This window comes from Capricornis sumatraensis, chromosome 3 (genome assembly GCF_032405125.1).
Source record: "Capricornis sumatraensis isolate serow.1 chromosome 3, serow.2, whole genome shotgun sequence".
Classification (NCBI taxonomy): Eukaryota; Metazoa; Chordata; class Mammalia; order Artiodactyla; family Bovidae; genus Capricornis; species Capricornis sumatraensis.
Genome location: NC_091071.1, coordinates 140438839 through 140510927, shown reverse-complemented (window position 1 = coordinate 140510927; position 72089 = coordinate 140438839). Strand labels below are relative to the sequence as shown.

Here is a 72089-nt window from a genome sequence, read left to right as displayed (position 1 = left end):
AGTTGCCATTCACTCCTCCATTTACTTCACAAATATTTATGGAAGGCATCTATGGGCAGCATACTGTTCCACACTGGATTATCAAGATATTGAAGAGTAACAGAGGCTAATTGTCCAGTCATCCCTATAGTACTAAACTCTCAAGTGTCTTTCCAGAATACACAGTTATAATCAACAAAAGTCTTAACATTAGAAACACAGTAACTATTCCCTGAATACAAAATCCAACACTGATAATTCAAAACTTTTGGAGTGTTACTAGATGGAATGTTTAGCTTACTAGATGGAAGGTTTAGCATGACCCCCCCTCCTACCCCGTATTTTCATCAATTAATAAGTACACCTGGGACAATAATTTAAGTTGACTCTCATAAATTTCACTTTGGAGTAACATGTTTAATATAGCAGTAGTGTCTTCAACTCAGAAATGTTATGCTTTTGGATGGATGGATAGATGGATGGATGGTTAGATGGAAGACAGATAAGTGAATTAATAGGTGAAAAGGCATGCCAATGTTCTAGTTGCTTAAAAATTGCATCTTTAAAAATAATTTAGTGTTTTCCAGTTTGTTAAACAATAGCTATTACTCAGAAGAAAAAAAATTCCAAGATTTCTGCCCTTTCCATGGACTAAATATGTAATTTCAAGCAAGTCATTATGGTGCCAATTCCATCTGATTGTTGTGATTAAATGAGCTAACTGAAATGAATTATGTAGCACCTAACTCATGTTAAACAGCATATTTTAAACTGCCTTTAAAGTGAGGTAATATAGGTGAAAAAGCAAAAATTCAAATGACATGAAAAGCTATACAATGCAAAGTAACTTTCTTTTGGCAAAGTTTTCCCATTGTTATTACTATTACAATACTATTATTAGAGATCTCCAAGCAAAAATAACATTTCCCTGTTGACTGAGAAGGGAGAAGTTTACAGACTAGGAGATAACATCCTTTGAGTCAGAACCAAGTGAAATAACACATGTATTCTAGCTAAATTCCAGCATGAGTGATTAACATTCTCCAACTTCAAATAATTTTTATTATTAGCCAACACTTGTCCATCCCCAATAATACACACGTTGCATAAAGGCCACAGAATGAGGCAGCCTCTCTTGGCATGTTCACAATCTGTGCATACTTTCCACTGAGGGTTTCCCTTTCTTTTTGATTGCTATTCCATAGCTGAAAACTCCCACTGCTTTCAACCCTGGGATGTTTGCCGACACTGACTGCCAAGTAGTTCCCAAAAACAAACAAACAAACAAACAAAATATAAGCACAGGTACAATCACAGGGAATGAAATAAGTAATATACATTTAAAACATTTATTAATAGTTTTGATGTTTGTGAAGCGATTGATATTTAACTTTGAGGCTGGAATGTAATACACATATTCTTCATTACAAATCTTGTCGATAAGCAGGGAGGAGAGGACTGTTCTGCAATTTAGTTTCCCAGTCTATGTAAGTGGGATCCAGCACACAGGAACGACAATAGCCGCGGTGTGTCTCGGTCCTCTAGTCCAGTCCTGAGTACTTTGAGAACTCAGGCCCTCCTGCCTTTTTTTCCGCCTTCTTCCCAGTAGAAGGAAGGGGTTGGGGAAAGGGAAACAATTCAAACCCTCTTTGTAAGCGTGTGAATGAATTTCAAGAATGCTAAACACCTCAGTCTTCCAACCTAATTAGAACACGTAGAAAAGAGGCATTTTTAGGACATTTAAAACTTGCAGCATAATAACCCATCTGGAGAGCGCCACAGTGCGTCCCAGGGGTTGGGGGCGCCCAGCAGGTCTTCCCGTGGGCTCCCGCTGCTTCGTGTGCCCGGATCCCCGGCGGCGATCGGCTGCACGGCGAAGCAGTGGGTAGCCCGGGGGAGCGACGGGGGCGGGCCGGGGGGGAGGGGGTACAGCCCCTGCCCATTACACTGCCCGGAGCCAGTGCTGCTGTTCTCTGCAGGCAGCTTCGGAACTGCCTGGATTTTTAACCCGATAAACTGATAAAAGACTACATGTTTGGAGTCTTCCAAAGACGGAAAGAAAATCACTTTCTTGTTGCAACAGTAAGACTTTGTTACGAAATGCAAAAGTAAAGGTTAAAGCCTGGGAGATAACCGGTAGAATATGGGGTGGGGGGAAGGGGAAAGAGGTGGTAAAAATTGTGGATGTCGCGGCCCAGCTATCTCGATTCGAATCTCGGGTTTCCCATTTGAGCGCCTACTCTGCGCCAGGCGCTCGGAATACCGTGCTGAACAAGATTATGTTGTGGTTTTCTTGGGGGGCATTAACATTAGTTCGGTTGCCTTGGTCAAGTTTCTAAACTTTCTTCACCTGAAAGGAGTGTCCGATTCATAGAATTATTTTAAAGATCTGAGACATCCTGTATTAAGATGTGAATGACTAACGCGCTGTCCGACACAGTAGGGACTCGGTAAGCATTTGTTCCTCTCTAAATCTGAGCTCACCTGGTGTGAGGGAGGCGCAGAGCGGAGACAGGTGCCACGGTTAAGAGTGATTCTTTGAGCAGTCTTTTAAACAAGCGCTGGACTCTAAGGATACTTAGCTGCAGAGAAGAGATCTGGTAGGTGCCCTGGAAGCAAGGGTTCATAAGCTAGAACATTACGGGAAGTGAGCCCCGCATAAGTGGGGATCAGCAGAGAACTCGGGAGGGACTTCTAGCCAGGGTTTCCCGCTCAGGGTCTCAAGAAGGCGTGATTAGCATTCGCCCCGCCCTCCATAGCTTCCCGGCCAGCGATTGGCCCGCGCTCCTCGGCTACCCGCTCCGGGCTGGACCCGAGGGCGCCTGGGGAGAGGCCGAGCCGGCGGGGCAGTGGGCGGGGACGCACGGAGAGTGTGGCGGGGCGGCCCACCAACCGAGCCCCAGCGCGAAGGGGCGGGGCTGGGGCGGAGTCTCCCGGCGGGCCTTAGAAGCAGGTGACCCGGGCGGGGCGGGAGAGGCCAGTCCGCCCGCGACCGTGACTCTGCTGTGGCCACCGCCGCCGTCGCCGCGTGCAGTTCTATACCCGGCGGAGGTGGGCGAAAGGGTGTTAGAGTGCGGGGGAGGAGCCGAGCCCGGCGCGTCCCGGGAGCGCTGCCACCGCCCCCAGGAGTCCGCTTGGAGCGCGGAGCCCCCTGCAGGGGAGGAGGCGAGCGGCCGGCGGGCGGGACGCGGCGGCGGGCTCGCACCGTGCAGTCCCGGCAGGGCCAGCGCTGGCTGCTCGCGGTGCTGTGAGGCGGCGGGATCCGCCAGTCGCCTTCCTCTCGCCCAGGTGCAGCCAGGCGCACTCGCCCCTCCGTCCGGCTCCCGGACCCTGGTGGAACGCACGGCCTGTCTCCGCCCTACCCCTGCCCGGATCATGCGGGGGGCCCCGGAGGAGGAGAGGGCGAGTGACCAGTCTGCGGCGACCTCGTTCAGGGGGCGACCCCCTCTCTGAGACGCCCCCACCTGCTGCCATGTGCTGCTTCCTCGGATACTCAGCCTCTCGCCAAACTTTCCCGATGCCAGTCCGTCTCTGAGAAACGCGGAGTGTCCCAGAGACGGGGGACCCAGGCTGGCTGCGGACTATCTGCTTCTCTCGGGATTCTCGGAGGTGAGAGCCCGCGCCTTCCCCTTCTCCCCATTCTTTTCCCTGTCCTTCAGCCCTTTTCCTGGGGGGCTGAGCGCTGTGACTTCGGGGTGTAGCCTGGCAGGCCCAGGGAAAAGGGAGGCAGGGTGAGGGACGGGGAGTCTGTAGTTGTGTTCCAGGAGGTGGAGGGGAGGGAAAAGATAGAGGTTAATTTAGAGATTTGGAGACCGCTTGAGGGAATTGTACTGTTGACGCCCCTCTAATTGGGAGTGGTTGCCATTTTTCTTCTCCCCCACCTTTTTTTTTTCTTTTTTTTTTTTTTTAAGAGTTCTTTCCCCAGAATCGGAGCCTAATCGTCCTCTCCAGCCCTGTCCAGCGAAGAGCTGAGCGCTCCTGGGGAGGCAGCGCCCTCCCGAAACAGTTGGTCTTTGGACGGATTTCTTGAAAAAGAAACCAACAGGTTGCCAGCCCCGGCGCCACACAAGTCCGCGGACAGGGAAGCTCCGATCCCGGTTTCCTCCTGCCTGAGCTGGCCCCGCGCGGGCTGCGGGAGACGCGGGGAGGGAGGGGGCTATGGCTCGGCCTGACCCGTCCGCGCCGCCTTCGCTGCTGCTGCTGCTCCTGGCGCAGCTGGCGGGCCGGGCGGCCGCCGCCTCCAAGGCCCCGGCGTGCCAGGAGATCACAGTGCCCATGTGCCGCGGCATCGGCTACAACCTGACGCACATGCCCAACCAGTTCAACCACGACACGCAGGACGAGGCGGGCCTGGAGGTGCACCAGTTTTGGCCGCTGGTGGAGATCCACTGCTCTCCGGACCTGCGTTTTTTCCTGTGCTCCATGTACACGCCCATCTGCCTGCCGGACTACCACAAGCCGCTGCCGCCCTGCCGCTCGGTGTGCGAACGCGCCAAGGCCGGCTGCTCGCCGCTCATGCGCCAGTACGGCTTTGCCTGGCCGGAACGCATGAGCTGCGACCGCCTCCCGGTGCTTGGCCGCGACGCCGAGGTCCTGTGCATGGATTACAACCGCAGCGAGGCCACCACGGCTCCCCCCAGGCCCTTCCCTGTCAAGCCCACCCTCTCCAGCCTGCCTGGGTCGCCGGCCTCGGGGAGCGACTGCGCCGCCGGGGGCCCGTCGGTGTGCAAGTGCCGCGAGCCCTTCGTGCCCATTCTAAAGGAGTCACATCCGCTTTACAACAAGGTGCGGACGGGCCAGGTACCCAACTGCGCGGTGCCCTGCTACCAGCCGTCCTTCAGCCCCGACGAGCGCACGTTCGCCACCTTCTGGATCGGCCTGTGGTCTGTTCTGTGCTTCATCTCCACCTCCACCACGGTGGCCACCTTCCTCATAGACATGGAACGCTTCCGCTACCCGGAGCGCCCCATCATTTTCCTGTCAGCCTGCTACCTGTGCGTGTCGCTGGGCTTCCTGGTGCGCCTGGTCGTGGGTCATGCCAGCGTCGCCTGCAGCCGCGAGCACAGCCACATCCACTACGAGACTACGGGCCCTGCGCTGTGCACTGTCGTCTTCCTGCTAGTCTACTTCTTCGGCATGGCCAGCTCCATCTGGTGGGTCATCCTATCGCTCACCTGGTTCTTGGCGGCCGGCATGAAGTGGGGCAACGAGGCCATCGCGGGCTATGCGCAGTACTTCCACCTGGCCGCGTGGCTCATCCCCAGCGTCAAGTCCATCACCGCGCTGGCCCTGAGCTCCGTGGACGGGGACCCGGTGGCCGGCATCTGCTACGTGGGGAACCAGAACCTGAACTCGCTGCGTGGCTTCGTGCTGGGGCCGCTGGTGCTCTACCTGCTGGTGGGCACGCTCTTCCTCCTGGCGGGCTTCGTGTCACTCTTCCGCATCCGCAGCGTCATCAAGCAGGGCGGCACCAAGACGGACAAGCTGGAGAAGCTCATGATCCGCATCGGCATCTTCACGCTGCTCTACACAGTGCCCGCCAGCATCGTGGTGGCCTGCTACCTGTACGAACAGCACTATCGCGAGAGCTGGGAGGCCGCGCTCACGTGCGCGTGCCCGGGCCCGGACTCCGGCCAGCCGCGCGCCAAGCCCGAGTACTGGGTGCTCATGCTCAAGTATTTCATGTGCCTCGTGGTGGGCATCACGTCGGGCGTCTGGATTTGGTCCGGCAAGACTGTGGAGTCGTGGCGACGCTTCACCAGCCGCTGCTGCTGCCGTCCGCGGCGGGGCCACAAGAGCGGCGGCGCCACGGCCGCGGGGGACTACGCCGAGGCAAGCGCCGCGCTCACGGGCAGGACCGGGCCCCCCGGCCCCGCCGCCGCCTACCACAAGCAGGTGTCCCTGTCGCACGTGTAGGAGGAGGAGGCCAAGGGACCGGGAGCCGGGCGGGTGTTGAGGGAGCTAGGTGGTTTTTGTTTGGTAGCTTTGCCAAGGTCACTTCCGGTTACCTTCATGGTGCTGACGCCCCCTCCTGGGGCAACTTGGAAAGAGAGGGGCAGGGGCTGTTTCCAGGGGGGCACCTTGTCCCAGGACTTCTCAGAGGGGCTCAGCTGACGTCTGCTCTATCTTCCTGCCTTTTCGAGGGGAACCCTGTTTTTAATTTATATGTCGTTTTCTTAATTTTTAACTTTGTTGCATTTTGGCAACAAAATTTACCTTTTGCTTTGGGGGGCTTTACAATCCTAAGGTTGGCATTATAATGGAGTTCCGCTTGGTTCCGGTTTCTGTGAACTGTGTGGTCTCAATTGGGAAAATGTATTTCCTATACTTGTGTCTTTAAAAATAATGTGAACAGTGAAAGTTTAGGTTGCTGTGACCCGGAAGTTGTCGCGTGGGCTTCTCCAGCTTACTTCTCCTTCCACTGCTTAAAGTGTCCCAGATGCTTTAAGGTGAGCTGCTTGACCCTTTCCCTAACTTAGGGGGACACCCTAAGTCATACTGAGGAGGGGGAGCAGAATGGGTTTAGGGCCTCCGGAAAGTGACAAGGTTAGGAAGTGTTCAGTTTCTGTGTGCGTCCTAGCTTTGTTTAGCAAGCTTGGGTTTCTTTTCTGTAGTACTTGTAATCATTCTCATTCTTGACAGTGCCAGCTTTGCTTGAATGACTTAGAGGTAGCATTGAAAGTGTCCAGAATAAATGTTTGGAATAGTGCTAACCTAAGGGATGGCGATTGGTTGAACTTCAATACTAGACTGTTAAGATGGCAGCTTTGTGCTGGAGGAGTGGGTGGTTCTTAATAGACTCCAGTGATCTTACTTTAAAAAAAAAAAACTTGTGTTATATTTTGGTAAAAATGAACCCACTTCCTTCTTCTGAGAGTACTTAGTGATAGAGCTGAAGGGGGCTCCTTTTTACATTTAAGGACTAAACTGGATATACCTCCTGTAATTAAGTAAATTTCCAGCACTTCTCTTATCTGCTCCACCCCCTTCCCACCTCCTTTATCATGTTAAACAGTCCTTTTGCTTTTCTTATTCCTCCTCTCCTGGGGAGCTGTGATTAGAAACCACACCCATCCTTGAATGAGGTGCTTGAAAGGGGGGCGCGGTGGGAGGGTGGCTACCTGTGAACAAACATTGGCCCGCAATGAGGGAAAATGAATGTCCCTGGACTTTGGACTAGATTACAGCCAGATATTTCAAAAGCAGCGAGACACTGCTCTCTGCAGCCTCTGACAACAAATGAGACCATAACACACTTGCTTAAGCTTTTGAAACGTGGAACAGTGTAGCAAAAGGAAAGCTGTTTTCCCCACCCCACCTCAATAGATTTTTCTTTTCCTCCTCTTCTGAGAAAGCCTGTATATTGGTGAGCACACCCTCACACACTTTACTGTTAGAGAATTCTGTTTGCTTTTCTAATCTGTTGAACCATTCCCTCATTCATATATGAAAGCCTGTGTATTGTTGAATACACACGTACACATGCTACACACACACACACTTTACTGTTAAAAATGCTGTTTGCTTTCCTAATCTGTTTAACCATTCATTCATTCATTCAAGAAGAGTGTGAGGCTACAGCTGGGGAAGGGAGTGACAGTGCATTTTCCAGTAAAATACTTGGGACTAAATTTAAGAAGCTAAAATAGCAAATGCAATTAAAATTTGGGACAACCTCTCTAGAAAAATGACAAGTATAAAGATTTGCACTTCATTTATACCAAAGTTGGAAAAGTAAGATTTAAGCCCAGGTCAAGTTTTACTTTATGGATATTAAGTAAAGAAGTGTATATTTTCCACTGTGGGTTTAAGTGCTATGCTGGTGGAAAGAAACATGATGTTAATAGTTTTCATGAACTTTCGAAGGTTGTTCATGTTTATAAAAATGCACTGCTCTTACACACTCATCTAAATAAAAATTAAATTTCAGTATATTTGACAAAACCTGGTACACCAAGCTACAGAACTTTTTGCACATCTAATTCCTCTATTTATTCTGCAGCTTCTTAGAACCTTGAAATAGATGCCCTGCCTGAGGGCCAGTTCCTCTCCTGTTTTCCAAATGAGGACCTTTTCTGATCACCTTGACCTCTTCCCAGAAAGTACATAGATTATTCTGCTGCCTTCAGTCATTGTGTCTAATTTGGGTTGTTCCTCTTTCTCTTTTTTTTTTTTTTTTTGTGGAAGAGTGTAAAGATGATGCAGAATTTATCTAAAAGTTGTGAGAGGATGTGGTTGAAGTGATTTAATTCTTACTTTTAAAATAATTATTTTTTTAATTTTGGCAACATACCAAACCTAAAAAGAACAACCAATTTACTTAAAAAAAAAAATTCAAGACAGTTAAGAGAAAGGATACTAAGGCAAAGAGCAATAATAGAGGTGATGCATTGGAGGTTTTTTAGGTTCATCCCAGTTCTTAGCGTTGCCTGTTTTCAGTCTCTCTCTCACCCCTGCTCTCCCTTCCCTCAAAGATTAAGCCCACCTGCTTCCTGAAGTCTTGCATTAACCACCCCTCCCCCTACCCAGGCGGAGAAACCCGTCTATTTATGCTCACCCCGTTTCCATCCCATACTTGATTTTCTCCTGATTTTCATTTTCATTAGGCAGACAATCCATACTCATGAAAACAATTATAAAATGAAAGGTTGTGAGGTAGTTTAGCAACTTCTTTACAGCTAGCTCTGATTTTAATGAGGATTTAAGGCCCAGTTTAGTCTCATTCATATACAGCTTTTGGGCTTTCCCTTTGATGGTTAAATTTTAAGCAGTGTCTCTCATCATAGATAGGAGGGTAAAGATTTAGAAGGAACTAATATGTGACCTGTCCGTGGATCAGCTGACGGGAGACTTAGGAAGTCTTTTTAATATGTATGAGTAACCTCACATTCTGAAGCTGTCTAAATTGACTGGAAGAAAGTTCTCTTGGTGCCTTATTGGTTTATCCTTGCAAACCTTTGTCATATTTTCTTGGGGTCATTTCCAACGACGGGCCCATGTGTGTGTTGTGTGTCACGTGCGCATGTACAGGCTTAAATAATGTGCCAACAGCACTGTTTCCAAGTTGGTATTCATTAGGCCCTTTCCTCCTGGGTTAGGGCTGCACTAATCCTGACACCGGCTGCCAGGAGAAAACCTCATGGATCCCACACCAAACCTTAATAACAGCATCCGTGACCTGCAGTCTTAAGTACAGAATGGGAACCCCAGAGCTAGGAAATGTAGTTGTATATTTTAATGAACTGCCACCCCTGCTAAAGAGGCTTCTTTCACTTTTGTGCTCTACAGAAAGACCAAGGGGAGTAGGAGGGACAAAGCTTTGAATCACTGCTTTCTAACACCGAGTGGGGCCAACAGGACAGAGACCATCACAAATCTAGGCAGGTGTGAGGTGCAGTGGCTGAGAATTGCCTGCTCCCTCTGCATGCCCTTTCTTGCCTCCAAAGTCCAATCAAGTGATCCTGGGAAAGAAATCTGCCTGGGTTGAGGAGGGTGGTTCTGAGAGAAAAAGCTACCAACACATGAAAGCAGGGTGAAGGGTAGGCAGGATGAAAGTAACTAAGTAACCTGACTCAGAACTCTCAAAAGCTTCTAGCAGCGTGACGACAATTACAGGATTTATTTCAGCCAGGATAATGTCTGTGGTACATCATTTGAAGACAATATTACTTCATGTTGTTACAAACTGTATGTATAGTATGTATGTGTTGTGGGTGTATATAAATAATATATATTATATATATGGGAGATTTAGTGACTTTTGATACGGGTTTGGTGCAGGTGAATTTATTACTGAGCCAAATGAGGCACATACCGAGTCAGTAGTTCAAGCCCAGGGCATTCACTACTTTTTCTGATTTCCACATATGTGTATTGCCTGTCCCTTGAGGTATTGTCGATGTCATGTCAAATCCGGAGCTCATAAAGCAACGCCAGTGGTATTTTATTTGTAGACAATCAACTCAAATCTATAAATTATTACTGGCAGATGATTATAATTCTAAATCTCTTAACACTAACAAGAGGAAACCCAGAGCATCTTGATAAGAAGTTTTTTGTTTTTGTTTTGTTCCTGGAAGTCAGTAGAACAGCAGTTGTATGTGGTCATGTTAGTTTCAAGGTACTTAATTTGCTGACACTATTTCAGAAAAAAAATCTGTATGTATTATATTTGTGGGAAGCTAAAATAATGGTTTGAGATTTTTATCAAATATGGAGAGTAGTTATTTATGAAAAACAAAGAAATGTCTATTTTTGTTTCTTTGTTCCCAATTAATGTAGATAAATTTTAAAGTGCATTAAAGCAATGGTAAAGTAAATAAAAAGATGCTATACAAGTATTTTTCTCCTCATGCTTTTACAAAGAGACACACTGCTTTCTAAGTGATTCCCTGGAGTAGGAAATGGCAAAGCACTCCAGTATTCTTGCCTGAAAAATTCCAAGGACAGAGGAGCCTGGTGGGCTACAGTCCACGGCATCTCACAGAGTTGTACATGAATGAGCATGTGTTGGCTGAAGGTGCTATGTGGATTCTAATTATCAGATTTCTCAGATATGAGTGGCAACCTTTTTATTGATAATAAAATCAAGCAAATTCCAATCACAGAAGCAGAACTAATGAAAACATGTTTTACTTGAATATACTTCTTAGGTTTCTCCTGCCAATCCTGTGATTGTTTTATGATTCACTTGAAGAAATGAAGGGAAATACACAAGAACAGAGACACTGCCTGACATTGTGTTCTGTTTTGTCAGCTCTGTCTAGACTCTGCTGAAGCAATTTGGATGGAAGTGGTGCTGTTCCGTGTGCCTGCTTGGCAGTCATGAACTCCCCAAACTTTATCATTAGATTTACAACTTGGTATTCAGGCTTCCCATGTGGCTTAGGCGGTAAAGTATCTGCTTGCAATGCTGGAGACCTGGGTTCAATCCCTGGGTCTGGAAGGTCCCCTGGAGGAGGAAATGGCAACCTACTCCAGTATTCTTGCCTGGAGAATTCCATGGACAGAGGGGCCTTGCGGGCTATAGTCCATAGAGCTGGACTATAGAGTCACAAAGTCACACTCTTTGGACTCCATAGAGTCACAAAGAGTTGGACATGACTGAGCAACTAACACTTTCATTAAGGTCTAAACACCAGTCAGGGAGCCCAGATAAGCAGATATATAGTCTCCCTCTATATTTGTGGAGAATTGGTTCCAGGAACTTTCCCTTCTGCAAATACCAAAATCCATAGATGCTCAAGTCCTTTATATAAAATGGTGCAATATTTCCATATAACCTACACACAGCTCTTCCGTCTTCCCATATCCTTTGAATCATGTCTAGATTACTTCTAATACCTAATACAAATCCTCAGTAAGGAGCTGTTTTAAGTGTAATGCAAACGGTTGGTGGTATGCAGCAAATTAAAGTTTTGTTTTTTGGAACTTTCTGATATTTTTTCCCCCAAGTATTTCCAACCCATGGTTGATTGAATCCACTGATCAGAACCTGTGGATACAGAGGACCTATTATAAGTTAATTTTAAAGTTGTCACTTCCTGACAATATGGACAGATGCTCAGCAAACCTGAGAGAATGTAGTGTCAAAGTGAGTAAGATGAGCTTTGTTAGATTGGTACACATTAGGGCATTTGAGAGAATAGAAAATACAGCAGTTGAGCTGGATCCTGGTAGAAAAGCCACTGCCTTCCCTGTACAGGTCTCCGTAGCTGACACATCTTCCCGATGCTTTCTCATTGCTTCTTCCCCACCAGTAGAAAAGGGGCCTGTTAGGTGGCCAGAGAAATAGGTCATAATGCTTTTTTAGTGGTTTAGTTGCAGAGCTCTTTAATTGGTCACGTCCAACAGAATGAGAGGCAGAATTGTGCTATGCATAGATTTGGGAGCTAGACTGACAAGGGACTCAAATTCCAGCTCCATCGATCATGGGCTGCTTGATCCTAGACACATTATACTTAACCTTTTAGTACTCTCATCTTAGTACTTTCTCATCTGTGAAAGGGGGATAATGATAGTATTTATAGAGTTGAGAGGATCTGAAGGATTAAACCAGGTTAAGGTAAGTATCAATAAAAGGAGGAGGAAGCAGCCATTCAGGCATGGGATGGAAGAGAAAGACTAGTTTTCAAGTTTGGGTCTGTGTAAGAATCATTGGGAGTTCCTATTTGAAATGTAGATTTCCTGGCTTCGCTCCAGAAATGGAGATTCATTTAGTCTAGGGTCCAGGAAGTGGGTCTTTTTGTTTGCTTGTTTTTAGTAGAATTATTTTAGATTTACAGACAAGTTGTGAAAATATATACATCTTGCCCTAATATGAACTTATCATAGCACTTTTGTTAAACTTAAGTCAAGATTATCATATTAACTCCAGACTTCATTTGGATCTCACCAGATTTTCCAGTTTCTTTATCTGTTCCAGGATTCTATTCATTTCCTACAGGCTTTCAGCCCATGAGAGGCAGATGCTCTAGGGACCACATCTTGTGAAATACTAGGACACGTAAAGGACCAAGCAAGGTCAAATTGCCCTATCCTCATGTTGGGAAGATGAATGCAATTTTGAAGTGGAATAAATTGGTGAGGGGAGGGGATGGGAGTGGATATAAAAGTTTGATTTTGAGAGTTGGGATGGAATTGCCTCCGTTGGATGAGAGGGGTTACCTTAAGAGTGAGGCATCTGTTCCTAACAGATGTGAAACAAGTTGTGGGGTTTGGAATGTGGGGTTGCTGCTTAGCCTGAGGAGATACATCTAGAATTGTGGGCAGGTCAGGGGACTGAGTGCAGCAAATGGGGAACAAGTACCTTGAGGAGGGCCCAAGTAGTTGATTAAAGGGGATCTCAGGGAACAGTTAGTCTGTGAGCCATATAAATCCTGTATTTCCTGGAACCTGCTGATAAGGCTTTGGAAATGGATCATAGTAGTAACCAGCATCAAGCACTGCCACATTGGGCAACTAGCAGAAAGTCAGAGGGTGAAGCTGAGATGATCCTCTTGAGAGAGGCCAGTGGGAGGTGACCAAACACTGAATCTCTGCCTTTGGAAGAGTCAGTTCCCACAGTGAGGAAATATAGGGCCACCGTCTGGGGAGCCAGAAGTAAAGGTTGGAAATGAGAATGCTAGGATGAAGGAATAGATGTTTTAAGAGAAAGAACAATCCGAGTAGATATGGACACTTTCTTGAGGACCTTAGGCTGTCACTGAATTTTTCTAATATTCAAATTACTAGCTCCCTTCACATTTACAATAGTCACCTAACCTGGGCCTTTTTTAAAGAATGTTAACCACTTTTCATTTGACTCTGGATTCCTCTTAATTTCTATTTCACTTTCCTAGTTCTTCCTGCATCCTAGAGATCCTAAACCACAAACTGGTATTCTTAAAATGTTTCACATTAAGTAAATGTTCTCTCATCTGCCAAACCCATTTAAATGAGACTAGTGTAAATTGCCTCAGAAATCACAGACTGCACTTGTGTACAAGGGACCAGACTTTGCTGAAGCGCTGCTAGATTTTTATTTTTCCTGGCAGTGTCAGGCTGGCCAGGTTGATAAGTGGCTAACAGTTAAGATTTTACGTGATCTAATCCTTGATAGATGCTAGGTATAATCTACAGATTCTGCATAGAAACTAGTACTTGCCTGAGAGAGGCTATGCCAGCTGTCAAGTGCTTTACCAAGTAGCTCTGTACTCAAAGACTACAGCTTCTGGGTGAGGAACAGTCCTAGTCATTTACATGTGGTTAGAAGGCTTGTGTGATGAAAGAGTTCAGGTAACCTACATGCTGTAGGTAAACACTTCCAAAAACATTGCATAACCTAAAATATAGAGTGAATCATTTTCCAGTAAATACTGACTTCAGCACTTTAAAAAAATCAAGTAATGGTATATTTTATAGAATGGGAAAACTAACAAATGAAACGAGCTGTTATAAAACCAGGATTTAGTAATGTTGAATTTCAGTAATGGGCATACAGGGTACTTTAGTAGTAGATGTAATAGGATAGGGTCATGATAGATACAGGATGGAAAAAACTCAAACACTGGGCCCTAAGTTGTCTTAGGGTGAACCACGTGAACTTAATGTAGATAAATGACAATTTCATTTGGGTCAAACATAGATTTGAAACCTTTTGTCTTTTCCTTATAAAGTTCAGTTCACAGTATTCCAGTTAAAATTGCACTGTTAGTATATTCCAAAAACTAAAAATGAAAATAAATTTGAGTTGAGGTTTTCTTTTATAGTCTTAGTACTTTAGGGAATAAACCCTTCCTGGGTATGGAATCTCAAAACTACCCTATTGCCCCTACTAGGAACTAGTTTTCATGCCTTATAGTATTTATGAGAACCTACTTTCAGTGATGTTTAAATCTTTTATGTTTTCCCCATTTATCAAAATGACTGTTATTGTCTCTAGAATTAACACTGAAAGAGCAATTTTTAGTGATTCTACTAACTTGTCTTGAAGCTACAGTCGTGTCCAAGCAATGTTCCTACCCCAACTTTTTTTTAACCTTTTACCACTCAAGATATGTCAGCATTTCTGCTTAGTAACTGGCATATTATTACACAGTACAAACTATCTTAGTAACAGTGATTTGCAGTAGTTTTCCTCCTTCTGCACTAATTCAGATCATTTCTCCTAATCAACAGCTTATGAAGAATAAAGTTAAAAGATCTGACCTTAGGTAGTGAATTAAGGTGGATGAAAACACAGCAATACTATCAGGAGTGATGGAATATTGTTCGAGTGCGGTGACTAGGGTCTTAAAGAAACCTTATGGTGATTTGGTATATTACATGGCTTGTTTAAGTCACCTTCTTTATAACCGCAATTCTACTTCCTCTTCTTCCATTTTCTTTCCTGTTCAATGGCTTGAAAATCCTCAAATAACTCATGTTCTGATTCAACAGTATTTCTGTAATTCCTTTTTGTGTTTTACCTTTTATCTTCCAATGTGCTTTTTCCTTCTGGTACAATAACACACAATTCCAAAGTGCCATCTAATGCACTGTACCACTGAGCACTACAGCCAGTGGTTTTAAGTGTACTAAATTATCTTCTGGTTGAAAAGAACATAAGCCAAAGGAATAAATGCCTACCTCTTAACTAAAGGCAACGGTCAAAACAACTTTTGAATGATCAGTCGGAAAATACTTTTAAGGCCTATCAGAGCTGATTGAAAACATTTGAGCTAGGCAGAACCATAATATGTTAACAGTGAGAAATTACACAGCAGCCATGTATTTTAATTAAAATAGAGTTTATTAGCTTTTCTCTTAATATAAACATGAGGAAGAAAAACCACATAAGTTGTAGCATTCTTTTCAAAATAAAACTGCAATCAATACTTGAATCTCCAAGCTCCATAAACAGTATTTTTTGAGGTGGTAGATTGTAATATTTTATATCCATTATTTATCATTTATGTCTCTGTCCTTTAAAAATGATGGAACCTGTGGCACTCAATATAATGCAAAGCCTTGCAATAAAGAGAGAAAGTATTTCTGGCCCAGAAATGCTTTGTTTACAGGCAAAATTCCTAGGATTACATTTGAGAAGGTGGGAGGAGAAAGATTTTACATAGCTGAGAACACTTTTTTTTTTTTAATGTTTCAAGTTTAGGTGACATCATTACCAATTTCCTAAAAGACTGATTACTGGACCTCCCTGTCTTTTAATGGGCTTCCTGGTGGCTAAGTGGTACCCTGTGTTTTAAACAGCCTGAGGTAAGGGTTCCTAAGATTTATCTTTCCTCAAGTAACAGAACACACCTACAGCCAGGTCAACACACAGCATAGAAACGCTGTTTCACATCACTCACTTTCCTATCACTACTATTAGGGTCCAATTCCTTCCAATTTATTACAGGAGAATTAATGCTACTGTTCATAATTCCTTTACCAAACCTAGAAAAAAAGAAACTTCGGTGCTCAAGCAGAGAAACAGCCCAGCCAGGCAAAGGACTATTTTAAAAAGAGGCGGCCAGGTCTATAAAGATACAAGATATCCTCCTGAAGTCTGTGCAATTTGAAGCTCTGATACTTGTAGAAGTATAAATGCTACAAACTTATAAAACATCACCTGAGAGTTTACTTGAATTTCTCCTAAATTCATTGTTTTGTAAATTTTAAACATTAAGCTCTTAATTTTAATTTTTTGTTTCAGCCCATTGTTTGCCATCTTCAAGAGGGGCTGAAACAAAAAAATAAAATCAAAAGCTTAACACCTAAGATTTATAAAATTAAATGAGTTTAGAAGAAATTCAAGTACACTTTCAAGTGATGTTTTGTGTCTGTAGCATTTATACTTCTGCAGCAGTGTACTTCTGTATTAAAGCTTAAAATTGCACCAAGACTTTTGGGACACCTTCTATTTCACTATCTGCTTATTCCTGGGCTAACAGGTTGGCTGGAATTATGAAAATATCCTTTAATACAAGTATTTAACAAAGAGGAAAATCATCAGAAAATGAGAAGCACCATTAGAGTTAAGAAACGCAGCACGGACCCAATAGATGTAGGTAACAACATACTTTCTGCTTACGATCCCAAACATGCTAATATGCTAATAAGTAGTGCTTGCAAAAAATCTGAATGACAAGTGTTATTCAGCAGCTTTTTGGTTTAAACTGATTGCCAAAAATGACTAGCAGCTTCAATGAAATAGTAGGGAGGAAGAATCCTTCAAAACCTAACAATGCTACAACAGTCTGTTCCTAAGTGGCTTTATGAGTTGTTAGGAGTCCCATGTTTGAATAGTAATACTGCATTGATTCTAAAGGAATATGCAGCAATATGGGCAAGAAAAATAGGAAAAAGTAAAAGTTCTATAGTTAGTGTCTTTAAAGTCTAAAAATTTAAACTATTAAAAAAAAACCCTCACATAGTTCACAGTTATCAGCCTACATAGTAAGCAAATATCTGTGGGTGGGTTGGGAGCTTTTAGCTTTGGAGTGGTTTTTGTAACTCTGTTTACATTAAAAAGGACAGAAGAGTGTGTTGCATTGACAAGGTCCAGTTTTTTCCTATGACCATAATCTTTGCTGTCCGTGAGTCTCTTGAATTCAGTGTCTTTCTGTTAGGTGAAAATACTAACTTTGCTGGTTTCTGAGTAGGAGAGGTGGTATTTCTCCAGTCATTGTTACAAGGGGTTCATGATGTTACAACCCCTCACCTCTCTCTGTTTATGAGAGGATGGCGTTGGAGCGCTGAATACCAATGAAATTATCAGCGCTGAAAGACCTTCTCACAGCAACTCTGCATAAGTCTTTGTATTTGTCTTCACACAATCTGGAGATGGCCTAAAAAAGTCAATCAGATAGAACATAGGTGTAATTAGGGGGGAAAAAAGTTCCAACCTTAAAAAAAGAAAGCATCATTGATAAACCACACATCTGCATTCATTCAGGCTCACAGTTACTGCTACTCTGGATAGCTCGTATCTACACTGCTGATTCCCTAAGGTAATATCCTTGAAGGGCTATGATGAGATTGCTGGGGCAGGGAGGTACTTACTTAAAAACTGTGTTTCCAAAATAGGCCCCATCTAACAGCAATATGATGTTAACCTGTATACTAGATCCTTAAACATAATGAACACACCTGAGCAAAATCAGTGTTTACCCAGCTATTCAACTTCTATTCAGTCTTCATTACTTACTACACACTCTAAGAAAATTCTAAAGAGGTAGGTGTGTGTTGAAGGCAAGAAAGGTCTGGTGATGAAGCACTACAAGGTGCTATTTCACATGCAGGTAAATTACCATGGAAAAACGTCTTATTCTAAAGTACCAAGGTACCAGAAAAAGTGTCAGTTTTATATGTATTCATTTCAGTTTGCTGTATACCCACCAGAAATCACAAGCTACTTCAAACTACTCTTCAAATCACCACTACAAATTACTTCATCCCATGTATGTTACCATTTCCATTAAAAACCCATGTACTTTCTACATCCAGTTTCTGAACCCACATTGTAATTTCCAAGTACAGGCCTTGCAGGTTAGCCACTGATGCTTCTGGTCTAATAAACTCATGGGACTGAACTGTGATATATACACATACACATACACACACACACACACACACACATAGAGCAAGCTAAGACAGTTAAGAGTGGTAAGTAGATTATCAATGTACATATGATTTAGGGATACAATTATAAAGAAATTATGCCTGTATGGTTATATGTAAATGCCTGTTATGGTTATATGTAAATGAAAGTTAAGTCGCTCAGTCATGTCCGACTCTGCAACCCCGTGGACTGTAGCCCACCAGGCTTCTCCGTCCATGGGATTCTCCAGGCAAGACTACTGGAGTGGGTTGCCATTCCCTTCTCCAGTAAGTGTGGAGATTCAAATGGAAAACCATTAAGAACAGATTAAATCTGATTTAAAACATTCTGAATTATGGTTCCAGAAGAGAATATCTAATTTTTTTTTTTAAAATAATGTGAGATCCCTAACCCATAAAAGACACAGGGAATAAGATGCCAACGGGTTAATAAGCTCTTCAAACTGTTAACTTAACAGCTGTTCCTTTTAATAGTCACTGCTGAGTGTAAGTTAGCCACAGTTGCTGGCTTTGGTGGCTGACAGAAAACCCAGTTAGTGATTCCACAGTCTTACCTCTAGGTTCTGTGCTCTTTCTTTGCTAAGAGGAGCAAATAGAAAATTCAGGTTGTTGTCATCTGCTAAGGAGCGAAGGTCAAAGTAGTATTTGGCATAAACACTGGCGGGAACATTAATATTAAACTGAAGGAGCTCCAGAAAGTGCCTTTCCATCTCATTCCTGGGGGAGGAGGAGAAGACAAAACCAACATAGGACAATTTTAGTCAACTGGGCTATCTCCAGAAACCCCATTCTGAGCCACTACAACAGCTCTAAATACTGTTTTGAAACAAATAATGGCTCCCCAGCTGGATTAATACACTAATGTTCAAACAAGGTACAGCTATTTGTGGTTTTTTCTGCATCCTGGCACTTTGAGTTTGGGACAAGGGGGGAGAGGTTACGGCCCTCTTATGCACCCGTGCTGCTGACTCGGGGGCTCATTCTTCAGAGTTCCATTAGTGCAGCCGTGCATTCATGCTCCACGCTCACTCACAAGGCTCCGCTATAGTCATCAGATGAAAGGAATGATGTATGCTGTTTATTAGCTCTGGAGAACTTGCAGACATTTTCACCGGGCCGATAACAGGAAGGGGCTTATTGAAGTAGAGACACGCCAACAAAAGGAGTAAGCACATCACCACGGCAACAAATGGAGCCATGGAGAGCCACTGCTATTATCTCTGAAGGGAGAAGACTCTTGAGGCAACAAGGATTCATCTCAGATAAATAAATAAATAAGCTACACTCGATGGGAAAGGGAATCCCCTCCCCCTGCCCCAGTGCAGGGGACTGTGGCAAAGGGCAGAATGCAAGTTTCTGTTCCTCTTAACCCCAGTAGGATGAGAAGGTGTTCCTGGGATAGGATGGGATACACTTTTTAAGCTATGGGAGGCAGCAGGATTAAGGGTAGACGTCTTGGCTAGATTAAATGCACTTGAGCATATGTCCTCTGATGGAGCAGTTTCCCCTGTGCTCCACTGGTCGCCCCTGGCTAGGACAGAAGGTGCATATGCACGCAGGGGGCGAATTCAATGAAGTGGGCAAGTAGGGTGCTGGGAGCCAGGTCTTTGCTATGGGACCATACACAGTCATTTGCTTGTCTAATATTTAAGTAAAGAAAATCGGAGTAAGTCTTACCACTTTCACAGCAATCACTTTAAAGAGTTAATTACATAAAAATGATAAATACCCAGACAAATGAGAGTGACTTATTTTTCAATATATTTGTTTCCTGGTTTTAAAGTGTTAATATTTTATCCATTGGCTAAGTCATCAAATGCTCGATGTTCTCCTGTGTGGACAGCAGAGTGTGAGCAGAAAAGAGGTTTCTCATTTGTTGAACTTTAAACCTAACTGAACCTACCTCCAAAATTAAGCCTATAGAAATGTAAATCAGATAATGTTTTGATAATCAGCTAATCAGGACTTAATTTACTACAGGAATAAATGCACTTCACTATCCCTTTTATATTCTCTTCCACTAATACATTTTAATTGTGTGGAAATACAGTACTTCATAGGATTAACATGTCTATTAACAGAGCTTCACTTACTGAAAAGCATTAGGCCTACAGAATGCGCATCTTCTGCGTTTTTGGTGGTTGTTTAAATGACTAGATGACTGAAGAGCATGCCATTTATAGGCACAGCAAATTTTCTCAACAGCAGCTGCTCAGTTTAACTTATTCTTTTGAAGGGAAATATATTCAAACAAAATACATGGATGTTAGAAAACTTTTAAGGAAAAGCTGATAGATGCCAATTTTTCAATTTAGACTCAAAATGAGACCATTACAAAGAGCAGCCAACAGCAGGGGGATGAGACAAATGTGACTTGCACACTTGGTTGTAATGCTTTCCAGTTTCCAAAGATCATAAACAAAAGCAGCCTATTATGAACACAGCTCCTGGTGATTCTGTTTTACACAGAAAAGTGCTGTTTACAATTAGCTTCTTCCTGTAGCTAGACACTGCCATCAGTGCTATTGGGCTCACAGCTATGAACACCCACACGCTTCCCTGCATGTTCTCTGATGCTGTAATTGGACCCAGAGCCCCCATGCTTAGTTGTAGGTTCTGAGAAAATTTCAGCTGCCATCATGGCAGGCCTGGTGCTTATGATTACACATTCTCCTTCCTTCAAGGAACCAGTTTAAAGATGGATGATAGTGGTGCTCAATGTCACTTTAGTTTCTACAACTTCCAAAAGTACTTCTACTCATCTCGAATTATCTGCCATAATACTAAGGTGGCTACCAGCAACATCACCATGACACTTTTTATTACCAAAGTGGACATTTTCACTAAAAGTCACTTTGACAGCTACCAACAATCACTGGTCCCTTCTCTTAGTCACAAGCTTATTTGCTTCAGTTGTAGATATGCACTTTGGTAATTGTGAATTAAGAGTCAGGGGCAAAGGTAACAAAAACAAACTCTTGCCACTGCCTGCCATGACCTTGATCGTCCTCTGCTGTTCGCCATAATAAAGAGGTACACCTTTACATTTTCCTAAATGCCACCCACAGGACATTCTCGCTGTCAAGTGAGCACTTCTAGAGTCTGCTGCAAATACCTCTCTGGTTCCTGCTGCCTCCCACCCTCAGGGCCTTCCCCGCAGCCAGACTGGAAGCCTGATGTTCCATGCCCATGTGAGCATGCCATCTGTGAGGAACTCCCCAAGGCCCCATCAAGTGCTGCTGTGGTTGCTGAGTGCCCCCGGGTAAGGCCCCAGTGACACTTCCCGGGGTACCTGAACAAAGGAGTTTTCTAATTCAGCAGACCTCTATTTCTAAACATGGGGAACACTCCTAACAGCGGAGGACACAGAACACAGAGATCTGAAACCTCTCTGTGTGGTTATCTGCACATCATGGTTTCTATAACAATAGAACCTTAGATACAACCTCAGATTACAAAAGAAAAGACCTGCAAAAACAAACGTACAATGTGTGACTCAAGTTGAAGTTGTAACCTCTCAGTAGTCTGGAGGTGCTAAGACCTCAGCAGTGACCACTTAACTTCCAAGGCCAGACATGTGCCTCTTAAAACGGACTGGACCTGGTAGACAGCTTTAAAAAAGATGTGAAATTATTTACTGCATCATGTTGTTCTGGTAGTGAGCTTGTAAAATGTTTGGCAAAAACCACCAGAAAAGTAATTTCAATTTATCAAGCAGAGTATTACAATAACACCACACCAAGATTTAACTAATTAATGATGGGAAATACAAATGGTTATACTACAGCTAGACAGAAGTCTATTTTTATATTTATATCTAATTCAGCTCTCTGTGCAATGTAACCTTTCTTAAAATGTAACATTTCTTAAGATGTAAACTTTATGGGAGCAAATGAGGTATTGGAAAATGGTTAGACAGTTCACCGTAACCTTACAAACTCACATGTCCTCAACTGTAATGTCCTTGAGGATCTGGCAGTAGTCCACATTCCAAACAGCCTGATCGTCCCAAACCTTGGAGGCAAGAAGAATGGCTCCCAAAACAATTCTTTTCCAGTTAGTGGGGCAAATGTCGATCTCAGCATAAGTTAAAAGCCTTTCTAAGTAAACCTGCAAAAGTAGAGGACTGATCTTTGATTTTAGTTCAGTTTAAGGGCTGTGATAAGAATTATTAGGAATGATAGATTTCATCTGTTTTTAACATGTCTTTTATTCTTTGGTTCTACAGAGACTTTTGCTCGGCCGGCCAAGGCCAAAGGCCAGGTCACAGTTGTAAGGCAGATATTTCTGTTAGTCTGGTATTTCTACTCTGCCCATGTGAATTTCCAACCCAATTTTGGCCACAGGAATGAAAGGACGTCTCAGCATAGGGCATTCTAAAGACAGGCATTGTGTTATTACTTTCCCACTTGTAAAAGGCAGCACATATAGCCCAGCATCAGTTCAACCGTTCAGTAAATGCTTGAGTGCGTACCGTGTGCAATGTACCTACCATACTGGTGGTGGGTACGTGGCAATTTTACATAAAGCTTGAGTACGTAAAACCCTGGTAAGACCGAGCAGTTCTTTATCTTCTCTTCAGAGGATGAATCTGAAGATGGTAACTGGTGAAGAGAGCCTCCCAGTGGCTGCTGTGTGGCACAGCAGGACAGGCAGTACAAAGCAGCTTTACATTATTACCACATTTGGTGCCTTTCAAAGGAAGACTCATGCATACAAAGAGTTTTTTTTCATATCCGCTATTTCTCACATCTCCATTATTTCCTAATTCATTTGTCTTACGTATTCTGCAACTTAGTCAATTTGTTTGGTTCTAAGGTGGTTAAGAGCTGCCAGTGTCTAAATCGCTGGGGCTCCTCTAAATCTGCCAGGTAGTTTGTGGGATGACTTCATGGCTTCTTTTATGTGTCAAATGGCTATTCTATAAAGAACCAGACCAAGTTAACAGCTGAGTAAAGATTCAAGACATAAGTTGTGATGGTATTACCTCTGCAGAAGAGAATATATGCCATCTGACAAAAAGAAAAACGTCCAGTTTTTATCAGAATGTTATCAGATTGACAGCTCAAATCTGCCAAAGCTCTCCAGACTCAACTGTGTTTCAAACATGGTTACTGAGATTATATACCCTTAGTGAAATTCTGCCCCTGTTCCCCAGAGAACTCAGCATGCTCCAGTACTAAGAACGAATCTCCCTACAGGGTCCGCCTCTCTACTTTATGGCACTAATAGAGGCAGTTCAACCTTAGGGGCAATCCCTCAGTTTCCTCTCACCTTTACTAAAGGCAGACCCAGGGGAAGTGACATCTCTTTTTTCCTGAAGCTAACTCTTCTATGAATGAAGTCAGTCCCATCTCTCATTTCTGCAGAACACTGTTCCCACAATTCACCTCTTCTTGAACAACCCCCTCTCTGTCAAGAGATTTTCTCCAATGTCCTCTGACATATTCTCAGCCCATCCCCCCCCACCCCTTAGAACACTTCCCTCAGTAAATGTCCCAAGGCTGGCTCCTCATGACCCATCCTCTCCTCATCCCACTTTAGTCTGCCCCTGGCCACCACTGCTCCACCGAAACTACTCAGGCAGAGTCACTGCTGCCTTCGTAACAAACCACCAGAGCTCTTCATCACAGCGCCCCACTCCCCAGGCCTGCCCTCAGAGCTCAAGACACTGCCACACGCCTGGCTGCCGGGACCAAAAACCTCCACTTGAGCTATCTCGCTCCAATCTGTTCGGAATTCTTATCTCCGCTTTCATTGGTCCACTGACGGCGCTGCCCTTCTGTCCGTCACTTCTGACTTGTATCACTGCCACTGCCTCCTCACTTCTCTGCTTCCACTGACTGCCAACCAGTCTGTTCTCCCCAGAGCAGCCAGGAGAGCCTCTTAGATTAAGTGCACTTCACAGGCCTGCTCAACATCTGCCAGGGCGTTCCCATCAAACAGATAACTTCTGTGGCCTGCACGTTACGGGGCCCTGCGTGAGATGCCATCATCCTTCTGTGACCTCATCACCTGTGCTCTCCCTCATTCCCTACTCTGATCACAGTGGCCATCTTGCTGGTTCTGTCTCAGTGCCTTGTGCTCTGCCCCTCTGCCTGTGGGATCAGCACCCCTCATCTTCCTCAGCCCAGCCAGGTCCTGGTTCAGATCTCACCTCTGTGAAGAGGCTCTTCCAGGTCTTTCTAGCGTGCATGCGTTAAGTCGCTCAGTCGTGTCCGACTCTGTGTGACCCCATGGACCCGTCTGGCTCCTCTGTCCATGGGCAATTTTCCAGGCAAGAATATTGCAGTGGGTTGCCACTCCCTTCTCCAGGGGATCTTCCCAAACCAGGGATCGAACCCGGGTCTCTTGCACTGCAGGCAGATTGTTTACTATCTGAGCCACCAGGGAAGCCTCTCTAATCTCTTTATCCCTTTACCTTGCTTTCTCTTTCTAGCTTTCACTACTACTTGAAATAGTCATCTTTTTAAAAATACTCATTTAAAAAAAGTCTTATACTCTGCTGTACACCTGATACTAACACAACACTGTAAATCAACCATAATCCAATAAAAACTTATTAAGACAATACAAAAAAAAAAACAAACACCCTTTGTTTATGTCTGCTATACTTACTTCATAAAGGCAAGGACTCTCCTCTATCCCCAGCACTTAGAACCGTGATGCAGGCAGCTATTTGGTGCGTACTTATGCCCCGAGGAACTCCTTGGCAGCACTCACCATGTGCACCATGCTCTCCTTCAATCTCCCCTGGCATCTCTTCTGATTCTCTTCTGGGTTGCCTATCACTCCGGCTACTCCTCTGGGGATGTGTCCGTAAGTGCTGATGGTCCCCACAGATCTATCTCCTCAATTTTTATTTAGCGTACTTTCTCTGCATTTGAACAGCTATACGTAATTCCCTGCCTCTGGCTCAGCTTCAGGCTCCAATCCCATACAGGCAAATGACTGCTAGACACTGTCACTCTGCTGTTTCACAGGTTCATCAGGCTTAACTTGTCTACAAAGAAATGCCCCTCTTCCAACCCACATACTCTCCTCCTGCATTTCCCAGCTCTCCACATGCCAGCGCCACTCCTGCCTCTCTCAAGCACATGCTAACTAAGTACTGCAAATGGCCTGCCAGCTCCAAGAAAAGGCCTGTGTCTGACCTGGTGCCCACTGAGGGGTCTCTCTGCAAAAGGAGAAGCTGCCTCTCTTACACTGCCTGGAGGGGAGCAGGCAGTGGTGAACGTATTCCTTCCCTCCAGACTATGCAGCTGACTTTCCCCTATAGGTTTGCTATAGGGAGGAGTTAGGCAATCCCAACTACCTCTCAGCTGAATATGATTATTTACCATTATTCAAATGATAAAATCTTACCATAGGAATTCAGTATGGATGACACAAAGGTCCCTACCCAGCTGGAGCTTGGCAGGCTAACTTGAGTAAAGCCTTTCCAAGCACTACTGACACCCCAATCCCGGGTACCTTCACACACAGGCACCAGAGGGCAGTAGAGATGGTTAACATTATCATCCAAGAACAGGGAGTTGAAGGCAGTCGGTCTCAATCAAGACACACATTAGAACTGCCTAGGCAACACAGCCTGAGACAAGAAACACACTGAATCTGCACCTGCCGTGGCCCAGAAAGTTGAGTGACTGCCTCCATCCCGCCACCAGGCACACTCTGTCAGTGTGCACCTCTGTGCCATGTGTGTGCATGAGTCCTGAGGTGTGGAAGCAGAAACCAGAAGTCTCTCCTGCTGCCTTTAACACCAATTGTTTTGTGATGAGAAAAGCAGGGGCAACATTTTAAATCATTATGATTACTAAAGCTCAAATCTGTACATTTTACTTCCTTTTGATACATTTCTCTTTCATAAAGTTCTGATGATCATTTCAGGAACCTACTTTCATCTGAAAAACAAGCCCATACCTTCTGTACAAGAAAGAAACTTCTAGAGATGCTTATATTAAAGAGAAAAATATATTACCAAAGTCACTATTGCACATTCGGCAGTCAGTTGTGCAGCACTGAAAAGAGTACGAACAAATCTGTAAATGAACTTGTGTTCAGGGTCATGCTTAAAGTACTCCTCTGGAACCTTCTCTCGCTGAAAGAAGAAAAAACACAATGTAAGTGTCCAATGAAGAAAAATACTTAAAAGCAACCCTCAATACAGCAATCTTCACAAGTGGGCCCACGTGCTACTTAAAATAATTTTGACTAAGTGACATGTTTTGTAGTCTTTTAAATATAAACAATGGGATCCTAAAGTACCATAGTGATTCAGTACTCACTACCAATCATTAAAGAAAAATGCAGGCACAACCTCAGAAAATTTATTTTCACCTTCTTCCCAAAGAATTCTAACCAAATGCAAACTATTTTTAGGCTCAAAAGTCTTGCTGATCATTGCACGTCATCATACTTCTCTGTAGTCAACTATGAAAACACCTTTCCAGTGTGTCCTGTAACCAGAAGGCTCTAAGAGTTTGCTGTCTTACACAGCAGTCACCAGTCACACATGTCTACTGAGCGCCTGAAGAACTGAATTTTAAAACCCTGTCATTTTAATTAGTTTAAAATTTAAACACTTTTTAAATGTTCTCCTTAGAGGTCTTACATATTTGTTAGGAAATGTTTATATTGTGTGATGTTATGGAAAATCATCCTTTAAAAAGCTATATTTTCTGTTACTTGGGTATATTCACTTACCCGCTCACTCGTCATACAAAGCGCAACTTGGTTTTTATCAGTCACACCCGACACAACATGCCTTTGGTAAAATGACTAGACATAACATGGGGTGGGGGAAGAAGACTTAAAAGGAAGACAATCTTGGCTTCGAGCTGGAGGTAGTAATTTTCTTCTAGTAATTAATTTCAAAGCAAATAAGCATGAAATAAACACAACTGTAATAAGAGAAAAATAAACTTCAATAAAAGTGACACTTACTGTGAGTGGATGTGATCTCTCATCAAAAATATCCAAGGATCTATTGGCATCTCTATAAAATAAGAATGTGTATTTTAAAAATTAATTCAGGAGTTACTGGCTTAGTAAAGTATCTGCTAAGAGTAGAGAGAGGAGTAGAGGAAGCTTAACCTTCAATAAAGCAAACAGTTTTACATATTCTCCTGGATTCTGCCCTTAGAAAGGTTTTCTGACGTATTTTACACTCAGCACACCAAGTTGCATGAAATCTTTTCTACAATCAGCCAGAGTTGCCTTTACCTGCACAGACCCCTTCTAACAGGCAATGTTAGTAGACCAATACATTTTCACTGCACTAACCTCACACTGGAATATATAAGAACATTTTATAAAGTAGCCATAGTGGGCAATAAAGTCTTCTAACTTCAATGAATGTAAATATGAGATTCATGCTTTTTTGTTTTTTCCCCCTCTTTTGTTCTTTATATTTATTATAACATGTTATAATATAACATATAAATTATATATATAATATATAAAGTTATATATAAATATAATCTATATAATTATATATTTATATTATTTCTTCTTGTCTCTTTTAAATAATCTGAGTTAAAAATGTTAATTGTCTTTTAAGAGAAACCAGGCTTTTTATTTTAAATTCCACCACACTACTACCCTGTGCCCATTTAAACAGCAGTTCTGCAAATGTGGTCTGTAGGCCTCTGGGAATCTCCCCTGGCCCCTCTTCAGAAAGCCTGAAAGTCCAAGAAGTCAAAACTATTTTTTATAAGAATACCAAGACATCACCTGCCTTTACACTGTGTGACACTTAACTATGATTGTATAAAAGCAAAAGTGGGTAAAATTGCTCCTTTCTGAGTGTCAATCAAGGCAGTGGTATGAAACTAAATTAGAAGTCATTCAGTTATTCCTGGCCAAATGCATGTAAAAAATCTGCTTCACTTAAGAACATCCTTGATGAAAGAGTAAAAATTAAGTGTTCTTAAACCTTTACTCTTCTTTTTCATATTCTGAGTAAGTGGAAAGTATGCATTAAAGACTTGTATATACTGAAATATGGCTGTGTTAAGGAAGAGCACTTGTAACTTACTGGTAAGTCACTTTTTTCCCCCTGGAACACCATATTTAAACCACTTTTTTCATGAAACACCGACAGTCATTTTTTCAAAAATGAATAAAGTGAGCCTGTCACTTCAAAGAAAACTCTAAACTATTTGTTGCCAATGATAAAATTCAAACCGTCAAACTGAAAATACCAGGATTTTTGGAAAACGTGTACCTTCTAGTGTGAGCTTTATTTATGATGAGCTTGATTTCTCAATACTTGAAGACTTTTCTGATAAGACTGGTGGTGATACTAACAAGAGTGAGTTTTTGACACTGTCTAAAGGAATGTGAACCAATACTTTGCAATGACAATGTATAATATAAAATCATGTACAGATAAAAAGATCCACTCTATGCACGACAGATCAATGGGCACTGATTTACCATAGCATCTACTTCAAGTTCACTGATAATGACTTGGAACTCCATCTTAACTAATTTAATGAACTAGCACATGTGGATTTTGGGGACAGTATCAGAGAATATGCCAAATTATCTCAAGGCTTTAAAAATTCACCTTTTCCCACCTATATGTCTGCATGTGGCTGGATCTTCATATTGCTTCTTCAAAGCAAATGACTGAAGACCGTGTTGATATGAGAATCAACTCTCTCCTATTAATGAGATACTTTTCTCTCCACTATTTTGTTGTGGAAAATGGTTATTTTTCATTTTAAAAAAATGACTTATGTTAAACACTGGGGTCCCCAACCAGATGGCGATCTCATCCCTCAGCAGGCAGTTTTTGTATCCTACTGTGGAGAGCAGTGGAATGTGCTACTGGCACCTAGAGAACAGAGGCCAGGGGTGCCATGAAATACTCTACGACGCACAGGACAGCACCTCACAACAAAGCTTCATCCAGCTGAAAATTTCAATAGTGCTAAGGAAAGCCTGTTTAACATACAATGGATTTAATTTTTAAAATTTTAAATTTCAATTTCTAATACAGTAAATATCCATATAAACCACATAAAACTTAAAAGAATTAAGAGTCCCAAAATAAAAATAAATGATTCACTTCAATACTCTAATAAAAGCACTCTAACAGTAAAAGCTTACTCTAAATACTGTCTATAGTTATTACTTAACACTAAACTTGATACTGTGTAAATTAATTAGCTAGAATAACAAGATAGGTTTTAAAAGAGCTCACCTGTTCTTTATGTGGTAATATATTGCTAAGGTCACACTGTGGAGGAAAAAAATATATTGTAGTAATTGATTTTTATCACATTAGGCCTGAAGACATTTTAAAAGGGTTGGCAGAGAGGTAAGACCTTCCAGATGCCCAGTGGCCCCCACATCCTCTAATTCAGAGCAGTACCCATAGGTGCTATCCCCCATGTTTTAGGTTCTTTGGCTTTTAGCAAAATTAGGAGACCCAAAATGCTAGATGTGCTCTTAGAAGACATGTTTGGGTTGATTAAATTATTACATATTTCCCCGGTCATTTGTCCTTCTATGCACAGAATCTTTCATCCCATACAAGTTATATCATCTATCCACATGGTTAAATATAAGATGCACAGCAGATTTTGTTTGTGGCTTTTTGTTAGGCACTACATTTCAGTTGATTTAGTTCAGTATCCCCCAACACGTCTATTTTCCATTATTTCTCTAAAAGTAAGTAATACAAGTGCTCCATACCAAATAAAATGGATTTAAAATCACTTTCACACATAATTATTAGAAAATTTAATAACAAAATTTTATAGTCACAAAATTGATGATAGGCCTAGTTATCCTGAAATAAGCACTGCTAATAAAAGGCAGCACAATACAGCACAGTACACTATTAATGACAGGTATTTCCCAATTATTTTAAATAAAGTATTAACTAACCGATAGATACAAGTCCTCAGATACTTTTTACATTACTATAGCCCTAAGTTATTCACAGACGCTGTGTATTAGGCAATTAAGGGGTTCTCTGGTTAAGTTATTTGCTTCCCTTTGTTCTCAGTATCTAAAATGAAACTCAAAATAACTGAGAGAAGGCAAATCTGAATTTTGTAACTAGTCTATAGAATCTTAGCATTTGCAGAAAGGCCTGTAACACTGTTAGCATCAAAGATGGATACTTCTATAGTGCTTCAAAGTTTCTTCAAATTGATTTTACAGTCACAGAATTAAAAGTTACATGATAAAAAGGGCAACTGAACCTTATATGACACTTAACTCGTTTTACAAATAAGGGAATCAAGGCTAAAAATTGACTTACTCAAGGTCCCACCAATTATCAGAAGTAGTTCTTTCTCCTACCCTTGAAGCAGAGAGTGGCTCCCAAGCTCAGCTGCATACTGGGATCACCCAGGACGCTTTAAACACTGCCTGGCTTCTGCTTCAAAATGTTCTGATTTAACTCCATTAGGTACAACCTGGGCAACAGGATTGTATTTATAACTCCCCAGGTGACTGCAACGTGCAGCCAAGTTTAGGAATGAATGAGTTAGGGTTAAGATCAGAATCTCTCAGGATACTTTTGTCTATAAAATCATGCCTCACACATTCCCCAGCTTGTCAAAAGGGGTGTGTGTGTGTGTGTGTGTGAGAAAGAGACAGAGGGAAAGACAGAGAGCCAGACAGACCCACAGACTCTGTCTTGGAGGTAGGGAGTAAAGGTGGATTTCATGTGTCAGAGACATACATCTTGAAAAAGTTGCATAGGTGATTCTAATAAGGCTCACCTACCCCACCGAAAACTAATCCCATGGTATTTTTCAAAATCATTCCTAAAAGCCAATTTGCCCTAATTTTCTACGTAAACCTTTATTTTACCAATAACGAATGTGCTGAGTTGTCATTTTTAAAACTTAATCAGATAAAAATTTACTGTATTTCCAAACATTAAGACTAGCTTGAGAATAAAAAGCATGAAACCTACTCATCTGAGCAAGGTTAATCTTTAAAACTACTTCTGAATTATATACTGGAATATCAGGCTCTTTTGAATTCAAAAGAAGCTGTGAGTCTAGCCCCAGTGAGAGTAGTTTTTTAACCCACAGATTTAGTGTCTTGGCTGAATAAAAACACTCAGTTATTTCGAGAGAAATGCCAAAACTCAGGACTTTAAAGAGCAATGGGGCTCAGTTTTTGTTGAAACACGATTTGACCAAAACTAATATTATAAGAAAGTTACATTATTATGATTGTGAACTGGTTGTTTTTAATTAAAGATAGAAGTTACTGATCATTTAAAAAGCTAAAAAATAAAAAGCCTTGCACATTAAAAATGAAATTAAATTTATAAGCTAATTATATTTTTAAGACAGAAAAGTAAAATTAATGATAGGATACTAATATTTTCAAATAGCATTTCCCAAACTGTTCTGGAGGGTCAACATTCATATGCTGAGGAGACATTAGTTAATGTTCCATGGACAACTCCAACGGAGGCAGGAAGATCTGCATCCTGTTGGGTTTTTAATTCTCTCTCTTAAATAAACTTGAACGTTCCCATCATTAGGGCGTTCTGAATTGTGCATCTCCAATTGTGGACTATGAGGGCCTTCCAGAAATGGAGGAATAGTTTTTGTCATAGTAACACTGTTCGTGTCTTCTTAAGTATAAGCCTGACCACAGCCTTGCTTCTGAAACTTCATCTCTTTTATTGTTCTCTGCTTTGATTGATACAGTGTGTCGGAGATACACATATATAAACAAAAATTAAATGTGTCTATTAAGTTAAAATCTCAGTTGAACAAATTTCATCTATGGAGAAATTAAGCTTGAGAGTATGCCCCTTAAAGCAGTTTTGATATATTTTCCCCCTCTTTGGGGGAGAGGAAGAAGTAAAATTTCATATAGAAATACTGCAGGAAAAAAATGCAGGGTGGGATAAATCTGACTAAGTCCAGTTAAATTTAACTGCAGATTCACTTTGGTGCCAGTAGGGGACAAGCTGTTCCTTCTTCTCATGTTAGCTTCCAAACTAGTATTCATTGTTGTAGGACACTCCCAACTCATAAAGACATACTTTTTTCTAGAAACATACAATAAAAAGGTACCTCTCTTTCTCATTATGTTCAACACTATCTTAACAACAGAAATGCACCAAACAAGATTTACATTTTTCCTGGGATTTCTTACTTGCTAACTGACTTTCCCTTCTATCATGTACTCTATGATAAAAATGGAAACTGAAGACTCACATTTCGGTCCTTGAAACCACATAGTTGACACCAGTTTCTTAACCTAATCACTGAAAAGGACAAATCAAATGAATGAAATTACGTATGGCTAGGATGCTTTCAGCAAGAAGGGGGTCTGTCACTCAGCCCTTGGCAACCTAGTTGTACTCACCATTTTATTGTGGTTCTAAGATTAGGCTGGCTGACTGTGCTGTCATCTAGAAATATGGTTGAGCATGAGCTATACTTTTTAGTAAGCTGCCCTGGAGATACCTGAAGGGGAAGGAGATAGAAGAAAATGTCACAGTAAGTTAAACCTATAAAAGTGTGTTTTTTCCTTGGTTAAAATGTCAAACGATAAAGCATTAAGATTTTCCTTACACTCCATGAACTGCTGAGTGTTGCATCATGTGCAGCTCCATGGAAAACCTCTGTACTCTAACTTCCACAGGCAAGATCTGAGAAATGTGGTATAAACTGCTGCCCTTGATACAGGACCCACAAATGAACCTGGCAAGCACCTATTATAAATTGCCTTTATAATAATGCAGAAAGCGTATAGTAAGATTTCAGTGTTTCTTCTTCAAGCAATGAAATGCAGCGGAGATTTCTATTTCTATTCATTTACTAGAATAAAACGCACTGCTTTATATAATATCGATGTGAGAGCATTTCATTGCAGTAAATGAACGCCAATCATAAATGTACTAGTTTGGGAGACAGTGTGAGAAACAAGCGGCTGGGCATGCTGGGGCTGCTCTATCACCCGTGACCTGGAGGCCATATATCTCTTTGGGCCTCAGTTTCCTTATCTGGAGGACAAAAGGGAACAGCTTTAAGATTCTCTCACAGCCAAGACACAGAAAAAACAGCTCTGAGAACTGAACTTTTCATTTCATGTTTAAGTAAGACTGCCATATATTACACAAGTGAGAGCCTCAGAGAATACTTCCCACTCATTTCACAGTTTTATTAATTCTACTCTACATGTTATCTGACACTCATCGTGGCACTCTGCTGCCTTGCGCATGCTGCTCTCTGCCTGCAATGGCTTCTTCTTCCTCCTTGTCCCAGCAAACTTGACCCCATCCACCTCCAGCATACCTCGGCCAGCAGCCACACCACCAAACTTCTCCCTTTCTGCACACTTACACATCTAATTCAGCACTTGTTACATGGTCTCAACTGCTTGCCTGGTATCCCCCTCCTAAGTAAGCAAGCAAGCTCCTCCAGGTTACAGAAGATTCTTACTCCTCCTACTCCAGCTGCTGAGCACAGAATCTGGGACAAATCAGGCTTCAACAAGCGTTTAACAAATTATTTAAGATCAATTACAACTGGAAGGTAAGTCATACTAACGATACACATTAGAACTATCTGCAGTGGTGCTGGATAGGTGACAAAGAACTCTGTGAGACCCTCTAGAGAATAAACTATCTTTAAAACACTTTAGAAGTATCCATTTATTTGTGAAGAGCCCAAGAACACAGCCATAGTCAAATACTAAAATAGCCTAAACTATGTTAGGAGGATTCTCTTCCTTTAAGTAAAGGCCAATAATCAAATCCCAGTCACTGTCAGTAGCTCAAAGTAATAGCATTCTTCAATACCACAGAACACAAACAATTTTAACACTTGGTTTTGTTGGGTTTTGTTTACTAATTCAGATGAGCCTTCCTTCCTCCTATTAATATGAAGTAGTTTTCACCATGCTGTCAGACTCTTATCAGTGTCCTCCACAAGTACATCGAAGGCGAAACAAGGAGAAAATCTAGTCGATGTTTCTTTAAAATACAGAGCATTTAAATGAACACTGCCAGCAGCCAATAATAAGAACTATCCAAATGGTGTATAAACCACCATTCTGCTGCTTCTAGGTATTTTATGGCAAGGCCACTTACTCTTTTATTAACAAAACGTTCTAGACATAACATACCTGAAAAGTACCACTATTTGGAGGAATTTCTCCTTCAAGCTAGAAATGATTTAAACTGAAACTCATATATTCCTTAAGCTATCTGGTTAATGTGTAATTTTAGAATCTCAAAAGAGACACAGTGTGAAAACTGAACATTTATTCAAATGCTTATATTATATTCTAAATGAAGTTATCTTTTAAAAGGTCACTACTGTTAAGAGTATGATGCACTACACATAGTAACTATAAAATCTATCTATGAGGGGAATAAAAATAGTAAGAAAATGCACCAAAATATGGACTAGTTGGTAGAGCTTTGGCTTTGGGTGATATTTATCCCATTTTTCTCTATTAAAACTTTTTCTCTATTATGCATTATATCTGTTTATCTTTGGAAGTATTAGTGCTGAAACATTTAAGAAGTTTAATTAGACGTGGCCCTACAGACTATGGGGGCTCATTTAGTCTATCAGCAACCTACAGACTACTGGCTAGATCCTACCAAAGAAACGGTGAACACTTCTCCAGGCCTACTCCTGAAGTGATTCAAACTTTGGTGTCTACTATTCACTAAAGGATGGCAGAATTAAAGCCTCTGAGCAAAGCCTGGATATATTAGCTGCCAACAGCTTACGTTCCTCTCATCTCACTTTAAAATTTAAGGTAACTGTCCTTTATGATTAAAGCCTTATCATCGCTGGCTCAAAACCTCAATAAACTACACCGACAAAGATTAATGATATAAAATGCAAATACAAAAATCAAACAGCAAAACCCACCACTGATAGTTTAATGTTCACTGAAGAAAGAGTATTTACCATCATTCAGCGCTAAGGACAGAACAGATGGACTTTTACAATCTTTACAAGAAGGGAAAAGGCTTACTTAGTAGACTTCAGGTTTAATGGCAGAGACTAGAAAATAATCATACTGGAAGACTAATAAGTAACAATCCCCCCCAAAAACTTATCATCAAAAGTCAAGCACCTGTTGAAATTCTGCCCCCACCCAGTGAATCTTCCCATCCTGCCTATTGCCTCTGAGTTTAACCCATCAAAAAAATTACACTGAAATTCATTTTTCCTCCCCTTTCCTCAAGTTTTAGATGTGCTTATTAGTAATTATTAAGACTTTTACTTAAAATTTTGTAATACTCTATACATTAGTGTGGGGCTTCTCTGGTGGCTCAGTGGGTAAAGAATCCACCTGCCAATGCAGGAGATGTGGGTTTGATTCTTCAGTCGGGAAGATCCCCTGGAGAAGGAAATAGCAACCCACTCCAGTATTCTTGCCTGGAAAAGTCCATGGACAGGCGAGCCTGGTGGGCTACAGTCCATGGGGTTGCAAAAGAGTCATGTCTGACTTTAAAACAACAAGAAGTGCACTGGTGTAAACTACTCCGTCTACATTACTGCACATTAACAGAGGACAATGTGGCAGGATGAGTAGTTTGAATAAGATTCTTAATCAAGGCCTTAGTAGAAATGTACAGTATTCTAATTATAGGTATAATAGTATTGTCTGAATCAGTATCGTTAATTATACTGAATTAAAACTTTTAAACTTAGAATTTATATTCAAAGTATAAATCCACCTTTGAGTGGACTAACCACAAATCTACTTCCTTTCCCCCTTCTTTCAGAGATATCATCTCGTTAGAAATAAAAGTATTTTTTAAAAAAGCTATACCCAAGACAGGATAAACAGCAGATGATTTTTGATGTTTGAAAGATGGAAAAACTAGATAAAGGAGTGGTACCTGACATGGCAGAACAGAGGAAGCACAACCTTGGAACCTACAGAGTAACTGGGATGAGAACAACAAAACCAATGTTGTCTTACAGAACCCAAGGCAGGTTCAGAATCCAGAAGCATGGTCACCAAATCCTTGCAGTGAGGTCTATCAGTTAATGAGTTCGCAAAGTGATGCTTCCAATTAGATCTTAACAGACAGTGAGGGACCATCACATATTTGAGGGAAACCTCCAAGAAGTCAGAGATCAAAACAGGAAGAAGAAATCGATAGGAATGGTAAAAATGAAGGAGCAAATAAAAACTTAAAAAAAAATCTTCAACATCTACAGAAAGATGAGAAATTGCATCAGTGAAAAAAAGAATAAAAGGATGGAAGAGAACTCTATAAAAATAAGGTAGACAAAACAATGTATTCAATAGAAGGATTACAGCAGAGTCAAGGAAACCTCCAGGAAGTAGGACAAGACAAAACAGAAAACAGGAGGGGAAAAAAATCTGTGCAGAAATATTGCTCTAAAATTTTCAACATCTGACTAACAGGAATCAAAAAAAAAGAGAAAATACCAAAGACGCACATAAAAGAATTCACTAGAAGAGATGTTCTGTATGTTTAAAGGCCCCAATAGAAAGACAAGGTCTATACCAAGCCATATTATGAAATTTCAAAACCCCACAAAGACAGAAGGTACTACAAGGTTCCACAGGAGGAAGGAATGGAGAAATGACTAATTTGGTAATATACAATGTATCAAATTCAACAGATTTAAGAGAAACACTGTAAATGAGAAGACAAGAGGGAAACCTGTTACTGCAAAAATTAGTTTCAACCTAGAATTCTACACTTTATCAAATAGAAGGAGTTTCATAGAGGCTAGGTCTTGATAAAATTTTTGCCCATGTGCCTTTTTCCAGGAAAATGTGCTCCAGGAAAACAAGGCAGTATAAGACAGAGGGAAACAGAATCTAGGACATAGGGGATCCAACACGAGAGAGCAGTGGTGTGAGATCCCAGGTGACTTCACACAGACACCCCAGGAAAACAGGCACAGAGCCCGTCTAGGAAACACTAGCATGCAGGCGGTAGGAAGACAAAAGGTTGGCAAAAAGTGTCTCCAAGAAGAAATGGAACAGATGCGGTTTTGTGGATGGAAAATATTTCTGATAGGCATGTGACAAATGTTACAAAATTTGGGGGAAAAAATAGCTGTTAAAAAACAGGCAAGTGAATATAGTCAGGAAATTAATTCCACAGAAAAAAAATGAAGACTGTGAAAACAGGGAGATTGGTCAGGGAGCTACTCAACCGTGTTTGGCTGTGTGAGATCATGTTTGCTAGAAAAAGCAGAACTGGATTATCCTGAGAAGTGCAGAAGTGCTTAGATTTCATTAATATTGAAGAAAAAGAATGAAAGGTGCACAAGGAGGCAACACAGAGAACTATATGGCTCAACAATGAACAATACTTGCTTAGTCATAATACTGTAAACAGTGATTCTGATTTAATAAAAACTGATGCACGTAAAGGGAACAGGGGGAGGGAATAGAATCACAGTGGATGAGGAAGTTAAGATTTCACCTGCTGTGCCAAGAAGTCAATGAACAGTGCTAAAAATTAAATTACCTATTACACTTTTATTACTCTGGTTAAAAACTAAGATGAAAAATTTAAGGCAAAAGAATTTGACGTCGATCTTTATGCTATAACCATATTATTGAAATTTAACTTAAATGTCAGGACCCTTAAAAAAAAGGGGAACTACTAAGTCAAAAACCTTTCTGAATATACTTGATAATTAGGAACCAGAGAGTCAGAAAATTTATAAATAAGAGGTCAATGCTAACAGTATTGGATCCATCATACTTTTTAGGAAATCATGGCAGACATGCTTTTAATTAACTATTGATTTCTCAACTTTTCAACTATTTACTTACATGGTTTAAATGGTTGCTCTTCCTCTTTTCTCGCACTAAGAATAAAAAAAATTAACTGATGAATTCCAATACAAATACCATAGAAAAATAAGTCACTAGTTATCTGATGGATTACCAATATACACAATGAGTTAAAATTTCATTCTATTTTTAAAAGTAATTTCCAACAAAACATATAATTTAAATAATCACCCAGCAAAATGAATCCTATAAATAGTTATCTAAAAACTCAGTTTTACTATTTGACCTAACAGATACTCTGTATTAGGTACAAATCAAAGACTTTCCATTTACAAAAGAAAAGGACAAAGTAAATTAGGCCAGGTGAGATATTTAGCTAATAAAAAATTTACCAGCTGCACAGTATGTAGTATTTTCTAGTTCTACATGTACTTTAGTCACCAGGATTAACAGATGACAACTCTAAGAACCAGTTTCTGGTCAAGCACCCATGTCTCTGGAAGCATCCTGAACCACTTATTTGTCACCTACTCAAACACCCAAGTTAAAAAATACAGGGTCTTTACACACTGGAAAGCAATCTATAATCTTTAACATGTGTGCTGACCTCACTGAACATACATCAAAAGTACACAGAACTGTTTTGCTCCAACAAAGGCCAGAAGAATATAAGCTCAAAGAGGGTCTTAGGCCACACTTGTTCCCATGGCATCACAAGCACGAATTCCTTTAGACAGAGGAGACAGGGGCATGGGGTTGTGTTCCTTTTACTCTCTCCACCGTCTCTCTACAGTGTGAGTAGCTCATGACTCTGGAAAAGACTGAGAAATACAGTAATCCTAACTAGAAATAACTGCCTCAAGACAAAGTACACACACTTTAAGAAAATGCAGGCGCCCCCAGGCAGGAGAACACGTGGTGCACTCGGAGAGGGCGTGGTGAGCGCTCTGCACCCCGCCCCCTCGCCTGGCCCTCTTCCTTCTGGCTGTTCCTGAGACAGACCCTTCCATAAAAACCGGTAATCCAATGAAAATAAGAGAGAAAAAGAACCCTCTATTTTTTATTGTGCTGCATTACTTCAAATATTATAGAATGTTCACTTCTTGTATTCCTGCTCTCATAAACAACCGAAAAACTTGACCATGTATGGCTTTTTAGCAAATAAACTAGGATTTAACATATACTAAGGAAGACAAGCAGGCAAGACAACCAGGGGTGCAAAAACTTCCAGTTCTGATTCTTATCTTAAAGCAGGACACCAGAAATTTATACAAGGTTTCCCACACTGAGGATAACCTTCTAGAAAACCCCATATGGCAGGCACGTTGCTCTGATTACCCTGGCTCAGCACTTCATTAGGATGAGAGAACTCTGAAGAGCTAAAAGTTCTCAGAAGAACTTTTAAAAGAACTTAAAAATTCACACGAATCTGGATGTGAGAGAGGTTCATCTGGGTGAGCACTGCAAAATGGTGCCAAAATCACAAGACTCGATTCCCATACGTAACAACTGATTTTTTTTAATTAAATGAAAACCTAACTGTGACCTAAACCCTATCATTCATCTTTAACTCATGTGCTCTTGGAGCAAGAGGAAAAGGACAAAGTGGCATGGAAAAACAGACCACAACTAAATCATGTGGCAAGCTGACTGTGTTGATAAAGAAGTAGCAGAGTGTATAAACAGATGGTCTAAGTGTTTCTCCTCATTAAAACAGTGACACCTAAAGGAAACATGTATCATCACATATTAAAATAAAACATCAAATATTAAAATATTATCACATATGAAATAATAGAATATTTAAACTATTCCAAGTGTCTTTCTGTATCTTCCTAAAATACACAAAGACAGTTTTCAATCTTTTTTCTCGGGGGGTGAGGGGGGCACACCATCTTACCGTCCGTTTGAGATTTGCTCAGGAAAATTGTGCTTGCCCTTGGGTGGTCAGATGGGTTTGATTCCAAAGCTAAGTCTGCACAGGAAGAAGAAAGGTATGACAATTAGTGGAGTAGAAAAAGATATAACTTTTAAAACAGCTACACATTGATTTTAATCACGTTTAATAGCCTTAAGAAGAGCTTTTAGTAATGGCAAGAAGGAAACTAGTAAAGGCAACAATATAAAAATTCTATTGGGAAACAGAAAAATTGTAGAAATTCTCCATACATGTGGAATAAAACCAGGGCTATGTCTTAGGCTTTTTTTTTTTTTTTAAGCTTGCACCTAATCTATGCCTCCCCTCCTACTTATCGATTAAAAATTCAGTCACCTCTCTTTAAGCTGATATTACTGGCACATTTCAGGAAGTCTCAAGAAGCAAGTTATGCTACAGTCAATTACTGTCAGATACCATCTCAAACTATCAAATATGCTATAACCAAATAAGCTGCTTTTGGCAAATGTTCTTCAGACAATCCAATGGCTAATTCTAACTCCACTCAACAGTTGGCAGCTGTTTATCTAGGGGCTATTCATTACAGCAGATTTAAGAGGAATACATATAAGAGTTCAACGTTCTGATCCATAGGAACACTTCCAGGATAGTGATTTTTAACTTTGCCCTCTATTTCCAAAGCTAAACTCTCACTTCTTCCCTTCATGGTGCATGATTAATAGAAGGCTTCAATAAGAGTACTTCCTGGAGCACATCAAAGGGCTGCTTGAAAAAAAACTTGCCCATACCTACATAAAAAAGGTGGGTCTGCTGGCAGTTCACTTTGCACCAAGGTGGGACAGTCTTCTATTTAGGCAGAAATATCAAGCAAGCACAAGCTGTCACATTGGACAGTAAGGTTGTTGTTTAAAACAAACATAAAAGCCCTATGGGCACTTACTCAGTGAAGTCTACCTCAAACCAATTAAACAATCTTTTAAGAAACTGGACCAAGATTTTTAAAGAGTAATAGTTAAGGCATTATTTCCCAAACCACATAATAATTGGCCTATTTTTAAAGGTGAGTTTGGTGGTCAAAGTGATTTACATGTTATCCCTGAGAATCAAAAGACTATATACATTGATATAATAAAAACTAACCAGCCCAGTAGTGAATTCAGTCTAACCCAGCATTTCACAAATGTTATCTACCTAAAACCTTTTTCTTCCCCAAAGAAAGAATTTTGCATCAACAGTAATTTGAGACTTCCTGGTTTAATGGGAATTTTAATGTTACTGCCAGCACTAGAAATTTACATAGGTAAACCAACTGCTTTGTTCTTCATGAAAATTCCTTCACTGCATTTGCAGTTTATCAAGCTATTTTTGGAGAAAATATTCAACAGTTTTATATAAAAAACCCATAAAATTATTTTAAAGTTTTTTACCCCCTACATATTTGAAAAATGGGACACTGGGAAAATAAATTATTTCAGTTGTACACAAAGTTAACAGGCAGAGTCTTTCGACCTAAGGCTTCTGAAAGGATTCATGACTACTTATCTGTACCAGAAAGTAAACAGGCTACGGTGGAATCTAAAAAATAAGCAGAAATGCTTGCAAAGTAGCCATATTTTCAGGGTTTATGGCATGGTAAAATTTAACAAGAGTCAATGGAAGTCCAGGAAAAGTAAGTGTCAGGATCAAAGAGAAGCAAGCTTTAACACACACACACACACACACCCTGCCAAACCAGGGTGTGCTACTGGTATACTATGATGTGCTACTACGGATCTATATACAGAAAGCAAGAAGGCTGAGGTAAAAGAAATGACAACATGCAGGAAAAACGTAAACTTGCCCAAGTGACCAGAAAAGAGCTGGCACTCCCCCTACCCTACCCTAGAGGTTTCAAGGGTGGGCACATGACCTAGAACTGGATGATTGATCGCAGCTTTCCCGGGACTTCCCAAGAAGCAGAAAAAGGCAGAGCACTACCCTAGGCTCCTTAGCCAATCTGGAGCTGCTGGACACTCCTCTTGCCATCATGAGGGGAAAGGCTTTTCAGGAGAGATCGACAGAGGAGAGCAGAACTGAGACAGGCTGTGAGATCACTGAGCTCCTAGGTCAAGTACTGCTTAATCTACTCTATCAACTCCAGTTACATAAAAGTCAGTATATATATATTTTTAAGCTATTCTGAGACTTTCTCAAACTTGCAACTGAAAGAGACCTGGTTAACCAGCAGTACTGATGATCACACTGAAGGTGGGGAAAGGTAAAAGTCACCTGCTCATTCCTTTAACAAATGTCATGAACAAAAATTTGCATGAGCCAAAGTGACACTATTTAAAAATTAACCCACAGATTCACAACCCTTTAGTTGTTTTCCTTATACATTAGAAAAAGCTCTAATTAGTATATTATTTATGCCTTCTTGTTACTAACAACCCTTCTACATCTGACTGTTGCATATTTACTGTTTAATGAATACACAACAGCCCAGCAAGTGTTATTCCTATACTGTACTTAGCCAATTCCTTATTGCTGGGGTTTAGGTACTTACAACGTTCTATTCTTTGATGAGAAAACTTTTCATCTATTGTTATACAGCTTTTTAAATAAATAATGGTTTTATCTCCTTAGCAAAGATCTTCAAAAGTGGGATGTCTAAGCCAAAAGGTTGGATCATTTTCATGGCTCAAGGTACAGTGCTAAACTGCTTCCTGAAGAAGGTGGGGCCACATTAATGTATAATGCTACCAATCATGACAGTTTTAGTTCCTACGCCTGCTCTGTATAGTTGCGGGGGAAAAAGCCCTACTAACAGAAATAAGGAGTAGCACTGCAGATCTAATCTGTATTTCTTTTGATTACATAGTTTTGACCACATTCCCATAATTATCAGTGTCATTTCCACTTTGGTGAGCTGCCTATCATTTATAGGTACTAAACATATTAGGGCCCTACTGCCGTCAATTTGCATGAAAGTGAAAGTGAAGTTGCTCAGTCGTGTCCGACTCTTTGCGACCCCATGGACTGTAGCCTACCAGGCTCCTCAGTCCATGGGACTTTCCAGGCAAAACTACTGGAATGGGTTGCCATTTCCTTCTCCAGGGGATCTTCCCGACCCAGGGATCGAACCCGGGTCTCCCGCATCGTAGGCAGATGCTTTAGCGATGCTTTAGCATCTGAGCCACCACGGAAGCTCCAATTTGCATGAGGTTTTCAGAAAATATTGATCTTCTGTTTACAGCCTATGTAACAATTTTCTATACAACTTGCACTTTTTGCCGGTGAAAACTACATCACTATTTTATAGACTTGACAGGTAAGCCATTAGACAGTAAGCTCATACATACACACAATATTTCTGCACGCTCCATTAACTGTTTTGCCAAGAGTCTAAAGAGACGATGAAAAAAATCTACCATACTCTTCACTGTCACAAAGGTAAGACTGTCAACTAGGAAGCACCCTTCCCCTCATCCCCTCTCCCACAAGCACATACAGTAATGTTGAGATATTTTGAGAAATTACTGTGCATTTTATATGTGAATTCTTCTTAAAACTACTTCTTTAGCAATCTTTAAGAATGTTTTAACCCAGGAGAAATATTCTTGAGCTCATGATTAGGGGTTATCATTAAAGTTATATTTTAAGACCCATCACTTTTATATTACCAATTTAAATTGCAACTTAATTGACAGCATGATAGACTTATGAAGAAAAAGGATGACTAAAAAAAATTAAGCTCAGGTCTTAATATAAACACTCCCAGAAGGAAACCTGTAAAATACCAGGTCACTGAACGAAGAAGGTAGGGCCTTCCTGTTAGGTTGGTTTTCCTCCAATCTAACATTCTATCAATCGTGAGATCCATCTCAATTGCAGATGTTAAAAATGTGAAAATAAAAGCAACTTAGAACAAACAACATGCATTACCGAAGCCTAAAAGTGTTAAAATTATGCTGTCAAACTGTCAATAAATGATTTTTCCCTGTCAAAATATCAGAGAAAGGGTAGTGACCAAGAAATCATCTGACAGAAGACTGATGCCAACATGTTGACTTCAGTTCAGTTCAGTTCAGTCACTCAGTCAAGTTCCACTCTTTGGGACCCCATGAATGCAGCACACCAGGCCTCCCTGTCCATCACCAACTCCCGGAGTTTACCCAAACTCATGTCCATCGAGTTGGTGATGCCATCCAGCCATCTCATCCTCTGTCATCCCCTTCTCCTCCTGCCCCCAATCCCTCCCAGCATCAGAGTCTTTTCCAACGAGTCAACTCTTCACATGAGGTGGCCAAAGTATTGGAGTTTCAGCTGTAGTATCAGTCCTTCCAAAGAACACCCAGGACTGATCTCCTTGCAGTCCAAGGGACTCTCAAGAGTCTTTTCCAACAGCACAGATCAAAAGCATCAATTCTTCGGTGCTCAGCTTTCTTCACAGTTCAACTTTCACATCCATACATGACCACTGGAAAAACCATAGCCTTGACTAGACGGACCTTTGTTGGCAAAGTAACGTCTTTGCTTTTTAATATGCTGTCTAGGTTGCTTTTTATTTCATGCTTTTTAATATGCTATCTTCACTTACTATATTGCAATTAAACAGGATTGTCAGCATTTTCTGGGCCAAATTCTGGGCTCCAGTTTACTTAAAGGTTTCTTCCATTTACTGAACCCCTAGTAGTATAATATACTAGTTTTATGGCTAATAATACATTTCATGTCTTACGATCATCCGGCGTTTCATCCGAGTCCACACTTTCCACCCTAGCCAACTGGTTCTTGCCGGCCGCTGCTGCACTAGGCTGTCTCACCAGAGCGCACACAGCATGCTCCTGCAAGCCCCTCTACTGCTCCTGCTTCCCTAGCTTCTGACCACTCTGCCTTCTAAACTCCTTCTGAACTTGCCTCTAACTTGGTTCTCAGTCCTGCCTTACCTTAATCCTCAATCAATGTTGTAATAATCATGACCAAGAGATGATACACAGGTAAGTATACCTGGTTTTATGTATTTCTAAAGAGTACTTAGGCTTCTTGGACTTTTAAGAACCTTTCTGGGTTGCAAGCTACGGTGATTTCATTTCACATTATGCAATGTTACTGTTTTAACTCTTAAAGTTGTATTACTTTAATACCCTAAAAATAAACAATTTTTTAAAAAGGGGTGAGAAAAAAGGTAGTATTTCAAAGCAGAGCACAAAATGACATCAATAAATTCTGTTCCTATATATCATGTATTTGGAATTTACAGTCCTCATCTATCAAGTTTTTAAAAATGAATAAAACCTTGGACAACTCTGAACCTCAGAGAAGAATCTCTACACTGCCTAACTCAGAACATGATGAGAATCAAATGAAATTCAAGAGCAATGTATACACCATAGCTTCACTGAGTTACATAAGCCCCTTTGCCATGACAAGGCTGCGATCCATGAGGGGGATACACATATGAAGCATAATAAATGACACATCAAAGCTTTCACAAATTAACTAAAAGCCAAAAGTGAACATTTAGCATCTCACAGGAAAATTTATCTCCACTCATCACCCTCAGCCAAATAGTATCTCAAATAAACAGTGCTTTGTTGTTGTTCAGTCACTAAGTTGTGTCTGACTCTTTGCAACTCCATGGACTGCAGCAAGCTTCCCAGTCCTACATGAGTCTGAGTTTGTGCAAACACAAGTCATTGAGTCAGGCTACCCACTAAAGGAAAGAGGATAAGAGTACACAAGGGGAGGCATTTCTCCTAGTGTTCTTCCTTTTTCTTCTTTAATAAGCAAATACATATCATTTCTCCTGCTTCTGTCATGGAGATTAGTGTATATTCTCTCCCCATTTTTTTTTTCAGATTAACATCCCCTGGAGATGAAGTCATTAACAGTGGAGAGAGCTCTTTCACAGCTCTCTAATTCTTCACTGTCTGGATGTGCTAGTTTACCAGTCCCTTACTGGACATCTGAATTATTTCCAGTATTTTGCTCCTGAAGATAATGTAACATATGCTGACTATACCTTCAGAATAAATTCCTTTAGTAGGATCTCTGGATTAAGTGAGACTGTGCCAACTTCCCCTTCAAAGGGTTGACCGATTTCCCATTTCTACCAGCAATATATGAATGTAACTTTCTTCATTGTCACCAAAGAATGCAGTGCCAAGTTTCTGAATTTTCTCCCAATAGAAGCTACAGTAGTTGTATTTTCATGTCTCGTATGTGTGAGGATATGTTTAAAAGCCATCTGCATTTCTTTTTCTGTGACTTGTCCCATTCATATTGTTGTTAGCCTACTTTTAGATTCACTCAGTTTCTTCAAGTCAGCCTATTTTAGGCCCTTATTGATTTTTTGTTCAAACCACTGTTGGCTCTCAGCTGAGCGCTGCACCAGCCTCCTAGTTGGTCTCCCTGCTTCATTTTACCCCTGCCCACATTAGAGTAGTTGGTCTGCTCTCCTGCCCCCCTCCCCACACCACCTTCCCCTTCTTTAAGAATTATCATTCCCTTGCATATAACCTTTCAATGGTTTCCCATTACAATTAGACTAAAATCTGTATTTTTTCTTGTCAAGGCCTACTAGACACATAAGGCCTTAATCCCCCGATATTCCTCCTGGCATTCTTTTTCACTCAGCCAGCCACCCTCTTTCTGTCCTCTGCCTACACCAAGCACATTCCCTTCTGAGGACCTCACATGGCTCCCCCTCACTCCTAGGATGCTCACTGGTCACTTAAGGAAACCACCCCCAGTAACACTGCCCTCCTCCCCAGTCCATGATCATCATTTTTTTTCTTCTCAGTGTCTCGCTACTTAACATTATACCTGTGTCATCAGCCCCCAGGTACCTCTAGGAAGTAAAGACCAGATTTAGGTTTTGGGTTTTGTCTGTATAACCTCTGTTTGTCCTGCCCCTAAATGGTGCCCAATAATCATCCATTTCAATGTACCCCAGATCATTTATGCTTCTCCCAATTTTCCTTCATCATCTAAGATACCTTCTAATGCTGTCCTTTGATGTGTCTTTCACCTAAGACCAGCATTAATTTCAGATCTCTTAGAGGGGTAGTTTAGTTACTCAGAATCAAAGACACCGACAGGTTACCAAGAACCTCAAAAATCTGAGAGGAAATCTACTGTTCAGTGAAAAATCAACGGGAACTTTAATTTGGAGAAAGAACATTTAATGTTAAAATACCTTAACTACAAAATGACTCACCCTATGAATTAAGTCATAAGACAAAGTGTACTACCAGAATTCTACAGGGAAGTACATCACATCACTTTTTATGTCTGTGCCCAGAATAAAGCAATATAATGGGATTATAAAAGACAACCATAAAGGGTGGGTAAATGAATGATGCTCCAACCATTAAACAGGCGGTAAAAAGCAGACTGTACAGCTACACGCAGCTGCATGGAAATCCACCCTGGAGCATGCTTCAGGTGTCAGCGTGGTTCCAGGAGCTTCCTTCCCATCTTCACTTTACAAGAGAAAGTTACAAAGTGGCACACAAAGAACAACTTCATACAACAAACACAACGTTCTGTTTATATGTATACGAAAGGTTCAGGAAGAATCAACACCAAAATATTAATAAAAATTCTCGATATTCTGAGTATGAGTAAACTATTTTCAGTATTTTGTAAATCTTTTACCTCAAATGTTTATTGTTATCAAAACAGTAAAAAAAAAAAAAAAAGTGTCTAAAATAGCTACTGAAAAGAGGAAAGACCTGTTGCTCAGAGGTTTTTTTCCCCCATTACGCCGTCAATTCCTTCTCTATCCACTCCTTGGAGGATGGAAGGAAGGAATCATTTGAGAGAGCACCTTGCACCAGAAAATGAGCAAAATTCCTAAGGGCAGAATATAAAGGCTGTTTGAAAAGCTGATGCATAATAACAAAATCAGATAATAGGACCTTAGCATCTTATTTTCTATTATTGACACTAATTAGGTAACACTATTAAAGGCAAGGTAGCAACAAAATTCTTTTGAGTCTATCTGATATTTATACTAGGTTCTTTAGGAGTTAACTGAAACAGCTTGAAGAAATCATGTTCTTCTCAAAGGTTTCTGAAGAACAAGCCACAGCATCATTTATGTTTGATTTTGTCTAAGTAACCAAATAATTCTTCACTGCAGAAAAGCCAAAATGTTTTATATCAATGTATTTCTCAGTTTCCAGGGAAACTGATATAAAATTGTCTGAAATAAAAACATTAAGAGTAAACTTCCAATGTGCTTGCACTTTACATTTGGTGTTCTGACCTTGTTTCTATGGAAACTTAATAATAGGCAAATGCTGAAATTGAGGTTTCTCTTATCACTTTATTGAATGCCAAAAAAAAGAGACAAATTTAAGTAAAATTTTAACAATCATGTCAAACACAAAAAGGTAAATTCTATACTCTTGAACTCTCTTTTTCTAGTTCCCGACTTAGCACTCCTCCTCACTAAATGCTTCATACCTTACCTGCCTGCTTACCAGTTTCTCCGAATGTCCCTCTGTCCAGGGCATTCTCAGCTTCAATTCGAGGTCAGCAGAACAAACTCTTTAAAATATACCAACATGTTTACCTGACTGGTAAATTTAGGCTATTTCATGACTTCTTTTATTCCTATCCATTGTAGTAAATGTATACAGAATGGAGAGATAAATGTTGCTTCTGAGTTGTGAACAATAAACTCAAATGGAAATAATCAAAACTGAAGTTGAGATAGGCCTTACAGACAAATTATAAAATAAAAAGTTCGTTCCAGTTTTCTTTGAGCACCCAACAACTGAATTTGCTGTATCTACCACTCTGAAGTTGGTCTCTTCTGTTCAGTAGCTATGTTACACAGTTATTTCAGATCTCTAAGTCTTGGCTTCTTCATTGGCAACACACGGAGAATATTCACAGGTCTTATTTATAGATGGAAGGGTCAAGTGAAATACACCCGAAAATACGTTGTAAATCTTAAAAGAATTATGCAAAAGTCCAACTACACTAGCCTACTACTGTTTTTAAAATCACTTAGAGGCTTACCTTATAGCAACAAAGTGAGCAATTTTCACAAGTATGCACAAGTTTTGTTTTTAAAGCTACAATTAATTTATATAATTTATTCTTTCACAGTATCTGACTAGTATCTGACAGTATCTGAAAAGGGAGTACTTTCCACTTACAAAGCCATATTCATCATATGGGTGAGTTCACAGGCTTACCTATTTTAACTTTGAAAGAAATTAAGTAAACCCAAATAAAATTTAAACAGAAAAGCTATAAGACATTTCTCTAAAGAAATACTCTCTGGCATTTAAATGAAACAATTGGGCCAATGGGGCTTTAACATCTTCACGACACAATGTTTTCTACTTTAAAGAACACAGTCTTTATTAATGAACCACAGTGTTATTCAGAATCTTTTTTTTTTTTTTTTTAAAGCTAGAGCCGTCCAGTTTCAAAATTCTAGAGGAAAAAAATCAAACATTTTCTCTCCTCTGCTCCATGACAACCCACGCCCATCCCCGGTCATTTGTCTTCAGAATTTTACCTGAACATTCTGAAAGTTGAATAGGATTCCACTGGCAGGAGGGGGTTGGAAGGAGAGGTAGCCATGGAGACAACTTTTCTGCAGGATCTGCCATATCTTTGTATTACAAATAAAAGTCTGAATTTCTTTTTTCTCCTTCGAAACTTTTGACCAACAGTCTCAGGAACCACCCCCACCCCTCCCTTAGAAGAGGCAACATGCAAGTGGTTAAAGCTGGGGAACTGAAGACATTTTTGTGTCAAAGTGGGACTGTTAATCAGAGCTCCGTGAGGTAGTCTTTCGGTAAAAACAAACAAACAACAAAACTATTCCCTGCAGCCGTTGCAGTAACGTTTCACTCCGTTTACAGTTATTTTAAGCCCCATTCTCACCTTTTTCTTTCCTATCGTGTTCAGATTACAGTTAGAATAAGGTCGCTTCAATCAGGACAACTCTAGACAGAATTTTACTTAACGCCACACTAACTGTCGATCTGTTTTGATTTTAAATAACAAATCCTAAAATCTGTCTTAATTGTCCCGAATATCAACTATCCTAACGAGTGGAAGTGTATCTAGATCCTTACCTCGTTCCTTCACTTAGGTACCATCTGGATAGGTAAGGATAGGGAGAAGGGATGGATATCGCCGAAGTTGGAAGTATTTAAGTTTTCATTGAGAAAAAAGAGAATACATCAGAAAGTCTTTACAAAGTCCCATGAGATGTTAAATAGAATCACGAACAGGAGGGGCCTCAGACTTGAGGGTCTCGGGTTGGGCTGCGAAATGGGAATGGGGGAAGAATTGGGCGTTCGGGTAGAGAAGAGGGAGAGAGACTGGCCGGACGCGACGGGGAAAGAATAAGGGGTGGGGACACCAGGCAGGGCCAGCCTCCGTCCCCGGTGCCCAGCCCCGAGAAAGCCAACTCCAGGCAGGAAGGAGCCCTAGGCGGCGGCTCCCTCCAGGGGGACCCGGGGGTCGGCGGAGGCCAGAGGTAAGCCCGAGAGCAGACGGCGCCGGCCCCGCGAGGGGCTAGGCGCGCCGGCCGCTTTCTTACCTTCGGGCATCTCCCGGTCGCTGATGTGCTGCAGGTGGTGGCCTTCACCCGCTCCGAAATCCAACTCGGTGGGTTCCACGGCAGCCGGCGCCGGTGCTACTGCCACGGCGTCTCCGGCCGCCGCCTCGTAGACCTCAGACTCGTAGTCTGGCTCCGCCGGCCCCGCGCGCCGGCCCAACTTGGGGCTGGCATTGGGGGACACGCAACAGGTCAGCGTGTTCCCCATGGGGCGCCTCCGCTCCTCGCTGCCGTCGCCTCCGCTCGGCCCTCGACTCCGCCGAGCTCAGAAGCCGCCCCCTCCCCCAACAATGGCGCGGCGGGCACGGGCAGCCCCGGGCTATGCCGGGGCTGCGCCGCGCATGTAGACGCGGCCTCGCCTGCCTCTCGCCTGTCCGCCCCGCCGCCGGGCCCGGGGCAGGGCTCCGGCCCCGGCCGCACCCCCGCTGTCTCGCCGCCACCGCCTCCCCGGAGTCAACTAGTCTGTGAAGGCGGCGACCAGCCCGGCTTATTTAAAAGGGGTGGGGACCCGACAAGCGCTGAGACGCGCAGCCACTGCCGGGAGAGAGCGCGGTTGGAGCTCCTCCTCCTTCCGCCGCCGCCTCCCGACTGAAAGGCGCTCGCCTGGCTGGCCCTTGCCAACCGGAACGCGTCCTTCGGTCACCTGGTTAAGAGTTACCAATCGCACAGAAAGTTTCCTCCCAACGCCCGCCTCAGAGAGCAGGCACGTGACTCACAATGCCCCGCCCCCGCCCCGCCGCTGCTCCGCCCCTCGAGTGGCGCGCCCTGGACTCCCGTTTCCATTCATCGTGCGGCACTCGGAGCTTTCCGGTCCTTCGGGAAGTGTTGAGGGAGTTTTGAATCGAAGCTGTTCTGAGTCAGTGGGCTCTAGAGAAGGCTTGTTAGTAAAGAGTCAGTTCCGTTAGCAACTCGGTTTCATCGGGTCTGACAGCTGACTCATTTGATGCATTGCTCAACGAACTTAGTTACACCCGAATCGTTGAGTTTTTTGTAACTAAATGCTCCTCTCGAACTGACTTCGAAAGAGTGTTAGTTTCCGCCTTCAGTTTAACCAGAGCAACCCCTCTGTGTCCGTGTCTTGAATGAGACTTGAGGACACGTCACCCCTCCACTTCCTCATCGGTAAATTAGGGACCGAACTCCTCCCTCCCAACTCTGAAACGCTGGGATTCAGCAACTCGATTTTCTCGCTGTTTCTCTCTTCCACGACACGAGTCTCCAGGTTTCCCTACTTTAACCCTACTTTATGTGTAACATAAAGCACAAAGCACGATTTTTCTCATACAAAACTGAGAGTCACAAAGTGAAGTACCACGGTTTTGATTTAATGTAGATGATGGTAAAGATATGCTCCCAAGGTCACATGATTGCTCAGGGGTATGGCCAGGATTTGGTTTCCGATTGTGTGGATCCCCAAAAGCACCTTATTGTGATTATCAGAAAATAAAGGTAGAAGTCAAATTTGATTGGAAGTGGCAAGGGATTTTCTCTAAGGGAGAACAATTTTTTGAAGTGGATTTAAAAATACTTTCCCTTCTTTCAACGTTGGTTAGTCCCTCCTACTTTCTAGGCACTGTGTTCCTGCAATAGCCCTGCCCTCGATGAGCTCAGTCAGGCACAAGAGAAAATAAAGGCTTAGAAAGTCCAGTTGTCTGAGGTCAGTCACACTGCTGCCAAGTACTTGAACCTGAAATTCAAACCTAGATCTATCTAACCCCAAAGTAGGTTCTGGGGTAAAGAGCTTGATTTTTTCCCCCCAGAAACAGGAAAGCCTTTGAATGTTGTGACGTTCAGTTCAGTTCAGTCTCTCTAGTCGTGTCCGACTCTTTGCGACTCCATGAATCGCAGCACGCCAGGCCTCCCTGTCCATCACCAACTCCCGGAGTTCACTCAGACTCATGTCCATCGAGTCCGTGATGCCATCCAGCCCTCCCATCCTCGGTCGTCCCCTTCTCCTACTGCCCCCAATCCCTCCCAGCATCAGAGTCTTTTCCAATGAGTCAACTCTTCGCATGAGGTGGCCAAAGCACTGGAGTTTCAGCTTCAGCATCATTCCTTCCAAAGAAATCCCAGGGCTGATCTCCTTCAGAATGGACTGGTTGGAACTCCTTGCAGTCCAAGGGACTCTCAAGAGTCTTCTCCAGCACCACAGTTCAAAAGCATCAATTCTTAGGCGCTCAGCCTTCTTCACAGTCCAACTCCAACATCCATACATGACCACAGGAAAAACCATAGCCTTGACTAGACGGACCTTAGTCGGAAAAGCAATGTCTCTGCTTTTGAATATGCTATCTAGGTTGGTCATAACTTTTCTTCCAAGGAGCAAGCGTCTTTTAATTTCATGGCTGCAGTCACCATCTGCGGTGATTCTGGAGCCCAAAAAAACGTTAAGGAGTCACAATCAGATGGTTTCTAGTGAGGTCACTCTGGACAATATAGAGGATTGATGGAAGAAACGAGACCGATTAAGAGACTTTATATTCATCTAAGAGGGGAGTGAGAGTTCAAGCTAAATGCAGTGGCAGAGACTGGTGCGGTGGAAAAGGATTTGAGGTCATTTGGTGACCAGATATGGAGCAAGAGGGGAAAAAGAGAGGCAAAAATGGCTGCTAGGGTTCTGACTTAGGGAACTAGGAAAAGCACAGTGACTTTTTCCTAGACAGTGCAGAAAGAGGAAGAGGTTTGAGGAGGAAGATCATTTGGGGCTCTGTTAATGGAGCATGGAAGTAGAGCTCTCAGGTTGAAACTTCAATGTAAACTTCTGCAGGTTAAGTCCATTTTGTGATATCCCATCTTATGTTTTTGAAAATAACACATACTAAATCCATTTTAAAATGTAATTGGGAAATCCCCTAATGCTGACAGTTAAGACTATAATATTTTTCATGGAGCAACTTGGAATCTATGGTTTTAGTAAATGACACGTCCTATGTAAAATAAAACTGTTAAATGAGAACAATATTAAAATTGTCATTGGAGTACAAAGTAGTTGAAGCTGTGGGTGTAGAAGTGATTGCCTTGAGAAGACGTGTATAATAAGGAAAGGAAGGAGGGAAGGAGGGAGGGAGAGAGAGAGAGGGAACTTCAAAAATAGGGAAATTTAAATAGCATTAAAGTAAACCTGACAAAGGGAGTAGTGGAAATCAAGGGACCTGTGTATTAATCAGAAATGGCTGATCAGCTGAATTCCATGAGGGTAGAAATCACATCTGCTTCTCTTTTCTGAAACAGAGCACCCAGCACAGTACCTGGCCAGTAGAAGCTCTATTTGTAATTTCCTAAACAGAGTCCTCATGCAAAGAGTTGACTCATTGGAAAAGACTCTGATGCTGGGAGGGATTGGGGGCAGAAGGAGAAAGGGACGACAGAGGATGAGATGGCTGGATGGCATCACTGACTCGATGGACGTGAGTCTGAGTGAACTCCGGGAGTTGGTAATGGACAGGGAGGCCTGGCGTGCTGCAATTCCTGGGGTCCCAAAGAGTCGGACACGACTGAGTGACTGAACTGAACTGAACTGAACTGAAGCAGAGTCCAGTGTTGTCCAGAGGGCAGGAAAGTTACAAATACCACTGACTCTGGTACATGGATGACTGGGGATGGGTGCAAACTGGAAGGCAAGCAGTGAGTAAAAGAAAGAAATAGGTGATAAAGTGGAGACAAAGATTTTCTTCCCAAACATTTGGCTGAGAAGAGAGACATGCCAGTCATTACAAGGAAATGTACAGTTAATAATTTTTTTTAAGATGGAAAAAAATGTGAGTATATTTATATGTTAAAGGGTATGAGCCGATGGAGAAAAAAGTTTGGAGTTTGAGGTAAGAGGAGATGGGAAAATTGACAGAGCAAGGTCCTCAAGAAGGCAGAAGTGTATGTACTCCAGGGCAGGCATAGGTTAGCTTTGGATTGAGAGAAAAGCAAGGAAGGAAACAGGACCTGGGTGGCAGACGCCTATTCTGGGTCTGTCAGAATAGAGACATTTCTGATAGATAAGAGGTTTAGGAAGAGCTCATCTGATGACACAAAAAAAAGAGCTCTATTTTTCTCTGTTATAATAGGCTTCTGTTTGGAAAGCTACTCCAGGAAAGCGAGGATAATGTGTAAAGAAGTTTAAACATTAGAAAAGCTTGATATACCTAATAAAAAGCAAATGATAGCTTCCCTCAAAATTGGAAAAGTTGAAAATAAATTTGAGCAAAAATCCAAGGAGCTCAGGTATAAAACAGGTATGTCACAAAAGTGGATGATGGAAACATTTGTTCCTCCAAATAGTAAAAAGAAATAGCAACAACTTTGAAGGGGGAAGAGTTTAAAAAATTAAGAAATGACGTGTAATTGCAAAACATGTGAACTTTTACAAACCCTTTAATCACACATGAGACCAAAAGAAAAGGAAAAAGAAACTCAGAGGGAGTATTCTCCTTTGTTACAAGAATACCAGGATGGAAAGGTCACCTCAAAAATCAAGGAAGCAAAGATAATTAATTTTTAATTTAATTGTTTAAAAGATATAAGTAAGGTTTGGATACAAAAACAGGCAATATATTGAAATGTGGGAAACCATGGCAGAATGGGAAAGGATTCAAGGAAGTTCAGCCTCCGTGAACAACATCTCTTTAAATCCTTGGGACCTAGTGACTACATTCCATGACAATAATAATGTTGTCTGAAGTCCTAGGAATGTCATCAGCTACCATTTTGGAAGATTCTTATAGACTTGAGACAACGCCCAAGATTAAGTTTCAAAATAGTGCCTGCATTTAACATCAGGCACATACAAAAATAGATATGCATGACCTTGAAAATTAAGGAATTTTAAAATTGCTAAGCAGAAAAAATATTCAGAAGCACCATTGTTAAAGTATTAATAGATTTGAGAATATTTTGTTTTAAAAGAACATTGGAGGGCAGTGAGAAAAAACCTTATCCTTCTAGGACCATGGCAAATCTGGGAGAGAAAAGGGAAGCAGGGGAGTCATGACGTCTGAATTCAGCTAGAGTTTGATTCTGTGATAGAACCTGACATTTGCGTATGCCAACTGATGTGTGAACATTCCCTGTTTTACATGGATCTGGAGTAAACGCATTCATTAATTCAACTTATTCATTTAATGGCTGTTCAATACCCTGATGACTCAGAAGGTAAAAAATCTGCCTGCTGTGTGGGAGACCTGGGTTTGATCCCTGAATTGGGGCAAAGAACCCATTCCAGTATTCTTGCCTGGAGAATCCCCGTGGACAGAAGAGCCTGGCATGCCTATAGTCCATGGAGTCTCAGAGTCAGGCACGACTGAGCAATTAAGCACAGCATCTGAACTCTTGGGCTTCCCAGGCTGCGCTAGTGGTAAAGAACCTGCCTGCCAATGCAGGAGATGCAGGTTCAATCCCTGGGTCAGGAAGATACCCTGGAGGAGGGCATGGCAACTCACTCCAGTATTCTTGCCTGGAGAGTCCTGTGGCCAGAGGAGCCTGGCGGGCTACAGTCCATATGGTCCCACAGAGTGAGATACAATTGAAGAGATAGCATGCGCGCTCCTGAGCCCTTACTATAGGCCACACTTTTTAGGTTCAGGTTTAGGTTGCTTTGACCAAGAAAAACAAGGTCCCTGTTCTCATGAAATTTATCTTCTAATAAGGGAGTCCACAAACCAGTCTTATCCATCACCCCTCAATCTCATGGCCCAGGATGTCTATTTATCTCCAGCTATTGTGTCTGCATTCTACAGTAGGGTGGAGAAAGAGAAGGCAGATTTTTTCAGAAATCCACATAGCACAGTGCTTACATATCATTGGCTTAAAGCTTAGTCCCATGGCCATACATAGCTGCAAGGGAGGCTCAGAAAATATAATTATATAGCTGAGTAACTAATGCAGAAGGGAGAACTCAGCATTGAAACTGGATATTGAAAGCACTCTGTAAGGAACAATCTGTAAGGAAAGATTAGAGAAATTTCAACTTAAAGCAAGAATGATCATGATAAAATTTCATAGCCTTTTGTAAACATATTTGAAAAAGTTATACAAGGAGTTCTGTAATGATCTTTTCTTAAGCTAAAAGGACAAAAAAAAAAGTCAAGAAAGAAAAACTAGAATGAAACTAGGTCAGATGCAAGAAAGAGTCTACAATGGTCAAGTAAACAGGATTATATATTATATGTATGTTGTGAGTAATTGGATTCCATCCTGAGTATTACAACTAGTTGGTCTTACAGAAGAGGATTTTGTGTATAATAGGTACATTTTTTTTCTGGACGTAGAGTCTACCCTTATCATCATATTCTCAGTGGCATATGTGAACAAAAAAGTTGAGAATTACTGTTATACCTGATTTCATGTGGAACAACTTGACTTCTCTCATTCCCGACTTCAGAACATTATAATCCAGATTTTGGAGTAAGTGGGGCCTTAGACAGTACTGGGAGTCATACTGTAATAAACTACCCTGTGTCTCTTCCAGCTGTCTTTCTTCCCTACTCCTTCTGAACTGTTCTCCCACCTTCTTTCTCTTCTCACACCATCTAGGTTTCCTTCTGCCAAGTGAGTCTGTTGAGATGAGAATGCGAATTTAGTCGAAATGATACTCTAAAAAAATGAAAAAGTTGTTTGTTAGTTTACCATACCATCAGGGCAATGAATGCTCACTGGACAAGCCACTGTGGCTACAATCCCAAATATTGAGGCATTTTCTCAGATAAGTTCTAGGAAAAGTCTGCAGTTCTAGAAGAGTTGAGGGATTTCCTTCTACCTTCTTGGGGCCATTATTTTTCTCTGCCATTTAATGGTTTATTTACTTCTGGTTCCATTTGTCTAAGTATGATAGGAAATCTAAAATCCTTCTCAGCCCACCAGTGCTTCCTCTGATCACCTCCAAGTGAAGGTAGAGGAGCCGTTGTCTTCTGGAAGTGCCTTGTTCAGGCTGCTGGTTTTCTAAAACAGGTGCCAGCTCTGCTCCCAGCTCCAAAGACTGTAACAGTATGTGGTCTATACTTAACTAGTCTCATAAGAGAGCTCCTCCCCAGGAAATAACTTACCCGGGAAATAACTCACTGCCAAATCCACTTAGAACAAGGCAGAATGTTTTTTAAAAACACACACATTAGATGCTTTCAGTTGTTTGTTCTTAATCATGACAACGCTCCTTTCCCTCCAGCATTTCCAAATTTCACTATTTCCACTTGTTTCCTTTGTGTGTTATCTTAGGGTATTTAAGATGTTTATTCTCTGCACTTCCATTTAATTTTATACTCTTAAAATGGAATTCTTGGCCAAGTTGCCTTATTGAAGTTAGAACCATTTTCTTGCAGTGGTTCACCATGTTCCCCTCAGTTTTTCCTAGCCTTTTTGACAACAGCCTCCTGAAACAAAGTTGGTGTTAGAAACACTGCAGAGAAAGGAGTTTCGTTAAACTCTGCAGTAGGGAAAAGTTTGAAGATGTCTTTTTCACCAAGTTTGTCTGCTAGAAACAAAGCTCATGGATTTTTAGGACATGAAATTTTTCTCATATAATCACTTTTTATCCTCATAGCATGGCATTCACCCTGAAGTACTTCTAGAACTTTTCTATCAAAAGGGATTAAGACAGCAAACTGGAAGGAGGTAGGGGCCAGGGAACTTGTCTTACAAGTCAGATTTGAATAGACAGCACACTTGGAAAAAAAAAACAACAATAACACAGGTTACATTGGGGGTGGGGGTGCAGAGGGCGGCTAAAGCCTTGTCCCCTCTGGTGAGTAAGTTTAGCTTATGTAGGGCATTTGTTTGACAAGCCTAGGTTGAGTAAGGCCATATACCCCATGAGCTGTGTTTTTCCAGTCATACTTACCATGCAGATAAAATCAAATACTCATCTGAAAGTAATACTCTGGTTATGCAATCAATGCTTTGCCCAGGAGAGGCAAGGAAAAATCAAGACCACAGGAGCAGCTGAAGCTACTGTCCAAAAAATGAATCCACTGCTCTTTGTAGTCATAGAATTTGCCCAGTCCCACCTTGGCCATCTGGTAAACCTCTACTCATTCTTCTGAGGCTTATCTCAAGCAGAACCTCCTCTGCAGTGCTCTCTGACTCTTAAAGATACAAAACTCTGCATCTTCAGTGCAATCAGTTCCTTCTCTAAAGCAGCCTTGTATCCCGTAGTATGGTAATTGCTTGACACCCTCGTTAAACTAGCCATTCCCCTGAGGACTGAGCTATTTTATTCAGCTTTTTGGTATCCCCAGCACAAAGTATAATGCCTGGCTTGCAACAGTCTCAATATGTTTTTTCTTGAATGAATAAATGAATGATAAAAGTTGGAAAAATGGAAGAGTTGGACTGAGAGTACCAGCAATCACAGTTTGAGAACTGATACAATTATTCTTTACTTTTCAGCCTTCTCTATTTTTTTTTTTTTGGGCCTCTGCTTCTAGTTTCTGTTCCTCTACAGCATTTTTTAAAAACAATAGTCATTTTTAATGGTATAGATGACTATACTTACAAGGTGAAAATAGAGATACAGATATAGAGAACAAATGTAGGGACACCAAGGGGGAAGGGGAGGTGGTGGGATGGATTGGGAGATTGGGACAGACATATATACACTACTATGTATAAAATAGATAACTAATGAGAACCTACTGTATAGCACAGGGAAATCTACTCAGTGCTCTGTGGTGACCTAAATGGGAAGGCAGTCCAAAAATGAGGGGATATATGTATGCATATAACTGATTTACTTTGCTGTGCAGCAGAAACTAACATAACTGTAAAGCAACTGTACTCCAATAAAAATCTATTTAAAAAATAGTCATTTTCTAATGCTCACAATTTTGTGGGTCCCCACGGGCAGGGCACAGTGGGGACCACTCCTCTCTGACCTGGAACAGTTCGGGCCTCATTTAGAGTGGATCTAGCAACTGGACATGGTTCGTGCAGGGACACACAGCTGGAGTGTCTGTTCTGGCTGTCTGCTGGGTTCCTCACTCTCCTGTCAGGTGCCCAGTCTATGAAGGCTGGGACATCTGGAGCCAGCTGGACATCCATCAGCCCGTGGTGGTCTCAGGAGAGTCAGACTTCTTACTGGATGTAGGTATGTAATCCCAGTGTATTTTGCTTCCCTAGAAAGCATATTAATCTAAAAATATGGAGGAGGAAAGGAAGGGTACAGTGAGCAACATTCCTTAAATCAGAGAGAAAAAAAAAAACAAAAACACCTCAAAGTTAACTTATTCACCAAAGTTCATCAAGCTCTGAAGTCCATCCAGACCATCACTTTATAATGTATTATGCTAAACTTATACTGTAACCAAATCTAAGTCTTATGCAGTACCTGCCATTCAAACAATTCCTTTCCCTGCTTGGTCTCTGAGTTTTTCGGTAGCTAGAAAGAACACAGATTTGTGCAGAAACAAATCTGCCAGTGGTTATGTTCATCTTGTGATGTGCTTGAAATCAACATGGTGGTGGTGGTTAGTCTCTCCGTAGTGTCCAACTCTTGCGACCCCATGGACTGTAGCCCACCAGTCTCCTCTGTCCATGGGATTCTTCAGGCAAGAATACTGGATTGGGTATCCATTTCTTTCTCCAGGGGATCTTTCTGACCCAGGGATCGAACCTGGGTCTCCTACATTGCAGGCAGATTCTTTCTTGAAAACAACATATAGTGCATTAAATGGAGAAGAGTAATAGGAGAAATTTCCTAAAGTTTATATGCTAAGAATATCTTATTTTTCTAGTGATTACTTTGACAGAGCAACTTAGAATCTATGGTTTCAGCAAATTAAAAAAAAAAGTGTCCTGTAAAATGAAACCACTGATGAAAACAAAAGTCCAAACATTATTATTGCTGCTACTTTTCTTTCCTTCTGACTGTGCTGGATCTTTATTGCTGCACAGGCATTCTATAATCACGGATAAGAGGGCTACTCTTTGTTGTGGTGCACGGGCTTCTCTTTGTGGTGGTGTAGAGTACAGGCTCAATAGTTGTGGAACACAGGCTTAGTTGCCCCATGGCATGTGGTATCCTCTGGGGGCAGGGATCGAACTCCTGTCTTTTGCATTGGCAGGTGGATTCTTTACCACTGAGCCACCAGGGACGCGCTACAGCTGCTACATTTAACTAGCGATTTCCATGTGAATGTATACTGTGAAGTGTTTGTTTGATATGCAGAAACAACTATCCACAAACCACCCCCATAATACAGTAATATGAAAGCCCTCCAGGGAAACTCTCCACTTGGGACCAATGGCCCATCTGATCCTATCTCATAAGGATCTTCCCTTCTCCAGGGAAGTAGGTGGAATGAACATGCTGTTTGCTATTGCCTGTTTTTGAAACAAGGTGTATGCCAAGGTCTGTGTGCCCTTCCCCAGAAGCATCAGGCAAGGAGTTTGCAACATCTGCAAATTCTGTTTAGCCCTCTTTTAGGTAGAAATCCTGCTTTGCTGGCATTTTATGTTTCTATAAAAGAATAGGAAGAAACTTGCCCCTCAGGCTCTTCAACAAGATAAGGTGGTGTCTAGGTAGCAATTGTGATGAAGTATCTACTGAGGAGAAAGAAATAAATAAGATTAGAAAAATACACATTCCCTACCATAGAGTCACAAAGAATCAGACACAACTGAGTGACTGAACACACACACACACACACACACACACACACACACACACACACAGAGGTATCCTTACAGGGCCTTGACTGAGGGCCAAACAATCACAGAAAGAGCAATGCTCTTTCTGAGACTCAGGACAATTTAGATAATTAATTATAATTAAGTAGCAATTAATAATGATTTGAATAATTGAAGGTTCCTCACCTTCAGTCTGTGGGCTGGGAGCAGTGCCATGCTGAGCCATAATGGAACCTGAAACAAAGGAGGAATTAGTAATGCTCATCTGTCTCTATTAAAGTGGTTGACATTTTGTTCATTATAGATTTTTAAACACATATTTATTAAAAATATTCCATCTAACTATCATTTCTCCTGATCAGTGAGTGTTTAGAGGTCCCCTTAAAACTTCGGCACCTGCCGCAGGTGCCCCACTATTTCCTGCTGCCTGTCCCTGCCCAGGCCCAGAAGCAATGCATGGGGTGCTCTGGATGTTGCCTGGCCTGTTCTTGATCCTTGACCTTCGGTGTCTAATCACTGAGCTCAAAAGAATCAAATTCCAGCCTGGGCCAGAGATGGAAGGCAGCTCCAAGCCCCGTGTGTACCGCTGTTAGCCCATTGTACAGACAAGAAACTGAGACTCAGTACAATTGGCAAGTATGCTTGAGATGACAGATCTAGAAAGTGACCTGTGAGGGCTTGAATTCAGGCTGGGCAGATTCCATGTGCTGTGCTCTCGGTCACTGGGCTCCAAGAGACTGCCCATTCACTGTATTTCCTACCACTCCCCAGTGAAACGGACAAATAATGTATTTTTTTTCTCTCTTAACATAACAGTCAGTTACAATTTATGGGAAAATATGTTCTATTAACTTTTGATAAATGTATTGTCTTTTTCCTCTTACAAAGGTAATACAAATTCACTAAAGAGAAATTAGAAAATACACATATATGAGAAATCAAAATCTCACCTCCAGAGCCACCCACTATTAGTATTTTGTTATGTATCTCTCCAAGATTTATTTATTTTTGTTCTCTAAGCTTTCTTTTAATAAAGATAAATTATATGTGTATGATTTTAAAATGAAACCATGCTAAGCAGGCAGCTTTTTAAAGTGTGCTTTCTTCATTTAACATACCTTGAACATCATTCTCTGTCATTGTTTTTTGCAGAGTAATTTGTAATGTCTTCATAAAACACATTCATCCTTTCATGAATATTTACTGGGGACCTGCTACTTTCCGACTAGGCATTAGAGATACATCAATTAACAAAACAAAGAATTTGGCCCTCTAGGGTTGACACTGAGGTAGAAGATGTATGCTACTTAATAGGGACGCTATTTTGGATGTATCAGGGAGTCTTCCACGATAAGAGGCTTGTGTGAATGCATACTAAGTCACTTCAGTCCTGTCCGACTCTGTGTGATCGCGTGGACTGTAGTCCCCTAGGCTCCTCTGTCCATGGGATTCTCCAGACAAGAATACTGGACTGGGTTGCCATTCCCTCCTCCAGGGGATCTTCTTGACCTAGTGATCAAACTTACATGTCTCTGACATCTGCGTTGGCAGACAGGTCCTTTACCACTAGCACCACCTGGGAAGCCCACAACAACAACAAAAAAAACCACTGGGAGAAATGCTTCTGGTTGTATATTCTTATCCTGCATTGCAGGCAGATTCTTTAACACTGAACCACCAGGGAAGCCCATTATGGGCTTAATGGTTCCATAAAACTGGCCCCCTAAAATCTGTACATTGAAGCCCCGACTGCTGGTACCTCAAAACGTGACCATATTTAGAGATAGGGTCTTTAGAGTGCTGATAAGCCACGATGAGATCATTAGGGTAACCCCTGATCCATTATGACTGGGATCGTTTCAAGAAGAGGAAATTTGGACACCGACACATAGGAGGAGGACACTGGGAGAAGCTGGCCACGTGTAAGCCAAAGAGAGAGAACAGGAGCTGATCCTCCCCTCACAGCTCTCAGAAGAAACCAGCCTGCTGGCATCTTCATCTTAGACTTTCAGCCTCCAGAATGGTGAGGAAACCAATTTCCATTATTTAAGCTACCCAGTCTGTGGTATTTTGTCATGGCTGCCCCCAGGAAACTAAAAAATAAAAGCGTTACAAACTTTTTGATGCATCTTATCTGGGCTCCACTCAGGAGCCAAGGACCTTTGTTAAAATGTCAGGTCCAACTGTCCTCCAGAGCTTTCCTGCTTCCTCAAAGTATAATCTGAAGTTCTTTCTGAGGTCTGTGGGGTGCTTTAGGACCCAGCAGGGCCCTGCTGCCTCTTCTGACCTCCTTTCTTCCCTCAGCCTCCCTCAGAACCCCAAAGGCCTTTGCTTTTCTCTAATTCAAGCTCCCAAGCCTTGGCCCTTGTGGTCCCCAGACTTCACAGGGCTCATACCCTCCCACTTTATTCTGGCCTCTTTCTCCAAATTTATTAAAGTTTTTTTTTGTGTGTGTGTGTGCACCATTTTTAAAGTCTTTATTGAATTTGTTGCAATATTGCTTCTTTTCATGTTTTGGTTTTTTGGCTCCTAGGCATTGTGGGATCTTCGCTCCAACCGCTAAGGATGGAACCCTTGCCCCCTGTCTTGGAAGGCAAAACCTTAACCATTGGACCACCAGGGATGTCCTTGTAATCCTTTTATGAGTTCATAAAATGATTTATCAGTGCATCTTAGTAAAAGGAATGAGAAGCACAGGGAGGAGCTTCTCGGACATTGGCCCCAAGCCCTAAGCCTTCTTTGCACCCCCCAGCACCTCACTCCCCAATCTGACAAACTGTATCAACTGTCATTGTAAACCAGCCTCAGATTTTGCCATGAGTCCTTCTCTACAGAGTCATAATGTGGGGCCTCTCCACTCCCAGGCTGAGGCCAACTGGTTGCTGGTTGCTTCCTTCACTGATGTCTGTTCCTGCTCACCAGGTCTCACACCCAGGATCCCAATCCTCAGGCTCCCTCCACCAACTCAAACCTCTTAGCTCATGGGCACCAACTGCCATCTGCTAAGATTCCATCTTACTCTTCTCTCTGTCTTTCTTCCTCCTCCTTCTTTCCCTCATTCCTAGTTTTTCCTGGGAAAAGGAGACAGGGAAGTCATCTCTGATATCTGCAAATGAAATTTCACAGAAGTGGACAATCACCAGGTGAAATCATAGCTACTCAACCCAGTTGGAAACTTCGGGCCTTTCTAACAAACCAGAGGTAACAGCTGCATGGGCAATAACAGTGCAGGTTGAACTGAACTTTGATCAGTGTGCTGAGCACTCTCAGGAGGTTTTCATCAGTTTCCAGACTCCTCTTACACTATTGAGGGGTGCTCTCTCATAGAAAGAGCCCCCATCAGTAACTTCCTTTAAGAATATGTGTGTTTATTGTTACCTTCTGCTCGAAAGTCTTTCAATATACTCCACTGCCTCCCGCCCAAGACCTGTTGACTCCATCAGTGTACACTTGTCATTCTATTTTGGCAACATTTTATTCATTGAAAATAAAGGATCAAACAGATCACCTTTCTCAAAGCACAATAAATGCATAAAACTGGGAAAAAAACAGATTCTATTTTTAAGTGTGCCTGTGCGGTCCAGACTTGAAGGTTAATCTCTTTGACCACAGGAGAGAGTTGACATTAACAGGTGGATATATAAGCTGGATATTCACCAGTGCAGATGCCCTGGGCCTGTAGGGAAGGGAAACTCCAGGAGGGTCACTGGCCCTGGTCCTCTCTGTCACAAAGAGCCTCAATGCCATCCAGTTGTACCTGTGATTACAGAGAACCATTGGCAGGTTTGAAGAAAGAAGACGTAACTGCTCAACCTACCTCTGTGTCTCATTACTGGGCCACATCTGTTGTGTATCATGAATCAATATTTTTAATAAATCCCCTAATAACTCCTTTAATCATCTTGGGAATGGCATAATTATATTGAACTGAATAAATACACGGAAGCATGTGTGGGTTGAAACAGTTCACTCCTTAGATACTGACTTTCAAAATATATCACAACTTTTGTAACTCTGTTTTGCTTTTCTTTTCCTTCTTTTTTCTTTCTTTTTCATTTTGTTTTGATTTAATATGGAAGTGGCCTGTGCCTGTCTTGACCTCTGACAGGCCCCATGAAAACCTGAAACCAAAGCAAGGTGACAAAGTCTGGTCCTTCAGCACTAAAGGCCTCCTCGTGTTACTTCTTTACTTAGAAAAATAAAACATTATCGCAGAAGACCCAGAGCCACAAATATTTTTCCCAGGAGAATTTGTTTCCAGAATTCTTAGCTTTTTAGTTAAATTTAACCATCAGGGAATTGTCTAGACTGGAAATATCTAGGCAAGACCAAAACAAAATCTCAAGTGTGCGTCCGTCTCCTCCAAGTTGAATTAGAATCAGATATGCCTTTGGGAGGAAGCAGGCGAGGGAACTCTTCCTACCACACACAGTCACCTCAAAATCAGATAGAAGGCGAGTAAACAGTTACATGTCTGTTCATGTATCTTACCAAAGTCCCATTTCTACTTTTTTGAGCAAAATAGCAAAAAGTATCTAATACATATCATTAAATATGTTTGCAAAACTATAATCTTTGTAACTCCCATTGCTAACCAGACACTAGCATGCCTTTATGCTCAGTATTAGAAATGACAGCATGCAACTTTTTAGCAACTCCATCTATTTCATAATGATACTGGGTCATCTTGAGTGTGAGGGATCATGACACCGTCTGTATGTAGTTTTAGATTCCCTAGTGATGCCAAATATATTCATGTCAACAGATACCGTTCCAAAATACCCAAGTTCAATTTAGCTGAATACCAGAGGACTGACTCGAATTACTGTGGAGGAAATAAATATATCTTTAACTCAGATGGCTAAACATTAAAAACTCAGAAAATCTATCTTGTAAAGAGCTGGAAAGTAGCAAAGTAAGACCTTTCCAGGAAGGCCAATCAATTTTGTTCTTTCCTTAACTATATTATTATAACCCTTTTCATTCACATCTTTTGTTAGCCATATGTGAAAAACTGCTTTTTTTTTTTTACTAACTTATGATAGCACCTCAGTTCAGTTCAGTCGCTCAGTCATGTCTGATTCTTTGTGACCCCATGAACCGCAGCACACCAGGCCTCCCTGTCCATCACCAATTGCTTTTATTTTTTTTACTAACTTATGATAGCACCTAATTCAGTTCAATTCAGTTGCTCAGTCGTGTCTGATTCTTTGCGACCCCATGAACCACGGCACGCCTGGCCTCCCTGTCCATTACCAACTCCCAGAGTCCACCCAAACTCATGTCCATTGAGCCGGTGATGCTATCCAACCATCTCATTAATTAATGAATGAATAATAAATTATTAATTATGAATAATATATCATTAGAACTGTAAACATCTGTTTTATACTACTCGATACAGTGGTGGTGGTGGTGGTTTAGTAGCTAAGTCATGTCCAGCTTTTGTGACCCCATGGACTGTAGCCTGCCAGACTCCTCTGTCCATAGAATTCTCCAGGGGAGAATACTGTAATGGGTTGCCATTTCCTTCTCCAATGTACTCAATATAGTACAATACCAATAATCATAGTAATAATAATCATTGAAGTAATATGCAACTCTGATTGAGTACTTAGCACGACCTAGAAGCTTTGATAAGTACCTTTATGGATGGTCTTATATTAACCTTCCAACAACCTTGATAGATAGGTAAAATAATCTACTAATTCCTACTGTGTGTGTGTGTGTGTGTGTGCACGCGCGTGCATGCACACACAGGCATGCACACACTCAGACATATTCTACACTTCACAACACTTTGGATAGTAGCCTGCCAGGCTTCTCTGTCCATGAGATTTTCCAGGCAAGAACACTCGAGTGGATTGCCATTTCCTCCTCCAGGAGATCTTCCCGACCCAGGGATCAAACTCATGTCTCCTGTGTCTCCTACATTGCAGACAGATTCTTTACCTGCTGAGCCACCAGGGGCTCATTGCAATGAATAGCTGAGTTTTACTGAGAATTTATGGTGTGTCAAGCACTGTACATGTATTAGGTGTTTTTAAGTATAAGTGTTAGTTGCACTGTCTTATCTGACTCTTTGTGACCCAATAGACTGTAGCTTTCCAGGCTCCTCTGTCCATGGGATTTCCAGGCAAGAATACTGGAGTAGGTTGCCATTTCCTCCTCCAGGGGATCTTCCCGACCCAAGGTTTGAGCCCGGGTCTCCCACGTTACAGGCAGATTCTTTACAGTCAGCCACCAGGGAAGTTCATTTCTCACAGTTTCCCACAAAGTACCTCATGGGGAAACTGAGGTACAGAGTTGAAGTGACGTGCCCAGGGCTACTAAGCTGTAGGTGACATAACCAAGCCTCCAACTCCATCTGTCTAGCAGCAGCTCTTCCTTACTAAGCAGCTGCTCAGCACCTGCTATATTTTCTTTGAACTTCTTGTGTGCCAGCCACTGTATCAAATGGTCTTCATGTGTTAACTGTCTCTCCTTGAGGAGCTCATTGTTTGCTCATTTTTCAGATGAAGAAAGGAAGGCACTTGCTCAGGGCTTAAAACCCAGTCTTACCTGACTCGCAAGGAAAGTGCTGGCCCTGGAAACAGAAAGTAAAGAGGCCGTCATCTTCAGCAGCCAGTGCTCCATAGCACCCGTCAGTCTCGAGGCAAACCGGACTTTTTATGGGCATACTTAGGCTGAGAGACACTGGAGAAGGCAATGGCAACCCACTCCAGTGTTCTTGCCTGGAGAATCCCAGGAACAGGGGAGCCTGGTGGGCTGCTGTCTATGGGGTCGCAAAGAGTCGGACATGACTGAAGCAACTTAGCAGCAGCAGCAGCAGGCTGAGAGACACAGGGTCAGAATCTACCCTCGTGGGTCCCGATTCCACTCCTTTCTCAGATTTTTTGAGTTGGTTGTTTAGGCCGGTGGGTTTGAAAAGCTTCAAGTCACAGGTGGGGAGTAGAAACACAAGCGAAGCTATTCTTGTCGAGTGAAAACCTTCAGCTTGTAGTTTTTCCTGTTATTCATTGTGAGCTTCCTCTTCCTTACCATTGAACATTGTTTGAGGAAATATTTCAGTACTAAATTGCAGTAATTTCTATTTTCTTAAATTTCTTATGACATAGGTTCATAGCCTCAAGCTATTTTTTAAAATATCTTGTGCTTTTCTACCGTATGTATTCTTATATGCTTATATTCCAAATCAACTCCAAGCTACATGTATTCAAGGTCTACATCTTACTCATGCTTTTAATCCTTAGAGAAGCTCACATCTTATATTGCACAAAGTGGGTGTTTGAGAAATATTTGGTAATCAATATGAGCAGCATATTTGGAACTTCATTATGCCTCCTAAAACTATCCTAAAGGGCAAGCATCTACATTCCCAGCACATAAAATCACATATATAAAGATACAGAATCCATCTTTTTGATACATAGCTTTAGCTTTTGACAGCCACTGTTCAAAAATTTGGTGATGGTTCCAGGTCAGCCTGGTGCACTGTGAAAAAGACACTTCCCTTGCAAAAAGGTGCTTCACTTTCCTGAACCATGGGCAGAATTGTCACTTTTCTTTGTTTCTTCAGAAATGAGTCCCTTCGTACCATAAACCATTGTCATTTCTTCTCTCTGAAGTCATCTCACTCTGTAATATTTAATAGATAAATATATATTCACAAATTGAAGTAATATAAAAATGTTGTTTTTATATATAGATAGATACATAGATGTGTGCATGCTAAGTAGCTCCAGTCTTGTCCGACTCTTTGCAATCCCATGGACTGTAGCCCACCAGGCTCCTCTGTCCATGGGATTCTCCAGGCAAGAGAACTGGAGTGGGTTGCCGTGCCCTCCTCCAGGGGATCTTAATGACCCAGGGATTGAATCCAGGTCTGCTGTGGCTCCTGCATTGCAGGTGGAATTCTTTACCACTGAGCCACCAGGGAAACCCAGATACATAGACAGATAGACACAAATAGACTTACAGTGAGCTCCTCAACCAGAGCTCACTGTGAGCTCCTCAACCAGAGCTCACTGTGAGCTCCTCAACCAGAGCTCACTGTGAGCTCCTCAACCAGAGCTCACTGTGAGCTCCTCAACCAGAGCTCACTGTGAGCTCCTCAACCAGAGCTCACTGTGAGCTCCTCAACCAGAGCTCACTGTGAATGGCACCCCCTAGGAATATTCAGTGCACAAATGCACAACTACATGCAGTGCCCTTGAAGTTAGAGCTCCGTGCTAGAAGAATTCTGGCTTCCCTGATGGCTCAGGGAGTAAAAAGAATCCTCCTGTAATGCAGGATACCCAAGAAACATGAATTTAATCTCTGGCTGGGGAGGGTCCTCTGGAGAAGAAAATAGCAAGTCACTCCAGTATTCTTGCCTGGGAAAGTCCATGGATTTTCCTGCTGAGGAACCTGCTGGGCTACAATCCATAGCGTCCCAAAAAGTCAAACACAACTGACCAATTAAACACTAGAAAAATCCAGCACTAGAGGAGGGAATTTAATAACAGGAATTTACTGTCCTTTGATTCTTTTGCCCCTGCTCTATGTACATAATCCTTTACCTTATTTCCAGATTTTAGCATTCTGACTTTTAAATTCTTTTCTTTGCAATGCAGAACCTGAGCAGACAAGCAAAACAATATATCTACCTATGTGTAAGACAGAAATTCAGGTGTTGGCCTATTTGAAAGAGGTTCAACTTAATTTTTTTTAATTTGGATTTTTCAGGAAGTTCTTGCTCTGGGATAAATTTGATTCATTTTATCACATTAGGTTAGTGTTGCTTCTCTGAGCTGAAATGTAATGAAAAGCTTAGAGTTTATACATGTGGCTCTGATGGGTGTATGCTTCAAATGAACAGATCATTTTTGAATGTAGCTACAAAAGTTTTCATCAAATCCTAGGGTTTTGATGGGAGAAATTCTGGGAAGGAACTAATTTAATTTACTTGTTGTAGTACAGATATATTCAAAAGATTGGGGTTTCCCAGGTGGCACAGTGGTAAAGAATTCACCTGCCAATGTAGGAGACACAGGAGACTCGGGTTCAATTCCTGGGTGGGGAAGATCCCCTAGAGTATGAAATGGCAACTCATTCCAGTATTCTTGCCTGGAAAATTCCATGGGCAGAGGAACATGGCGGGCTACAGTTCACGGGGCTGCAAAGAGTTGAACATGACTGAGCAACTGAGCAAATGTTTTTCTAACTGGAGTTTTCTCTTTGCTGGCTTAGATGCAAAGAAGTAGGTGAATTCCCTTATACATCCTCTTTCCTACTTTGTCCTTTTACACACACACACACACACACACACACTTGCACATGTGTGTACAATTGCCAAATTTTCTACAGTGCATATGATAATTTTGACAATTAGGAAAAAAAACATAGTAATTAAGTGTATGGTTATCTGGCACACAGTAGATATTCAATAAGTTTTGTTGAATGTAAAAAATACATTTGAAAACATGAATTATTAAATCAAGACTTGTTCCTTGATTCAAAAAAATCATAGATAGAGCCTCAGGACATAACCCCATAAAGCAAGATTCATTCACAAATGTTTATTAGAGAGTTATAGCAATAAACTGGAAACAATCTAATAGGGTAATAATAAAAGAATTATAAAATAAATGGTATATCCATGAGGAAATATTATGCAAGTCTTTAAGCTATATTTATAACAACTTTAAAGAACATGCACAAATGCTTATGATATAATGTTTAATTTATAAAACCAAAGGCCTGCTAAGTTATATTTCAGTACAAATATTTTCAGGGTAGTGAGACTATTAGAATGTGGTGGGTTTTTTTTTTTTTTGCCTCTTTCCCATATTTCAGAATTTGTCTCAAATATGAAGATGAATTGTTTTGTGATAGTGAGAAAAGAGTTAAAATCTAAAAAAACATTTAAATGAAAGAAAATTGATTCATACATCAACTCAAAAATCAATGAAAAGCTTATGTAATTATAATCTAAACTAAACCTATTTGATGATTTTAATATAATTCTATGAGAGTCATATAATTAAGCTTCTGTTATCCTTGTAGGTAATCTATTCTGAAGTATAATGATCAAAATATGTCAAATTTACTCTTAATTCTTTGACTTCCATTTGGATCCCTTATGACCTAGTGACTTTATAGGAATATGTGTGCCTATATCACATTCTAACATATTTCTTTCACTAAATAATCCATCATTTCATCTTCTTTCCTTGATTATTTTATTCTCTGTTATCTCACATTCCTTGAGTGCTAATTCTCCCATTTATTGTCTCCTGACTCTCTCCTTTGTCAACAAAGTTCTGCCTAGTCAAACCTATGGTTTTTCCAGTAGTCATGTATGGATGTGAGAGTTGGACTGTAAAGAAAGCTGAGTGCCTAAGAACTGATGCTTTTGAACTGTGGTGTTGGAGAAGACTCTTGAGAGTCGCTTGGACTGCAAGGAGATCCAACCAGTAAATCCTAAAGGAAATCAGTCCTGAATATTCATTGGAAGGACTGATGTTGAAGCTGAAACTCCAATACTTTGGCCACCTGATGTGAAGAGCTGACTCATTAGAAAAGACCCTGATGCTGGGAAAGATTGAAGGTGGGAGGAGAAGGGGATGACATCAGCTTCGTGTCAGAGGAAGGTAGATGGCATCACCGATTTGATGGACATGAGTTTGAGTAAGCTCTGGGAGTTGATGGACAGGGAAGCCTGGCATGCTGCTGTCCATGGGGTTGCAAAGAGTCAGACATGACTGAGCAACTGAATTGAACTGACTGACTCTCCCTTACAGTGGATCATTTCCTCACATAGTCTGTACTTTTTAATTGTGAGCATGTCTTTAGCAGGTACATTGGTTCTTTAGATGTTCCACGTGCTTTGCATTATAAAAGTGCCTCAAAGAAAGATTTCGCGTTTGCTTCCAGTCTAGCTCTCAGAGATTCCATCCCACTCATGATACATTTTCATACTGGTTTCTGGGCTTGGGATTCTCATACCTCATGGACAATATCAATTCAGATCTTACATCTCTGCTTGGGGTTTTAATTTCTCAGTGGAGACTCCTCTTTATGCACAAAGTGCCAAGGGCACTAGCTTCCTTGAGGCCACTGGTGTGTTGTGTCTAACACTCTCTTCACAGAGGGACCGGACGTCTAGGACTCTGCTCTGAAGCAGCAATCTTGGTTCCAGTTCCCCACCTG

At 41.6% G+C, this 72089-nt stretch overlaps 2 protein-coding genes across 3 annotated transcripts; one reads left to right on the top strand and one right to left on the bottom strand.

Annotated features, from left to right (window-relative positions):
• Positions 1 to 4137: 4137 nt before the first annotated feature.
• FZD5 (frizzled class receptor 5) lies at positions 4138 to 5895 on the top strand. The gene has a single exon (XM_068969017.1). The coding sequence runs from the start codon at positions 4138 to 4140 to the stop codon at positions 5893 to 5895; it is 1758 nt and encodes a 585-aa protein (XP_068825118.1).
• A 10388-nt stretch (positions 5896 to 16283) lies between these two features.
• On the bottom strand, positions 16284 to 50537 carry CCNYL1 (cyclin Y like 1). Of its 2 annotated transcripts, XM_068967730.1 has the most exons (10): positions 50271 to 50537; positions 39716 to 39790; positions 37855 to 37889; positions 32422 to 32522; positions 29273 to 29308; positions 27007 to 27058; positions 26042 to 26161; positions 22004 to 22170; positions 18615 to 18777; positions 16284 to 17288 (listed from the first exon to the last, which is right to left on the bottom strand). In XM_068967730.1, exons 1-10 carry the CDS (start codon positions 50494 to 50496, stop codon positions 17172 to 17174), a joined length of 1092 nt encoding a protein of 363 aa, XP_068823831.1. In that variant the 5' UTR covers positions 50497 to 50537; the 3' UTR covers positions 16284 to 17171. The 2 variants fall into 2 exon arrangements, with proteins under 2 accessions (XP_068823831.1, XP_068823832.1); XM_068967731.1 differs by lacking the exons at positions 27007 to 27058; positions 32422 to 32522.
• Between the last annotated feature and the right edge of the window lie 21552 nt (positions 50538 to 72089).

Excerpts from the sequence above, each read along its gene's own strand:
- FZD5 (XM_068969017.1), top strand. The coding sequence starts at position 4,138 with ATGGCTCGGCCTGACCCGTCCGCGCCGCCTTCGCTGCTGCTGCTGCTC.
- CCNYL1 (XM_068967730.1), bottom strand. The coding sequence starts at position 50,496 with ATGGGGAACACGCTGACCTGTTGCGTGTCCCCCAATGCCAGCCCCAAG. Across the intron at positions 29,309-32,421 it reads CTTAGAACCACAATAAAATG|TGTGACCTTAGCAATATATT; the intron begins GTGAGTACAACT and ends TTTCCTCCACAG. Across the intron at positions 22,171-26,041 it reads AATGTGCAATAGTGACTTTG|GTTTACTTAGAAAGGCTTTT; the intron begins GTAATATATTTT and ends CTACTTTTGCAG.